The 72,089-nt window shown below is 44.2% G+C and overlaps 1 protein-coding gene across 1 annotated transcript; it reads right to left on the reverse strand.

The window, feature by feature from the left end:
• Window positions 1-1,781: 1,781 nt before the first annotated feature.
• Window positions 1,782-55,514, reverse strand: LOC147435464 (SNARE-associated protein-like protein). The gene is made up of 4 exons (XM_086488529.1): window positions 55,110-55,514; window positions 2,788-2,943; window positions 2,295-2,699; window positions 1,782-2,218 (listed from the first exon to the last, which is right to left on the reverse strand). Exons 1-3 carry the CDS (start codon window positions 55,447-55,449, stop codon window positions 2,389-2,391), a joined length of 807 nt encoding a protein of 268 aa, XP_086344655.1. The 5' UTR covers window positions 55,450-55,514; the 3' UTR covers window positions 1,782-2,218; window positions 2,295-2,388.
• Between the last annotated feature and the right edge of the window lie 16,575 nt (window positions 55,515-72,089).

Consider the following 72,089-nt stretch of genomic DNA (forward strand, 5'->3'; position numbering starts at 1 on the left):
GCGCCGTAGTATTAAACACCGTTACCTTGGTCTAACCAAGGTTCATAGAAAATCCATTGTCCTATGCAAATGCATGCAATGCATCCAAATGACGTTGCATCCCCTCTGGAGAGTTTGAGATCAACACAATATCGTCAGCATAAAATAGCACCAAAATTTATGTCCCTGCAAATTGAGCACCTCTATCACCCTGTGTCTGTACATAATCTAAAAACTCTACATATATCCTAAAGAGAGTCAGAGATAGGGGACAGCCCTGCTTCAACCCAATGGTGGAGTGAACCATGTCAGTGAGTAGTGCGTACCTACCCTACCATTGTCCTATATAAAGCTAAGATCCCCCAAATCAACTATGTGGGCACCCCCATGTCCTGCAATCTGCATACGAGTCTGGCTCGTGGAACTGTATCAAAGGCTTTGCAGAAATCCACAAAGCTACAATAAATCCTCTTGCCATGGTGTCTACCCTCCCCAATAATGGCTCTGAGTGTCAAAATTTGGTTAAGAGTGGAGAAACCTCTCCTGAACCCTGCCTACGTGCTACCCGTGCGTCCTCTCTCTCTACCCATCCACTCAACTCATGCTCAAGAATTGATGCATACAACCTAGCCAGAGAGTGGTGGCCAACCATGATGGTGTGGGAAGCATAGGATCTCCCGCTTGAAGATAGGCACAATCATGGACATACTCCAAGTCTCATGAAAACCCTCATACATGGCTCTATTAAACATCATAGCAAGAGGCTCTACAAGCATATCTCTGACATGGATGAAGTGCTATGCTACCAAACCATCATGATCCTGTGCTCTTCTTGTCTTCATGGCTTTCCTTACCCTCTCAGCAATCAAGAGAGAACGTTTATCTAGGCATGCCTCTGGAGGGTTAGGCAAAGGTGGTTGTCCCGATGCTATATAGAGAGATGTAGCATATTCCCCCCATGTCCGTAGAAGTGATGGCCGGCGGTGGGGTGCTCATGGAAAAGCCTCCATGCCTCACTAGAGTCCTGACTCATAAACAACTAATACAAATCACACTCTAACTGAGATAGGTAAGCCCTCTTCTCTCGTCGCACTAGGCGGCGAAAGGTAATCCGTGATTGTCTATGTGTAGTAGGACCCATGAGCACCTCTCTCTATAATATGATCCTCATCTCTCTACACTCTTCATCATACCAATTGTTCGAGGCATGCTCCCACAGAGAGAGAGAGAGAGAGAGAGAGAGAGAGAGAGAGAGAGAGAAGTGAATTTTTAACGTCGTGGGAAACTATCCCAAGAGACTTCAACCGACGAGAGTTGAACTCGAGACTTGTTATTCAAGAGGGAAATGACATAACCAATCTACCACAGTTGGCCGGTATAAATTTGCCAAGTGAACGCAATGAGTGCTAGTTTGCCAAAATCGAACATGTGCTTACCGTATAAAAGCCATGAGGGCTGTTGGGTTACAAAATAGAACAATACAAACAAAACCTGAATGGTGACAGGTGGATGAGAGTTGTAGAGAAGAGCAGTTGCAAAAACAGGCCACTCAAAATGATGAGGTCGGAAAGTCTACAAAAGGATGACCAATGTCAGACTACATGCTCGCCGATATAATGCGAAATCCAGCACCTGCATATATTTCGGGCTTTGTGATTTGAGTACATAATACAAGGGTCCAAGCCCTCCTTTCTTGAGAGAGAGGGAGAGACAAAATTGTCTCAGCTTTGATGATTTCGAGGCATACTTGAGGTTGTTTAAACAAGTTACGCCATGTATGAGCAAACATCCATAGCAATAAATACACCAAAACATCATTGCCTAGATGATTTTAAAAAATTGTGTCTATATTGTAAGCTTGAAAGCAAGGGTCGGTTCACCTCGAAGTTGATTTTGTATTTTCAACCCTTGATAGGTGATCATTCTAGAACCATAACTTTTGAATAAGAAACCTATACAAATGTCTTCACCATCGTCACGATCAGAATAAGTTAAATAGGGCACTTTGACATCCAAGCACCCAACTACTCACCACAAGTCTGATTGCAGACTTCCAAGTAAGGCCATGATTTCACATTTTAAATTAGAAACAATGAACCACAAGAGGTCCAACAACATACAATACACAGCCCATGAAAAAAATTTGCACGTTGTCATTGTCGGTGATGGCAACCCACTTTTTGTGCTAGAGGAGTCCCACAAAGGTGCATCTTGGCCAAGATGTTGAGGTACGAGGATCCTAAAATAGAAAATAACATCAGTCAATCCAATATAAACATTGCTGTTGCCTAAGAATGAATGTTATGCAAACTTACTGATCTTTATCATTGAAGTGTGACAGAACCTCTTGCAAGCTTATCCCCAGCACAAAGCTCACTGGTCGTTCAGGACAAGAGAGAAACAGACCGCTTAATTTCCTTTTACATCCGCTTCCCCTACTTCATCTCTTGCAATGCTTGCACCACCCAGTTCTTGCTCGGTAAAGACCTCCTTATCTGGAGATACAACAAGATCATCTTTCGAGTCCTCTGTTGAGCCCCCTTGCTCTTGAAGACTAACATCTTCCCGTCCTCCCAACGGTAGATTTCCAGAATCATCATTACTACGGCTGTTAGCACTAGGACAAGATACTTCGCTCGGTGAAACCTCCGTAAGCGCAACATCATTAGATGTTGACTGAAACTTCGAGGAATCCTGCGAGCTAGTGGAAGCTTTTGAAGCTGATATGGAAAGGCCAATGTCATGTACCTATGAAGCACTGTGCTCATGGTTAAAAAAAGATAATGAGAGAAGCACAATAGTAAATACCATAGCCAGCAAGCAATCTTTGTATCATTTCCATGCGCTTTTGTATAATGCGGAGACTTGTATTAAGAGTGATAACTCGCTTGCGAATTCCAGAAAGCCTTGTTGCGTGATGGGTAGCATAAGGATGTGGTACGTCCTCCAATAATTTGTCAAGCTCTGCAAAACTTTGCACTCTCTCTCTCTCTCTCTCTCTCTCTCTCTCTCTCTCTCAATTTCTCAAAAAGAAAGGGGCTGATTTCTACTACTTGAAAAATCCCTTAGAATGCCCAAATTGTGCCGATTCTGAGGGCAAATACATCACAGAATTACAAAGCAGGCACAAAGGCAACAATCTGGAAACTACTGGATACAACTAGTTAGCCACATGGCACACTCTAGAAAACTGAAAGCCGAGGTTAAAAAAACCTTTCCTAAAGAGAGTAAACAGTGCCCTGGCAAGCTAACTGGAGAGAGGATGACAGCAACCTCTAAAAGATAGGCACCTTCACCAAAAGCACACTCTGTTACTGTACATCAAAAACCTGAACCATCAAAGTTACGAGCGGTGAAAAGGACAAAGTTCAGGTGCTCGTAACCTGAACCATCAAAGTTACGAGCGGTGAAAAGGACAAAGTTCAGGTGCTCGTAACCTGAACCATCAAAGTTACGAGCACCTGCAAGAGGTCTAACGTCGGGCATTGCCCGACCGCTGATATAATCTAGCAACAAAAGGCAATGGATAAACAGGAAAAGGGCAGTTGCTGAGGAAGATGAGGGAGAAGAGGCAACTGACATCACCAAGAGACTGCAGGAGGATTCCACAAGATGAGCAACAAAGCACTGCACTGGAGTTGACAAGGAGCTATCAGCAAGGATAGAAACCAGTTCACTTGCTGAAGGTGGCTTGTCACAAACTGGTGACGTGGCATGGCCCTGGACACACATTACCAAGTGGGGCAACAGACCCAGACACACTCACTGTCTGGACAGGCCTGAAAAACATGGAAGACTGGCTGACGTGGCAGTCCGGAATTTCCGGCACAAAATGCGGAGACAGTGCTGACGTGGCCTGCTGTACGGATCTCCGCTTTTCACGCTGACAATGTACGGAAATCAGCTTTTTGCGCTGGCTGAAAAATTGGCAGCTTTTGGTAATAAGTTGCTTTATTTTTGAAGGCTTTTCACTTACAGCTTTTGGGGCTCTACTTTTGGGCATCCCTTGTAACTTATAAATAGGTGGGCAAGGCCCTCACTTCTCAAGCATCTGGACGCAGAGTTTGAGAGTGAGAACCCTCCCACTCTCTTGTACTTTGAACACAGATTAATACAAAAAGAAATACCGAAAGGGGCGCCAGTCTTTGGGGCCAATATCCCAAGGCACAGAACTCCGTCGGACCGTGTCGAATCAAGTGTGAATTGTGATCTGTTTTGAAGTAAATCTCTATTGTGTCGCGGTAGAATCTTGACTTGGGAGTGTCCAAGTTTGTTACAGTGGTATCAAAGCGCGGCAATTTCTCTTCTACCGGGAAATCAAATCCCTTTCTCGCGACACTTATGGATTCCAACAAAGAACAGTTGACTTCCTCTGCATTTGGGGATGCGGGAAGAGATCACGAAGAAGATTCTCACGAAGAGTACGGCCCACCTCGGCCTACTCAGGCAAAGATTGAAGAGATGGAGCGACGACAATTGGTTGACAACGCGACAAAGATGATGATCAACCTTGCGAAGTATCCGAAATTTGCAAAATGTTTGACTCAGACATCCTTTGACGAGGTGCACACCCAGTGGCAAAAGGCCACAGAGCCACCCCTCAAACCGGCACTCAAGAAACCTCCTACTCCAAGGATGTTTACAGAGCAAGAATTGGAAGAGGTGATTAATACTCGGATTACTCAGCTTTTCGACGCGAACAACAAAGCCAAAAAGCAGAAGAAAGGAAATGACTTCCCGGGTTATTTGGGTCGTCAATCTACTTTTGCCTCGGCAAGAAAGCAGAAGAAGCATGTGCGATTTGAAGGAGTATCCAATTCTTCTTCTTCTTCTTCTTCTTCTGACAGTTCTTCTAGCTCTTTTGACTCGAGCGAAGAAGACAGGAAAGGGAAAAAGCGAAGCAAAAAGCAAAGCTTCGGAAAGGGCAAGAAAAAGGCAAAGAAGCCTAAGTTTCGCCCAGTTTCTGACAGTTCCACAGAGGACTCGTCTTCAGATAGTTCGGACTCCGACGATCACAGATTTTACGCAAAGAAGAAGCATTTTTATAAAGCCAACCCAGTATGACTTCCTCGAAGATAAAAGCAAGAAAGTTCGAGAATTTAAAGGAGATGGACAGTCAATTAAGTTTGACACTTTGTCTGGGTTCCGAGATGCTTCGAGGGCTTTGGCCTTCATACAGCAGTTTGATATAGTTTTCTCTGGAGGGCATTACTCAGAGCACTCCAAGATTCGGAGGGCTACCTCTTTCTTCAAGGGAAATGCTCGAACATGATGGTCCACCCTTCTATTGAACAAGAAAGCGCCAGTTAAATAGCTGAAACTTAAAAGACTTTTTATTTCTTCTTGGCTGACTCGAGAGTACGAACGAGATGTACGAACTGCTTGGAATCATCTTTGGATGACCAAGAGAGATTCTTTGGACGCATATTGAGAGGCTCTTTTCTACCAGCCTCTTCAGTTAAGAAGATCTCGTTTAAAGAACAGATTGAGCGGTTTTGCTGCGGACTTCCTACAGAGATCCGAGATCATTGTTTAGAACAAAAATTCAATTCTATTTAAGAATTGATGGGTCATGCGAAACGGGGTTTTGCCATACATTCAGGCAGTCTGATTTACCCCACAAATGAGATCACAACTCAGAGAACCGAACAGACTTCTAATAATGAAAGTAGAAAGAAGAAGAGACCCCAGGAAAAGAAAGACAAGGATTCACGACCCTCGCTCACTCTTCGGGAGAGGGCCAACTAAATCAAAGAGACGAAGTGTTTTGGATGCGGGGAACATGGGCACATCTCCGTGAAGTGCCCTAAAAAGGCACAGCAAGTATAGAATGAAGAAAGACCAGAGAGTTTGAAAGCAGCTGAGGAACGTGGACGAAAGGCAAGATGAAAGCAGGACTAGTTCCAGATTGCATGGGTACTGACCCAAGCACGATTGATGAAAGTACAGAACTTTGCCAAGCTTGGGGCAAAGTGAAAGACCAAGAAGCCCTGATTTTCTTTGATGGGGGAGCCAAGGCCAACTTCATTTCACCTGAATTGGCAACGCGGCTCGAGATTACACCCGATCGGATGGGACCACAAGCAGAGGCAGTTCTAGCGGCACCTGGCAGGGACGTGGCCATTACACCTGTCATTGGCAAACTTCAGTTGCATTGTCAGGGGTATTTGGGGCACAAGGACTTCTACATAATGCCCTTGGAAGGTTGCGATGTCCTCCTGGGAGTCCCTTGGTACCATAAGAACAATACCATGGTCGATTATCGAGCGAAGAAAACGACATTGACTACTGAAAAGGGCCGAAACATTGTACTTGATGTGAAACTTAAGGGCGAGTTTGTCTTTATTGTATCGACTTTGGCTGTTTTCAAATTAATGAAATCCAGTCTGTTTGTTGACTCAATCTTTTTGAAAGAGTTAAATGATAAACATAGGACAAATATCTCTAAACTTGATAAAGAACGCCAAGATTTTCTCCACACTCATGCCGATTGCTTTTCTGAGGGCCTGCCAAGCAAGTTGCCACCAGCTCGTCTTGAGGATCATACCAGTGATCTGATACCTGGAAGCACACCACCGAACTGGCCACCTTACCGTGTGAGCCGAGCCGAGAATGAAGAGACTATGAACCAAGTGAAAGACCTTTTGGAAAAGGGTCTTATCCAACCGAGTACTTTACCTTACTGCTCTCCGGTGTTGTTGGTTTTGAAGAAAGACGGATCTAAGTTAGTGATAAATGCAAAAAAGAGTGAATTTTTCCTATCAGAGATACACTTTTTGGGACACATCGTCTCAACAGCAAGAGTGCAGATGGACCCGGCCAAGATTGAGACTATACGTGATTGGCCCGATTTGAATAATGTCCATGAAGTTAGAAGCTTCTTGGGCTTATGTTCTTACTATCGGCGGTTCATTAGAAAGTTTGCAGAGGTTGCTTCCCCTTTGCATACTTTGACACAGAAAGGAGTCCCTTTCTCGTGGGGATCCACAGAGGTGACTGCCTTTCAGACATTGAAAGAGGAATTGACTACAGGACTAATTTTGACTTTGCCGGATTTGCAGAAGTCAATCAAAGTATATTGTGATGCTTGTGGTGGTAGTCTGGGTGCGGTCTTAATGCAAGAAGGCCATGTCATTGCCTATGAGAGCCGATTGTTTTCAAGGCCGGGACTGACAGCACAGATTTATGAGAAAGAGCTTTTGCTCAGTGGCGACATTACCTACTCGGAGTTGATTTTACGGTCTTCACTGATCATCAAAGTTTACGCTACTTCTTGTCTCAGAAGCAGCTATCGGCAAAGCAGATGCGGTGGGCAAACATCTTGTCACAGTTTCACTTCCAGATTGTCCATGTGCAAGGACAGAAGAACCTGGTGGCAGATGCTTTGTCCCGGAAACCGTTGGTCTTGGCTATTTCCACGATACATTATAGAAGCTTCGAGGACATGGTCGATCATTACGCCACAAATCCAGATTTTGCTGATGTATTCGGTCGAATACAAAATGGGAAGGTAGCAACGGGATATTCCATTCGGGATGGCTACTTGATGAAGAAAACGATGTTGTGCGTTACACAGCCGTTGAGGGAAAAGGTTCTAACCGAATGCCATTGTCTACCATTTACGGGTCACCGCTGCATTGATACCACCTTGAAAGGTGTGGAGAGATACTTCTTTTGGCCGAGACTCAAGAAGGACGTGGATGATTTTATACGTAGTTGCTTGGCATGCCAGAAGGTCAAATTTGACAGGCATAAAGCACAAGATTGTTCCAGCCTTTACCAATTCCCACCCGCCCCTCGGAAAGTATTGCAATGGATTTCATTTTTGATCTCCCAAAGACACATGTAAGGTGCAGCGGAAGTGAACGTTGAACTTTGCTCAAGATGAATGCTCCGAACTGTGCTCAAGGGTTCCTTTTATTCCATTCGGGATGGCTACTTGATGAAGAAAACGATGTTGTGCGTTACACAGCCGTTGAGGGAAAAGGTTCTAATCAAATGCCATTGTCCACCATTTACCGGTCACCGCTACATTGATACCACCTTGAAAGGTGTGGAGAGATACTTCTTTTGGCCGAGACTCAAGAAGGACCTAGATGATTTTGTACGTAGTTGCTTGGTATGCCAGAAGATCAAATTTGACAAGCATAAAGCACAAGGATTATTACAGCCTTTACCAATTCCCACCCGCCCCTCGGAAAGTATTGCAATGGATTTCGTTTTTAACCTTCCGAAGACACATGTAAGGTGCAGCGGAAGTGAATGTTGAACTTTGCTCAAGATGAATGCTCCGAACTGTGCTCAAGGGTTACTTTTACTTACGAAAGGGAGAGCCTTCCGTTCCTTTAGTGAGAGAGTGCAATGTACACAAACAAAGTGGTGAACACTATGAATGAAGGTGCTGAGACTGAGAGATAGAGAGTGAAGAGTACGACACCAGAATGTTGTCAAACCCTCCTCTGAAGGCCCCACTCTCTATGGCGAGAGCGGTCTACTATTGATTGCACAAATCTCCACAATGCTTTGGACTTGCCAACGATGTCGACGACGACGAGACAGGCTGAAATCTGGAAATGCTAATGGCTGAAATCTACAAATCTTTATCTATTGAATTCTGACTCTATATCGATGACAATGTCGATGACGATGATGCAACGACGACGTGCTGAAAACGCAGATGCTGAAATCTGCGTTTTCCGGGCTGAAACTGCAAACTGCACTGGATCTGACCGTGCGGCGAGGATCTGCTGTGGGAAGGTGAGATCTGCGAGGTCTGTCTGACTGCTGAAAACTGAAAACGTTGGTGCTTATTGAGGTTCCGTCGCGATGAATCTGCAAAACGCCGAGGCTAATCTGCAAACCAAAAACGCTAGGGCTGAAAACTGTCCTGCTGGAGAAATCTGCTAACGCTAGGCCTGATTTGTTGTGTTGCTGTGGAATCTACCCTCGCGTTTTCGCATGGCAGATCAGCCTCGGCGACAACAAGAGACAGCAGATCAGCCCTTGGTTCTTGTGGAAAAAACGCTAGGTCTGCAGTTTTGCAAAACGCTAGGGTCCTGGTGGGGGTCCTGCTGAGAGGGTGCCTGTTGAACGCGAAGTTCCTGCTGCCTCTTCTGCTAGAAAGTGCTAGCGCTAGGGTTTCCTTATGTACTTGCTTGCTAAATTTGCCCTACCTAGTTCCAAACAAAAGTCACTTAAAAATAATAAGTGAAAATTGGCTAAAATAGGAAAAATAGGTCTATTCACTTAAAAAATGCTTGAAATCTGATGATCATGTTGTGTGCAACTAGAGGATATGCATCTAATTTAAGTGTCTGGACATGCACGGTCTACGAACAGACTCACAAAAGTGCCAGATCACTTCTTAATCTAACTGAACTAAACCCATGTCATGAAGTAGCTTGTCCACGTACACAAAGGGTTAGATGTGCACGTGACATCCCCTCCTTTTCAAAGTGAGGTACTGGTACCGAACTGTATGGCCTTGAGGGAGATCGCCAATAGTGTCTGGAATCCTAGAAAGGACTCTTTGCCAGCCCACTCTGATACGTGGATCGTGCGATACTTGAACTTCATAAAGGTCTGCAACGCTTGCTTCTTTGGGCCGCGCCAAAAGCGATACAAAGTCATCTGTGGTTCCTTCAATGCGTCAACTTCGTCTATAGTCATGCGTCCAACTTCTTCAAGAATCTCCGAGGCTGAAAATTCCTGAAACCACTTCCAACACAAAAACATGAACATATCCATTTCATGTAAAGTGACTGGAAAAAGACTATTCTTTCGGAAAAAACTGTGCATGCAATGCAGATGAACAAAGTGACAGAGTGCCAAACCGTTCATCAAACACATGCAAACAATGGGGTCGAATCTTGTCTTTCTGATCTAAATCAATCAACTGTGGCAAAACACAATGGAAATGCCGACGCTTGATGCTCAATCTTTCTTGTGCTCTTTTTGATACTATGTCATGCCAAGGAAGGGACATGGAATGTGAATTCCTTGAATGCAAACATTTCATCTTTTCATCAGAGATCTGCATATATCCGTGCTCATTCATGAGTGAATCATGTTCAACGTACAATATGTCATGCCTACGGAAAGGGATCACATAAGAACGGTGACTAAAATACAAGAAAGCATCACTAACGGAACACTCGAACAATGCGTACTGACTAATCATTCGAACACATAATATTTCCTATGGGGTTCTTTGGAACTTGACTCGAGAGCCAAGATCGATTCTTCGTGATTGATTGAATCTTCCTGTAGGGTTCTTTGGACCTCGACTCGAGAGCCAAGATCGGGTCTTCGTGATTAATCGAATCTGCAACAAGGTTAGCTTCACTAGAAAAAGCAGCAACTAAACCATCATCCTTGTGAACAATCACATCATCTTTCTGCAAATCATCATGCTCGTGAATAATCACATCTTGATCATGCAAATGCTTGTCATTATCATCCAAATCATCATGCAAATCCTATGTGTCATGCTTTGGAGAAGAAAAGACTGAAAGAGTCTCTTCTTTTGTTCCTTTTCAAACTGCGCTTGCGCATTAGAAAAAAGTCGCAACAACCCTTTCATGTGTTGGTCGCTCATCTCTTGTCTTGCTTTGTTCACGTGATCAAAGTCTACTTGTCTTTCTTTGTTCTCGCGATCAAATACTACTTGTCTTTTTTTGTTTCGTTCTTGAAAGAAAGTAATCATCCGTGATTACAGCATATCTGCAAAACAACTCAAATTAGCTCAAAAATTTCCAAGGGTCATTCCGAGGGTCATTCGAGGGACAATCAGTTTTCTAGTTCCATATTAGAGCTCTTGATATCCTAGGTCGTTGGCTTCTCAGAAAAGTCTCATCCAATAAGGAGTCTCGTTCCAAATTGGAGCTGTCGTTGGTTTCCTAGGAAAATCTCATCCAATAAGGAGTATTCAATGGTGGTTGGCACATCACAATGCAACACAAATTGTCACAAGACGGGCACCACGTGCCAATAGAAAGAACAGACTGAACAGACTTTTAGCACTTCAATAACAACTGAACTGAGAGAGAGACGACACACAGAGTGGCAGAATTCCACCCCAGAGAGTATTGGCCCCAAACCTTGGCGCCCCTTTCGGTATTTCTTTATACTGCATCAACATAGTACATGTAACATACTTGGACACTCCAAGTCAAGAATCAATCACGACAGCACCAAATAACCACTTCAAAACAATTCACAGATCACAATAGATTTGCACTGGCCCAACGGAGTTCCGTGCCTAGAGATATTGGCCCCAAAGACTAGCACCCCTTTCAGTATTTCTTTATGTATTGAATCAATGTCAAAGTACAAGAGAGCGGTTAGGGTTTCACTCTCAGACTCTGCGTCCAGATTGCTCTACAGAGTGAGCCCTAAACCGTTTATTTAAAGATTACAAGAAATGCCCAAAAGCAGAGCCCCAAAAGCTTCCAAAAATAAAAATAAAACTTCTCTCTCTCTCTCTCAAGAGAGTAAAATAAAGCAAGTATTCCCTTTCTCTCTCTATCTCCAAAGCGTAGAGCCCAAAAAGCAAAATTGCGTCGCTAGGCTGGATTTTTTTCAGCTCCGCAAAATCCGGAACATCCGTACTGCTGCCACATGGCATTTCAGCCGCCAAGTTAGGGTTTCAGCCACTTTAGGGTTTCAGCCAGAAGTTAGGGTTAGGGTTTCCAGAAATTAGGGTTTCTGCAAATTAGGGTTCCTGGCAGAAATTAGGGTTTGCAAGAATTAGGGTTTCTGGCAGTTTCTTCTCTCGGTAGCCATGTCATCACTTTGTGACATACCCCCTCTTGAAAGCATTGTAATCGCCCGCGATTACACCTGCAAAACCGACAGAAGCCATAAACCGTCTTAGCAGACACTGACTGTTAGTACCTACGTACTAGGAACACACATCTAGCACATGTACCAATGGACAGTCACATCACACGACATCACAAGACATCACTAGACATCACAGGACATCACATGACATTCAACATTCATTCGGATCTTAGAGCATGATTTATCGGCAATGTAGCTAGCAATCGCATCTAGGTCCAATCGAAACCTCATCGATGTCCGATTGACTAACCCCTATTGCAACCATGTCTATTCGAGATCAATTAGACCAAAATGTTGCAGTCATTTCGTCTATCAGTTCCTGCACTTAAAAGAAGTCGAGAACAAATCAGTATCATAATCAGGAATTCCATTTCATAAAGTCATACAGCAGAATACTGTCAGCTTTCAGTACCCCTGAAGCTCAAAGAGACATCAGTGACTTTAGTATCTAAATCAAGGCATCTGTTGACAAAGGAGCGGAGTAACTCTCCTCTTGTGCATCCCACTGCACCAGATCTCCGGCCAAGCTGAATTCTGGGTTCCGTTTGGAGTAGACTATGCTAAACCAAAAGCCTCGAGGTAAAGTTTCACAATCTGAGGAGTATCTGCTAGGTCCTCCTCCTCCATCCACTTCGCATCCAATGCAAGATAGTTCTTGCACTTAACCAAGAACCACCTTCGGACTTTACCTTTATTCTTCATATCATCTTCCCCATCATAAGGCACATCACCCTTAAAAGGTTTCAAGAGACTCACATGAAATGCATTGTGAATCCTCCAAGTATCTGGCACTTTCAATCGGAAGGAGACATCATTTACCTCGCATACTGAGCTTTGGAAAAAACCTCTCCTTTCCCTTTTTCTTTCTTAGGCGTGCCTTCTCAAAACGTAAGAGCACCCAATCATCCTCCTTCAATTTCAAGTCGCGACGATGACAATCTGCTGCCTTTTTCTGTCGTTCTTGAGACTTTTGCAAAGTCTCGCGAACCTTGGCAAAAGCCATATCCAAATCTCGCGTATATTCATCCGCTTCAAAAATCTTATCTTTCGTGCTCAGGAAGGGTCCCTTCGCAGCACCTTCAACAATCTCAAATGGTGCCTTCCCCGTCGAAGAGTGTATCGTGTTATTGTAGGCAAATTCCACCAAAGGTAAGTACTTTTCCCATTGAGTCTTCTGATCTCAGATATAAGACTTCAATAAATCTAGAACCACTGAATTTGCAATCTCAGATTGCCCATCAGTCTACGGATGGAATGATGATGAGAACTGCAACCACGTGCCAATGTTCTCCCAAATTCTCTTCCAAAACAAACTCGTAAATGTGGGGTCTCTGTCGGAGACAATCGTCTCAGGCATGCCATGTAATCTGAAGATCTGGGCCACAAATAGTCTCGCTAAGTGATCCGGCTTGACTGTTTTCTTCACTAGAATGAAATGAGCCTGTTTGCTAAATCTGTCAATAATAGTCCAGATACCATCATGACCACTCTGTGTTCTCGGGAGATCAAAAATGAAATCCATTGCAATCTTTCCCAGGGGCGGGTGGGTATGGGTAAAGGCTGTAACAATCCCTGTGCCTTGTGTCTGTCAAACTTGACCTTTTGGCATATTAAGTTGCTACGCACAAACTCTTCCACATCCTTTTTGAGTCTCGGCCAAAAGAAGTATCTCTCTACCCCTTTCATGGTGGTAGCAATGTCGCGGTGACCCGTAAAAGGTGGACAGTGGCATTCAGTCATAACCTTTTCCCTCGACGGCTGCGTAACGCACAACATGGTTTTTCTCATCAAGTAGCCTTCCCGTATGGAGTATCCTGCTACTGTCTCCCCATCCCGTATCCGTGTGAAAATATCTACAAAATCTGTATCTGTGGCATATTGGTCGACCATATCCTCGAAGCTCCTATGATGTATCGCGGAAATAGCCAGAACCAACGGTTCGCGAGACAAAGCATCTGCCACCACATTCTTCTGTCTCTGCACATGGACAATCTGGAAGTGAAACTGTGACAAGATGTTCGCCCACCGCATCTGCTTTTCCGAAAGTTGCTTCTGTGACAAGTAGCGCAAACTCTGATGGTCTGTAAAGACAGTAAAATCCGCTCCGAGCAGGTAATGCCGCCATTGAGTAAGAGCATGGATAACCGCCAAAAGCTCTTTCTCATAAATCTGTGCTGTCATCTCCGGCCTTGAGAACAATCGGCTCTCGTAAGCAATGACATGGCCTTCTTGCATTAAGACCGCACCCAGACTACGACCACAAGCATCACAATATACTTCAAATGACTTCTACAAGTCCAGCAAAGTCAAAATTGGTCCTGTAGTCAATTTCTCTTTCAATGTCTGAAAGGTAGTCACCTTTGTGGATCCCCACGAATGAGGGACTCCTTTCTGTGTCAAGATATGCAAAGGGGAAGCAACCTCTGCAAACTTTCGTGTGAACCGCCTGTAGTACGAACACAATCCCAAGAACCTTCTAACTTCATGGACATTCTTCAAATCGGGCCAATCACGTATAGTCTCTATCTTGGCCGGATCCATTTGCACTCCTGCTGCTGAGACAATGTGTCCCAAAAAGTGTATCTTTGGTAGGAAGAATTTACTTTTCTTTGCATTAATCACTAACTTGTGATCTCGTAATGCCTGAAAGACCTGCAGCAGATGATCTTTGTGTTGTGCCTCATTCTTGTAGAAAACAATGATGTTATCAAAGAAAGTGCCAACAAATAGCCTATACTCTCGAAAAATCATGTCCATCATCCGGTTAAATGTCGCAGGAGCATTGGTTAAGCCAAAAGGCATCACCAAAAACTCAAATAACCAAAAAGTCGTCCGAAAAGTTGTCTTGTAGACGTCTCCCGGCGCGATTCGGATTTGATGATATCCACTCTTCAAGTCAATCCTGCTAAAGCACGAGGATCCCTGTAACCTGTCGAGTATACCATCCATCCTAGGAATCGGAAGTCTGTTCTTGATGGTGATTTTGTTGAGAGCTCTATAATCGATGCACATTCTCCAAGGTTCGTCTTTCTTCAAAACCAACAACACTGGAGAGCAATACGGTCAAGTACTAGGCTGGACAAGACCCTTTTCCAAGAGGTCTTTCACTTGGTTCATAATCTCTTCATTTTGTGCTCGGCTCACGCGGTAAGGTGGCCGGTTTGGTGGTGTGCTTCCAGGTATCAGATCAATGGTATGATCTTCAGGACGAGCAGGTAGTAACTCGCCTGGTAGGCCTTTTGAGAAGCGATCGGCGTGAGAATGGAGAAAATCTTGGCGTTCTTTATCAAGTTTAGACATATTTGTCCTATCCTTATCGCTCAATTCTTTCATAAAGATCGAGTACAAACAGACTAGATTTCGTTAATTTTGAAATGGCCGAAGCTGATACAATAGGGACAGACTCACTGTTGAGTCTAATATCAAGTACAATGGTTCTGCCCTTCTTTGTAGTCAAAGTCGCTTTCCTCGCCCGATAATCGACCAAGGCGTTGTTCTTGTGGTACCAGGGAATCCCAAAGAGAATATCACAACCCTCCAAAGGCATTATGAAGAAGTCCTCATGCCCCAAATACCCCTGACAATGCAACCGAAGTTTGCCAATGACAGGTGTAATGGCTACGTCCCTGCCGGGTGCCGCTAGAATTGCCTCCGCAAGTGGTCCCATCCGATCAGGAGTGATCTCGAGCCGCGCCGCCAATTCCGGTGAAATGAAGTTTGCCTTGGCTCCTCCATCAAAGAAGACCAAGGCCTCTCGATCTTTCACTTTGCCCCAAGCTCGGAAAAGTTTTGTACTCTCGTCCATAGTGTTGGGATCGGTACCCACACAATCTGGAACCAGTCCTGTTTTCATCTTGCCTTTTCGTCCTCGTTCCTCAGCTGCTCTCGAACTCTCAGGCCTATCCTCGTCCTTATCATTATGTTCTTTCTGTGCCTTTTTAGGACACTTCGCAGAGATATGTCCATGTTCCCCACATCCAAAGCACTTCCCCTCCTTGATGAAGCGAGCTCGCCCTTGAGGAGTAAGCTTGGGTCGGGCATCCTTTTTCTCTGGGTTGCTCTTTTTCTTTCTACTTTCATTCCCAGAAGTCTGTTCGACTCGTTGTGTCATGGCCTCATCTGTAGGGTAGGTGAGACTGCCAGAGTGAATGGCAAAGCCCCGCTTCGCATGACTCATCAACTCCTGAATAGAAGCTGACTTCTGCTCCAAGCAGTGATCTCGGATCTCTGTAGGTAGACCCAAGGTGAACCACTTAATCTGTTCTCTAAACGAGATCTTCTTGAATGAAGAGGCGGGTAGAAAAGAGCTCCAGAATCTCTCACCGTAAGCATTTATTGTATCTTTCTTAGTCATCCGAAGATGGTTCCAAGCAACTCGTATATCGCGTTCATACTCTTGCGTCAACCAAGAAAAATAAAAAGCTTCTTAAATTTCAGCCATTTAACTGGCGCAGTCTTGTTTAAAAGAAGAGTGAACCACCAAGTGCGAACATTCCCCTTAAAGCAAGAGGCAGCTCTCCGAATCTTGGAGTGCTCTGAGTAGCATCCTCCAGCGAAAGCGATGTCAAACTGCTGTATAAAAGACAAAGCTTTCGAAGCATCTGAGTATCCTGAAAAAGTATCATATTTGATCCAGTGTCCACCTTCCTTAAACTCTCGGACTTTCTTGCTTTTATCTTCCAGAAAGTCATACTGGTTGGCTTTATAAAAATTCTTCTTGTTCGCATAAAAGTTTCCGTCATCAGAGTCTGAGCTATTTGTAGACGAGTCCTCAGTATAACTGTCAGACACTGGGCGAGATTTAGCCTTCTTTGCCTTTTTCTTGCCCTTTCCGAAGCGTTGTTTCTTGCTTCGCTTTTTACCTTTTCTGTCTTCTTCACTTGAATCTGAAGAGCTAGAAGAACTGTCAGCAGAAGAAGAAGAAGAAGAAGAACTGGGTACTCCTTCAAAGTGAACACACTTCTTCTGTTTCTTTGCTTTGTCAAATGTCGACTGACGACCCAAATAACCCGGGAAGTCAGTGCCCTTTTTCTGCTTTTTGCCGTGCTTTTTAGCTTTCTTTTGCGCGTCAAAAAGCTGAGCAATCCGTGCATCAACCACCTCTTCTAATTCCTTCTCTGAATATTTCTTGTGAGCAGAAGGTTTCTTGAGAGCGGGTTTCGGGGTGGTGTAGTGGTTTTCTACCATTGCTCGTGCACTTCCTGAAAAGAAGTCTCGCTTGTATATTTTGCAAATTTTGGGTCCTTCGCAAAATTGAGCATCATCTGTGTTGCATCGCCAATCAATTGACGACGCTCCATCTCTCGTTGCTCCGCCTGAGTAGGCCGAGGCGGGCCATACTCTCTACCGGAATCTTCGTTGTGATCCCTGCCCGCATCTCCAGATGCAGAGGGAGTCGACTGGTCCTTGCATGAAGCCATAGGTGCCGCGGAAAAAATATTTGGGGATCAGATTTCCTGTAGAAGAGAAATCGGCCGTGCTCTGATACCACTGTAACAGACTTGGACACTCCAAGTCAAGAATCAATAACGACAACACCAAATAACCACCTCAAAACAATTCACAAATCACAATAGATTTGCACTAGCCCGGCGGAGTCCCGTGCCTAGAGATATTGGCCCCAAAGACTGACGCCCCTTTCGGTATTTCTTTATGTATTAAATCAATGTCAAAGTACAAGAGAGCGGTTAGGGTTTCACTCTCAGACTCTACGTCCAGATGCTCTGCAGAGTGAGCCCTAAACCATTTATTTAAAGATTACAAGGGATGCCCAAAAGCAGAGCCCCAAAAGCTTTCAAAAATAAAAGCAAAACTTCTCTCTCTCTCTCTCTCTCTCTCTCTCTCTCTCTCTCTCTCTCTCTCAAGAGAGTAAAATAAAGCAAGTATTCCCTTTCTCTCTCTATCTCCAAAGCGTAGAGCCCAAAAAAGCAAAATTACGTTGCTAGGCTGGCTTTTTTTCAGCTCCGCAAAATCCGGAAACATCCGTACTGCTGCCACGTGGCATTTCAGCCGCCAAGTTAGGGTTAGGGTTTCCAGAAATTAGGGTTTCTGCAAATTAGGGTTTCTGGCAGAAATTAGGGTTTGCAGGAATTAGGGTTTCTGACAGTTTCTGCTCTCGGTAGCCACGTCATCACTTTGTGACAGTACAAGCCGATACTCCAGACTCTGCACCTTCTCCAAGAAGCATGCCAGAGAATGAGCCCTAACCTCATATTTAGAGGCCCTTGGCTTGAAAAGCGGTACAATGAAAAGTCTTCAAAACTCAAAACTTTCTGGTCCAAAAGCAATGCCCAAAAGCTGCCAGCGTAAAATCCGGGATTCCGTTACAGTTGCCACGTCAGCAGTCAGCGCAAAACACGAAAATCCGAACAGTTTGCCACGTCATCAGTTCAGCATGAAATCCGAAAATCTATACAATCTGCCTCGTCAGCAAGCTGACGGAAATCTGTTGCTTTCTTCTTCTATTGCTTCTGCTTCTTCTAGGGTTTAGGCCCCTCGGTCGGTAGCTCTGTTCTTCAGAGCTTTGACACGTCAACAGTTTGAGACATCTCCCCTTCTTGAAAGAGAGTAATCGCCCGCATCCGCGATTATAGCATATCTGCAAAACAACTCAAGTAAGCCCAAAAATTTCCGAGGTTTATTCCGAGGGACATTCAGTTTGCTCTTTTTGTTAAGGAGTTAGCTTCTCCTTTCAGCTCTTTTGATCAAGGAGTTGGCTTCTCCTTTCGTCCAGATCGGAACTATTGATATTCCGGCGTAGTAAAATTAGCCATCACACCCATACCGTACTGATCTTCCAGGGGTGTCTTGATGCACTAAAATTACATACCCAGGCAATCTCATCCAATTAGGAATATTCAGTGGTTGGCACATCACAATGCAACACAAATGCTCACATATGCATGTTACAAGACATAGAAAAATAAATCCGCCAATGAACACCCCCCGCAAATAACCATCCAGGTCCGCGCCATGAGCTGTTCAACGATTCCCTCATCACTCCTCCCACAAATAACCTAAAAAGGTCCGGGCCATGAGATATAGAGGCCTTTTACAACCAAACGCCCCCCAAACCGCAGCCTGCGTCGTTTGGAGGTACAAGGGTCCGGGCCATGAGTATGAACAAGCATTCTCAAACATCATTTCTCACCCTCCACCAATCGATGAAACCAGTATTAAAACCAGAGTCAAACATTTCAAATCGGCACCAAGACAGGTTCAAAACAGATACCATCCATTTCAAACAAAGTTTCAAACAATACTTTCTCAAACAAAGTTCAAAAGTATCTAACTATAAAACAACTAGAGAGTTCATTCAGGGTTTTGTTCGGACAACCGAACTTTGAGGACGACTGGCTTGCCCTTCTGCATCACAGTGATGGTTCGGTTCCAAACCTAAAGAGTCGCATCATTCTTGTCATGCCAATGCATGCCTAATAGAACGTCACAATTGCCCAAATGTGGAAATCAGCTTTTCCATGATAATCTTCGATAGTCACTGGAAGAGCACCAATGAGTGGTACCACTTTCTGAGTTTGCCCTGTGGCTAGCTTAGCTTCAATTTCTCCACCCTGTGCATCATAATCAAAGTCCATCTGCTTCAAGAATTGTGGATGGATGAAGTTCTCTATAGCGCCTGGGTCAAAGAAAATTAGGGCTTTCAAACCGTTGACTTTGCCATATGCTCGACACAATTCCTTTGTACTTTCAAGGCGTATGCCATAGATGTCAAGTACTAATCCAACGGCCGGTTTAGCTCGTTTGGTTGGAGATGGTCCTGGGTTTCTATCGACCGTCGACGCGCGAGTCGGCTCCACAGGTCTGTCAGTGCGTTGGGGACAACCAAAATAGTTATGTCCTGTTTGAAAGCATCCAAAACATCGGCCTTCTTGTAGTAAGGTGTCTCGTTGTTGAGGTGTCAATCGAGATCTTTGTGGTTGACTTTCGAGAGACTCTCGAGAATTTGTTCTTTGTTGGCGAGAGTTGTGGTTAGTAACCGGAGGTTCTTCTATGGTAAACTCTAGCTTTCCCTTCATCATTGTAGCAGACCGCGTCATGATCCATAAGCTCTTGCATGGTAGAGACTTGCTTAGAGAGACAATATTCCTGCAATGGTGATGGTAGTCCAATGGTGTAGTGCTCGCACTGGTCCTCTAAGGAAATGAACTTAAAGAAGAACACCGGAAGGTACACCTCGAGAAACCTTTGGTTATAGTCGTCCATGGTTTCAATGGCAAGCATTTTCAAGTTGCCCCACTCTGCCAAAATCGGGACTTCAAACATAGAAGTCATGTAACTGCATGCAAAAACTGTCTTGAAAGCTTGCCAGGTCCTTGGAGCATGCGGTTGTGTGTCGCAATTGAACTCCACCATTGCATAGCATTATCTTTAAGAAATCCCGCTGCTCGAGAAATCTTGGATTCTTCTATATAGTTGCCCATAGCATAGATGTTGTCGAATTGCTGTAGGAATTGTAATGCTTTCTTCCAATCTTTCACCCCAGAAAAAGTGAAAAATTTATTTGTCGTGCCGCCATCCTTGAAATCTTTGGGTTGGTTAGGCGGATATCCTGGGTATGGATAATAAGGGTATCCATATGGGCTCCAACTAGTGTAGCCTGGTGGCGATGGTGACGGTGGAGGTGGGGGCAACGACGGTGGCAAAGGCGGTTGCACTGGATCAGGCTCAGATGGCTGCACCATATTCTTGACGACTCCCCCGATCGGAACAGACGGCTGGGAAGGTTGCCGGTTGGAAGCTCTCGTACTTTCTGGTAAAGGAGGAGGAGGTACCACCTGAGGCATCAGAGGGGGTAACATGTAATTCAAAAATTGTTGAAAACTTTGCAACACCCGAAGATTCTGCTGAGGATGCCGCGAAAGATGTAAGGTGCAGCGGAAGTGAATGTTGAACTTTGCTCAAGATGAGTGCTCCGAACTGTTCTCAAGGGTTCCTTTTACTTACGGAAGGGAGAGCCTTCCGTTCCTTTAGTGAGAGAGTGCAAATGATCACAAAAAAAGTGAAAAGACACTGTGAATGAAGGTGCTGAGACTGAGAGATAGAGAGAGAAGAATACGACACCAAAATGTTGTCAATCAATAGCGGTCTACTATTGATTGCACAAATCTCTACAATGCAATGGACTTGCCGACGATGTCGACGACGATGAGGACGGGGACGGGCAGAAAACTGAAAACGCTAAGGGCTGAAATCTGCAAATCTTGTATCTGCTGAATTTTGACTCTGTGTCGATGACGACGACGCGACGACGATGCGCTGAAAACGCAGGTGCTGAAATCTGCGAATAGCGGGCTGAATCTGCAAACTTTGGCTGATCTAACCGTGCGGCGAGGATTAGCTGCGGGAAGGTGAGATCTGCGAGGTTCGAGACTTCTACTGCGGTGTATCTATGCTGAAAACTGAAAATGCTGATGCTTTTGTGGTCTTGTCGCGACGAATGTGCAAAAACGCTAGGGTGCTCTACAAACTCAAAACGCTAGGGCTGATGTGTGTCCTGCTGCAAAAACGCTACTGATCTGGAGAGTCCTACTGTCTCCAGGTTTGCCTACAAATGCAAAACGCTATGGCTGATCTGCAATGGAAGGAAAAACGCTGGCTCTTCTTGTTGATGGCTGAAATTGTTGAGTCTTCTTGCCAAGGGGTCTTGCTTGAAAAGGTGCACTGTTGGATGTCAGGTCCCTGCAACCTCTTCTGCCAGAAACTGCTAGCGCTAGGGTTTCTTATATACTTGACTTGCTAATTTGCCCTACCCAGTTTTCCAACAAGTCACTTAAAAATAATAAGTGAAAATTGGCTAAAATAGGAAAAATAGGTCTATACACTGTAAAAATGCTCCTGATGGGTTCTGATGGAAATCTGATGATCATGCTGTGTGCAACCAAAGGATATGCATCTACTCTAAGTGTCTGGACATGCACGGTCTATGAACAGACTCTTAAAAGTGTCAGATCACTTCCTAAGCTACATGAACTAAACCCATGTCATGAAGTAGATTGTCCACGTACACATAGGGTTAGATGTGCACGTGACATTCCCTCCTTTTCAAAGTGAGGTACCGGTACCGAACTGTATGGCGTCGAAGGAGATCGCCAAAAACGTATGGATGAATCCTAGGAAGGACTCTTCGCTGGCCCACTCTGATGTGTGGGTCGTGCGATACTTGAACTTCATAAAGGTCTGCAACGCTTGCTTCTCTGGGCCGCGCCGAGAGCGACACATAGTCATATGTGGCTCCTTCAATGCTCCAACTTCGTCTATAGTCATGAGTCTACCTTCTTTAAGAATCTCGAGGATGAAAATTTCTGAAACCACTTCCAACACAAAAACATGAACATACCCATTGGATGTAAAGTGACTGGAAAAATTCTAGTCTTTCGAAAAAACTGTGCATACAATGCAGATAAACAAAGTGACGGAGTGCCAAACTGTTCATCAAACATATGCAAACAATGGGGCCGAAACTTGTCTTTCCGATCTAAATCTATCAATTGTGGCAAATCACAATGGAAATGCCGATGCTTAATGCTCAATCCTTCTTGTGCTCTTTCTGATACTGTGTCATGCCAAGGAAGAGACATGGAATGTGAATTCCTTGGGTGCAAACATTTCATCTTTTCATGAGAGTTCCGCATACATCCGTGCTCACTCATGAGTGAATCGTGTCCATCGTACAATATGGCATGCCTATGAAAAGGGATTACATAAGGACGGTGACTAAAATACAGGAAAGCATCACGAATGAAACACTTGAACAATGCGTGCTTACTAATCATGTCACGTGACACATCCCAACCCTATGTGTCCGTGGACAAGCTACACCATAGCAGGGTTTCCGTCAAGTCCAGTCAAGTTAGATTAGAAGTGATCTGGCACTTTTGTGAGTCTATTCGTAGACCGTGCATGCCCAGTCACTCAGTATAGATGCATATCCTCCGGTTGCACACTACATAAGCATAAGCATTTCCAGCATAAGCCACAATACTCCCCTTCCATTGGCGTTTTCTAGCCCAGCCATCGCCACCCCATGTTTCTCATGCCTGGCGTTTTCACCATTCATTGGCAGCAGCAGTAGGATCTCACTAACGCTAGCATTCAGTTGCAGACTGCAGCGATTTCAGCATTTACTAACGCAAGGAAACCCTCAGTAGGATCAGCGTTTTCATCATCACTTGCAGCAGACTATCCGCAGCCGGTAAGGGTTAATTAACACTTGCAAAAACAGTCATTTTCAGCAAGAAGGTCTCTGTTGTCCCAGCATTTTTCAGCAAGAAACTTCTATCCAAAAACGCAGCCAAAGAGCAGATTTCAGCAGCGTTTTTGATCCTCATATCAGCCCGGCAAAGACAGTAAATTTCAGCCATGGAACCAGCCCGAAACAGTCATTTCCAGCCACCAAGAAGATCCCAGATTTCAGCCTAAGCCGCCGCCGTCATCATCGTCGTCGTCATCGGCATAGTCCCATTGCATCAGTCCATTGCATTCGCATTGTACACCTTTGTGCAATCAAAGTAGACCACTCTCGCCGACGAGAGTGGGGCCTTCGGAGGAGGGTTTTACAACCTCTCGGTGTCGTATCTCTTCTCTCTCCTTCTCTCAATCTCATTCACTTGCACACACAATATCCACTCACTTTGTTCGTGACCACAACACTCTACAAGACGGAAAGCTCTCTCTCTCCCTAAGAACTAAAAGGAACCTTGAGCAATAAAGATCACTAATCTTGAGAAAATACAACATTCATTTCCGCTGCATCTTATATTGGTATCAGAGCTTTGGAAGTGTTCTGCATTACTCAAGGAAAGAATCACAAGAATTTTTTTTGCTTGTTGCGATCGCACGAACCCAAGTTTACTTGGGCATGGCGATTCCTAATTGTGTTTTGTTGAAGAGTGAAAGGAATCCCAAGAAAGAAGGGCTTGTCCAGCCCCCCCTTGTGTCTCTTTTCACTCATTGAGAGCGGACCGTGCACTTAGCGGCCCGCCAATCGACGTGGGGGGGGAAAAAGCAACCTTGGTGTGAGCGCAAGGCCGCCAAGGGGTGCGCCCGCAGAAAAGGGTAGAACTCGGGTGAAGAGAAGATCCTTCTCCAACGCGATTTGCAAGCAAAAGGAAACCTCAAGAACCTCAAGAACCAAGTTCCTCGTAAACTTAAGAACCAAAGATCCTAGTGCATGGTCGTCACCCGAAGCGGCATGGATACTTCGCATTTAGGTGATGAGCATGAGAGAGGCGACGAAGGATTCTCCCCACCAGGAGATTTTTCCAACCCTCCCCCTTCGCCATCTACGCCACGAGTTGTCCTCACTCCTATGGAGATGATGGTCAAGTCGATGTTAGACATGATGGCACAACAAAAAGAAACGAATCGAGTTGCATTGGCACAACTTGCAAGCAAAGCAGAAGCACAAGAAGCCAAGGACCGCGAGCGCGATGAAACAAACGCCACACTTGCCACAAAACAAGAAGAAAATCGCCTTGCTCAGGAACGTGAGCGCATTGCTCTTGCCGCAAAACAAGAAGAAAATCGGCTTGCTTTCGAACGCGAGCGCGATGAACGAGAAGCTCAAAGGGAGATTCGCCATCAAGAATTTATTTCCCACATGCTAGCCTCGAAGACCGAACCACCCAAAGATCGTGGGAGTTCCTCTAGTGGTGCAAGCCACGATGTGGATTCCAACAACCCCGTCACCGAAAAGTTGACTTTCAGTAAGTATGATGGTAAGATGGATACTACGGTGATTCATTCTTGGTTGCATCAATTTAATGCTTATTTTGCCACAACTAAGAAAACAGGAAATAGCAAAGTTTTGACAGCAGCTATGTACCTTGCCGGTGATGCCATAAATTGGTACCATGCATGGCAAGAGGCACAGCTAGCCGCGCACCTAGAGGCAGCCGACGATTTCACGTCCCTCTCTTTTAGTTGGGCTGATTTCCAAGACAAGCTCAAGACGCGGTTTATGCCACCTCAATACCTCGCACGATTGAAAGAGGATTGGCATAATATCAAGCAACATGGTATGTCAGTCATGTCGTTTTCTAACCGTGTTTTGCAGCTAGGCACTCAATTACGCAGGTCGGATGATGAGCGCAAAGGCTTTTCTCTTTGGGTTAGACGAATACATCAAGTTTGATGTTGAAGTCTTTGACCCGGCGGATCTCAACAAGGCGGTAGCAATCGCTCTCGCCCAGGAGATGAAGCACAACAAGGGAAAGCCTAAGGAGAACAAGTCTTCTCAAGGAACATCTCAGAATTCTCAAAACACACAAAATGGTAAGAACGGTAAAAATGGTAAGAATGGAAATTCTTCTAGCCCTTCTTCCTCTAATTCCTCGGAAAAGAACTCTAACAATGAATCTAAGGGTAAAGCTAAAGCACCTGCAAAACCTAAGCTAACCCCTGATAAAAAAGCTTCTCAAGGAATTATAGGAGGATACATCACGGCGGAAGAACAAGTGATTTATGCTAAAGAAGGTAGATGTTTTCAATGTCACATTAAGGGTCACATTAAGAAAAACTGTCCTAAGACAGTCCTACCTAAAGAACCAAAGGCACCCGCAACTACCACAAACTCTCACAACACAACCTGCATCTTCTCATGACTCTGACACACACATTGATGAATCTCTCATGAAGTGTTATGGTCATGTAAAAGGACAGCGTTTTGTCGTATTGTTTGATCCAGGCAGTATGCATGATGTGATTAGTCCCCCTCTTGTTGACAGAGCCCGCCTAGAGGTTAGTCAGAAATCTCCTCTCGAGGTTTATGGCTTCGCTCCTGGTATGGACTCTCTTATCACGAAGGAGTGCCTTGATGTGATGTTTACCGTTCAGCAAGCTTCTTTTCGTGGGAAATTTCTTGTGTCTCCTCTCTCAGGATGTGATATGACTTTAGGCATGAAATGGTTTCGTGAACTGAATCCTCTCGTTGATTGGGAGGCTCTCACTCTCACTTTGCATGCCAAAACAGATTCCCCCCTCATCATTCGTACTGAGGAGGGCTTGCATTCCTTGCCTCTCATCTCGCATGTGCAGGTAAAGCGTGAATTACGACGAGGAGCACAAGCGGCATTCATTTATGCTGCTCCAGTTTCCCAGAGCATTCAGGCTCCAGGTAAGTATTCGGAGTTGTTTACGAAATTTAAACATCTCTTTTTGCAGGATGATCTTCCACCTCGTCTCCCATCAGAGCGGCCGGAGGACCACCGCATCGAGCTTATGGAGGGAGCGCAGCTGGTCAGTAAGGCTCCCTACCGTTTGAACAAGTCACAGGAGGAAGAGTTAGAGCGACAACTCACGGAGTTAGTGGCTAGAGGATTCATACGTCCTAGTGTAAGTCCTTTTGCTGTCCCTATTTTGTTCGTTCGCAAGAAGGATGGTTCGTCTCGTTTGTGTGTTGATTACAGGGCATTAAACAAGATGACCGTCAAGAACAAGTTTCCGATGCCTTGCATAGAGTATATCTTGGATAGGCTCAATGGGGCAAAAGGTTTCAGCAAGGTCGATCTCAAAAGTGGATACCATCAGGTACGGGTATTCAAAGGCTACATTTTCAAGACCGCCTTTTGCACCGAGCGAGGGCAATGGGAGTATATTGTTATGCCTTTTGGATTGACAAGAGCCATGGGTACGTTCAATCGTCTCATGGTAGGTCGTTTCGGCGATATGGTAGGTGTATGTGTGTTCATCTTCTTAGATGATATTCTCATTTTTTCTGCATCGTGGGAATGTTGAAAGGGTACTAACTCGTTTGGATGAGTGTCAATTGTACATTGCAACTAAGAAGTCTGAATTTTTTCTTACTGAAGTCACTTATCTGGGTCATAGTTTTTCCATACGTCAACCACACGTCACACGCACACGGGTACGGAAGTACGGAATAAGTACGGATGAGACTACTTGGAAATTCCACACGTCAGATAGCCTACTACATAGGATACTTAAAAGCCTACATACTACACCACCATGTTTTAAACTTTATACACAAACACAAAACCATAGAAAGTTCAGAAATTAGATTTTGGAGACTAGCTTGTGGGCACGGGAGAAGCTGAAGGTTAGCAAGAGAGGGCGAGAGAATGGGCTGGCCGCTGGTTTGCAGCTCGCAACTCACTGATGTGCTGCAATGCCTGCATAACAGAGTCAACAGCCCAACTCGCGCAACCAAAAAATTGTAGGCAAAAAAATTTTGTCCCAAATTTACTGCCGGGTACGAAATCACTTTCCATACGTTTCCGTACTCATCCGAGTACGGAAGTACGGCTAGGCAACCACACGGGTACGAAAAAAACTAGGATCTGGGTTATATCATTTCTGCAGAAGGCGTCGAGCTAGACCCCGCGAAGGTGGAACAGGTTGGTAATTGGGATCTGTCCAAAACTGCGTATGATGTGCGTTCTTTTCTTGGTTTATGTCAAGCATATAGTTCGCACATAGAGAATTTTGCACGCATTGTTGCACCTATGACTGATGTTTTGAAAGGGGTAAAGACTCGCCGTCAGCGCGTAGACTTGCCCGAGGCAGCCATTGAGGCTTTCGCAGCTCTCAAGGTTGCGGTGACAGAAGCACCGTGTCTTATCCTTGCCTCTTGGGATGATCCCTTTGAGGTATGGACGGATACGAGCAATGTCGCCATAGGCGCTGTGCTCCAACAGCATGGTCGCCGAGTAGCTTTTTTTAGCCGGAAGCTCAATAGTGTGGAAAAGAATTATTCAGTTTATGATAAAGAACTTTTGTCTGTCGTTCACTCTCTTAAGCATTGGAATCATTTTTTGTATGGTAGAGAGTTTACAGTGCGCACAGATCATCAAGCCCTCAAGTGGCTACAGTCTATGCCTAGTGCACATTGGAGTGATCGTCAAGAGCGGTGGTCACAATTTTTTGAGCAATTTGGAGGTTTGATTGAGTATGTGCCTGGAAAAGCTAACCCTGTTTGCAAATGCGAAAGGACAGATTTTGGCTCTTGAGTCAAGAACCACCTTTTCTATACAGGGTGAGTCTTTTGACAGCATGAAGAATCAGTATGCAGATTCGGAGTTTGGTAAGTATTGGTTGCAGGCTCTTGCTTCCCAAGGGCCCAGCAACTATCTCATTCGTGATGGATTGTTATTTTTTCGTCAGCGTCTATGTGTGTTGCCCTCTATCAAGCACATGACTCAGCCATATTGCATGATGCACGTGACTCTCTCACGGGTGGGCACAGGGGTATGAACACCACATTGGAAAAGATTGAACGTTTTTTCTATTGGCCTAAAATGCGAAAAGATGTGTTTAGTTATGTCACACATTGCACTATATGTCAAAAAGTAAAAGCTCCTCGGGGTAAGCAGCAAGGCCTCTTGCTTCCGCTGCCTATTCCCGAGGGACCTTTTCAAGATATCTCTATGGATTTTGTGACGAACTTACCACCAAGTCAGCATTCAAGGAACACTCAATGTTTAACTATTGTTGATCGCTTCAGCAAATTCTCCATGTTGATTCCTTGTAAGGCCACAGTTACTGCACAAGATGTTGCACGATTGTTCATAAAGCATTGGTACCCCCTCTGTGGTTTGCCAAAGTCCATTGTTTCAAATAGGGATGTTAAGTTTACGTACAACTTTTGGTGTGCACTCTTTGAGAATTTTGGCACAAAGTTGAATTTTTCATCCGCTTTTCATCCACAATCAGATGGTCAAACGGAAATTTATAATCAGTTGGCTTTTGATGTGTTGAAGTCTTATGTTCATCATCAGCAGTCTCAATGGGAGCTCTATCTCCCATTGGTACAGGCTATTCTCAATGATTCCTTCTCTTCTGCTATTGCTCGAACTCCGTATGAGGCAGCTTTTGGCCGCCGATTCCAGTCATTGTTGACTCGATCGGTCAGTCAAATGCCTGATGCCAATGCTGAGAGTCAGTCATTGGATGAGATTTCTGAGAGTGTGAAGCTTCGGCTAAGCAAGGCTCAGGAATCTTATTCTCCAGGCTAACAAGCATCGTCAGGAGATCTCGATCAAGGAAGGAGATTGGGTGTATCTACGAATTATGAAACAGCGTCTTAAGCAAGTTGAAAAGAAATGTCCTAAATTATCTTTTCGTGTGTATGGTCCATTTCTAGTCATCAAAAAGATTAACGAGGTTTCAATGAAATTGAAGTTACCTAACTCATTGTCAATGCACAACGTTTTCCATGTTTCTTGGTCAAAAGTGTTTCAAGGAACACCTCCAAAGGACGTTTCGGAAGAAGAAGAACCGGAGATCATAGATGAAGCAGAAGTCATGGAGCCGGAGCAAGTTTTGTTGCATCAGTTTCGCCATGGTTCGAAGAAACAAGTACGACAGTATTTTTTGAAGTTCAAAGATCGAGGAACCCATGAAGCGGTGTGGATAGACGAAGAGTTCTTCAAGGATTATCCAGAGTTGTTGGTAGACTACAAGGAAGCCATGCAGCTCGGTACCAGTACCTCACTTTAAAAAGGAGGTGATGTCATGTGCCACATCCCAACCCTATGCGTCCGTGGACAAGCTACACCATAGCAGGGTTTCCGTCAAGTCCAGTCAAGTTAGATTAGAAGTGATCTGGCACTTTTGTGAGTCTATTCGTAGACCGTGCATGCCCAGTCACTCAATATAGATGCATATCCTCTGGTTGCACACTGCATAAGTGTCACCAACGTGTGACTACTATCTATCCTTTTCGTTGATTTCTTTCTTATTATCTATTTACTTTCACTTTTTGGAAACACCCCTCGGGAAATCTAACTGCCTTGCATTGCATAGCTAGTGTGGAACTGTACAGAGGGAGTCCAGGCCTGAGGGCAAGAGAGCACTAAGGTTGGACAAAGACTATGGTTAGCCAAAGTGGGGTCGTTGACTAGCCAAAGTGGAATCCTTTGCTACAGAGGCTACATTTCAGTTTTGGGTGTGGCTACAGTGTACAAAGGGGGTCAGATGACCTAGAAAGATACAATGACAGCATGTCCTAAAATTTAGGGAACTGCTATTTTGGGACCTGAAAATGTGTTCGCGTCATTATCTCCGGTGTGACTAGGGGAACATTTTCTTACTCTGCCGTGAAGTCAACTGGGCAACCGGTTGGGAGATTTTTAGGCGGCAACCCCGAAACGGGAAAATGCTTGTAAATGTGCCAAGTGGCACCTTCTAGTGCACTTTCCTCATGCAAGAGAAGGGGGCGCTGATTTTAGAGAGGAGAAGGGCTCATTTGCAGATTTTTGTCACAGCTTAAGAGCTATGGAGTGCTTGCTTTCCCTCCTATGTACAGTGCGGTGCCAAGAGTGATGCCCTGCACACTACGCACTGCCCTCTCTCTCCCCTATGGCAGTATGTTATGCCCCACTAGTGGGCTTTTCAATTGACCAATGTACAGTTGTGTGGGTTCATGCACGATTGCCGAGGCAAGAGCCTCTTGCACAGGTATTGGATTAGCTAGAGGCTAATCCCCCGCAGGTACAGGTGAATTCGGAGAGGTTTCACGCTAGAAATCTCGTCCGATTCAAAGGGCAAGTAGCCCTACAGGTGCGGGAGCTCGAGGACTTGCTACGGATACGACCGGCACGCGAAACGGAGCCCGAAACAGTAAATTACAGCCTGCTGTGTATTTTTGCAGGTTTAGGGTTTTGGCCCTAAACGGTCCCTAATACCCCCAAGAGGTTCGGGGATGCGAGGGGACCGCTGTACAGGTGATCTGGCGCATTTTCGGGGCTGAAAACAGAGAAGTCAGCGTGCTGCAGATTCTCACCAGGTTTTGCAAAGTGCCCGTATGCGTCGGGAAAGTCATTCAATGCGTGGGAATACTGACTGTGAAGGATCCTAGTACAGTTATGCTGCCGAAATCAGGCCGGAACAGTGGAAATTCAGCCAAGTTTGTGCGGGGCAGCTTGTAGGGAACCACAGCGTTTATTCCCTCTTTTAAGCAATAAAGAAATACCGAAAGGGGCGCCTAAGTTAGGGGCCAATCTGGTGTCAGTTTTCTCATACAGGTGCATGCTAGCAGCATGTATCCCTTTCCCCCGTGTTGTGTCTTGAAAGTACAGGTAGAATAGACGACTAATAATGGATGAAAGCTAAATCAAGGTTTGAAGTAAAGTCTACCGCCCTTTTTTTGAAGTTAACAGGCCGGTTTCATGGTTCCATCGACGGGATTAAATCACTTTTTCCCATAGAAGTGAGCCTTGGTCAGTTTGGGCTTGAAGACACAGGGGATCATAGACCAGACACAGGGAATTGCAATTATGGTTGACAAACCAGATGATGTGACTGAACAGGTTTCCTCTTCACAGGGTCAACAGACACATGAAGTGGGTGAGTCTTCAAGACCACCACAGACGGATGATGATATATTCAGGACCCAGTTGGCTACTGCTGTGGCTATGTTCACACAAGTAATGCAGAACCCGAGGCTTTTTTTAGCCTTTCTGCAACCTCCTCTTCCGTTTCAACAAGTTGGGTCACTCGATCATATTCAAAAGCCTGTTATGGCTCAAGCACAGGTGATTCATACTGCACAGTCAATGGAAACACCTGTACACTTGACGGAGAACATGCAGTCTCCACAACCTGTGCCTAAGGTGCAAGAACAAGTGGCTGAGATGCCAATCTTTCAAGCTGTACCAGTTCAGCCAACCACTTTTCAGCAGCCTATAGCTAGTTCTAATGGGCAGGGAAGCAACCTACAGGGTATGCAACAGGTCTTCCCACCACCTTCAATACACCCTGGCTATTTTGGAGGTGGATCGGTATTCCAGAGCATGACTGGTCATGCACCTGGAAATCAGTTTTACACGCCAGGAACAGTGTTCGAGGGTGCTCAAACAATGATGCCTAACCCCATGTATGGTGTTACGGGCATGCTACCAGGGTTTCAAAGCACTCAGGGCCAATTTGGGATGCCACAGGAAAATTTTGGTATGGCTGGAATTACAAATCAGCAGCCAAATATGGCATTTCCAGGTCAACTTAATTGTGGTCAAGGAACACAAATGAACCCTAACAGTGTTCCCATGTTTCAGTCACTTCCATATGACAACTTAACGTCGTTGGAGAGGCCAACTCCGTACAAAGAAGGTGGCAAAGGTGTGACTTTCACGACCTTTACAGGGTTTGATGATAGGAAGAAGGCTCTCTCATTCCTCCAGCAGTTTGACAAGGCCTATGCAGGGGGAAACTTTACAGAGGCTTCAAAGGTCCGCAAGGCAGCCACTTTCTTGACAGGGAATGCGGGACAATGGTGGACAACTTTATTGCTTCAAGGGCAAGCTCTGTCCACATGGATTTACTTCAAGCAGATTTTTGCAGCAGCATGGTTATCTGATGACTTTGAAGCAGATGTCATGACAGAATGGCACCAGCTTAATGCTGCTACTTGCAAGAATCTGGATGACTACAATCGGAAGTTTTGGAAAGCTCTACTTCCAGTAACTTCCTATAGGTTTGTGCCATTGACAGAACAGATTGAAAAATACTGTTGTGGCCTACCCAAAGGATTGAGAAAGTATTGTACGAAGACTAAAGTCACTACTTTGACGCAGCTCATCGAGGTAGCAAACACTGACAATGGTTTGCTCAAGGGAGAAGATTGTGAATTCAATACTGGCGTCAAGGAAGGATCAGCCAAGAAAAATTCAGCGAAGAAGCACGTTCCCAATGAGGCTCCAAAAGGGACTCAGGAGCCAGCCAACGCAGGGAAAGGCAAAGCTTCGGCTGAATCAGAAAAGGGACCAGCAAAGAAATGGAAAAGACGTTTTCCTCGCAAGTCGGAAGAGCAAAAGGTCCTGAGGTCAGAGAACAAATGCTTCATCTGTGAGCAGCCTGGCCATATTGCTTACAATTGTCCTACAACGAAAAGGCCAGCTGATTCTGAAGACAAGGAGGACAGGAAAGGAAAGAAGCCCATGGCTGGTCTAGTGCCAAATATGGTGGGCGACAAGCCAAATTCAGATGCAAGTGAGCTTTCCAGAGCATGGGGAAAGGTCAAGGATCAAACAGTGCTTATCTTCTTTGATCCAGGTGCCAAAGCCAACTTCATTTCCCCAGAATTCGCTTCAAAGTTGGGAATCAGACCTAAAGAGATGGGGTATACAGCAGAGGCAGGTTTGGCATGTTCTGGCCATACAGAGGCTGTGACACCCATCATTGGAAAGTTGCGCCTACATATCCAGTCCTATGTAGATGCTGAAGAATTTTACATCATGCCACTGGACAGATGTGATGTGTTGTTAGGTATTCCTTGGTTGTTTCGTGTACAAGGAATCATGGATGCCTACAACAAAAAGATCATTGTACAGAGCAGGGGAAAGACTCACATCCTGGATGTAAAGCTTAAAGGGGAGTCTATTCCCACTGTATCACCTTCTACTATTACTTCTGTAATGAAAAAGCATCTTTTTGCGTACTTGGTTTTTGCACGTGAAGTGTCAGATTGTGATGAATCAAATTTATTTGTGCTAGATAAAGAAAGGTCAATGTTTTTACAACAGTATAGTGATTGTTTTTCAGATTCATTACCGTCTCAATTACCGCCAGAGAGACCCGAGGACCATGCGATAGATTTGGTGCCAGGCAGTAGCCCACCAAATAAGCCTTCGTACTGGGTTAGTGCGGCTCAGCAGAAAGAGATAATGGGCCAAGTACAGGAGCTGTTAGAAAAGGGGCTGATTCAGCCCAGTTCATCCCCATTCTGTTCTCCAGTGTTGTTGGTCCAGAAAAAGGATGGCTCATGGCGTATGTGCATCGACTACCGTGCACTGAACAAAAATACCATCAAGAATAGGTTCCCTATACCTAGAATTGATGATATTATGAACAAATTAGAAGGAGCAGCTATGTTTAGCAAGATAGATCTAAAGAGTGGGTACCATCAGATCCGCATTAGATCAGAGGATGTACACAAGACTGCTTTTAGAACGACCTTTGGCCTTTACGAATTTTTAGTGATGCCCTTTGGTCTCACAAATGCTCCTGCTACGTTCAATAGGATGATGGACAGAATTTTCCGTCCACACCAGCAGTTTGTTGGTACATTCTTTGATGACATGATAGTCTACTCAAAGAATGAAGAGGAGCATAGGCATCACTTGGCCATTGTGTTCAAAGAGCTACGTAGTCATAGGTTGCTCATCAATGCAAAGAAAAGTGAATTTTTTTCTGGAAGAGATCCACTTTCTGGGACACATTGTCTCAAAGGATGGTGTCAGAATGGACCCTGCAAAAGTTGAAGCGATCAAGTCATGGCCAGATTTGAAGACGGTGCATGATGTCCGAAGCTTCTTGGGACTATGCTCCTATTACAAAAGGTTTATCCGAAATTTCGTTGAGACTGCTTCACCTTTACATGCTCTTCAAAAGAAGGCAGTCACCTTTAGATGGACACAGAAAGAGATTTCAGCTTTTAATCTCTTAAAGGAAAAGATGACTTCAGATCCAGTCATTGTGTTGCCCGATCTTAGGAAGTCATTTGTGGTCCAGTGTGACGCCTGTGGTAGTAGCATTCGTGCAGTGCTAATGCAAGATGGCAGGGTAGTAGCCTATGAGAGCAGAATTTTGCAAGGGCCAGAGATGACCATGCAGGTCTATGAGAAAGAGTTACTGGCTGTGATTCATGCGCTCTTAAGTTGGAAACACTACCTGCTAGGTGCAGATTTCATTGTCCAAACGGACCATTAGACCTTGCGATACTTCTTGACACAGACAAAGTTATCTGAGAAGCATATGCGATGGGCAAATATCTTGTCCATGTTCCATTTTCAGATTGTGCATGTGGAAGGCAAGAAGAACGTTGTGGCTGATGCCTTGTCAAGGAAGCCACAAATTTCAGCTGTGTCAATTCCTTATCATCATGAACTTGATGATATGAGGGAACAGTATGCAAATGATGAAGATTTTGCAAGGGTCTTCGAGCAGCTAATGGATGGACAACGTCATGAACACTATCTTCTCAGAGATGGGTTCATGATGATGCATGGCAGATTGTGTGTCACAAAGCCATTGCGACGCAAAGTTATGGAAGAGAGTCATGTCCCACCGTATGCAGGGCATCGTGGTATCAATGCTACAGTTAAAGCGGTTGAGACATTCTTCTATTGGCCTACATTGAGAAGAGATGTGGATGCCTTTGTGCGAGAATGCCTAATTTGCCAGAAGGTCAAGTTTGACAGGCAAAAGGCACCAGGGTTATTGCAACCACTACCTATTCCAGATAAACCATGGGAAAGTATTGCTATGGATTTTATCTTCGATCTTCCGAGAACACAGACAGGAAACGATGGTATTTGGACCATCATTTGCAGATTCAGCAAGCAGGCTCATTTTATTCCTGTCAGGAAGAAGATAAAGCCAGATCAGATGGTACGCTTGTTTATGAGCAATATTTTCAAGTATCATGACATGCCACAGTCGATTGTTAGCGACCGTGATCCACGCATGACAAGTTTGTTATGGAGAGGCTTGTTTGAGAATATGGGCACAACGCTCAAATTCTCTTCGTCATTTCATCCTCAAACAGATAGGCAGTCAGAAGAGGCAAATTCTACTGTCCTAGATCTGCTGAAGTGCTATGTGTCAGAGCATAAAGGAAAGTGGGAGCAGTATTTGCCATTGGTGGAGTATACATACAATAATACAGTGCATTCATCAACTGGCAAGGCACCTTTTGAAATAGTTGAAGGTGGCAAGAAAGTTCCTCCCATACTGCATACAAAGGACAAGATATTTGAAGCAGATAAGTATGTTCAAGACATGGATGAAATGTACAAGAAGGTCAAAGTGGCCTTAGAAAAGACTCAGGCAAAGCAAAAGAAAGCAGCTAATCGTCATCGTCGTGAAGTGGTATTTTCACTTGGTGATTGGGTGCTTTTACGCTTTGAAAAGGCAAGGTTAAAGAAGATGAAGGGCAAGGAAAGACTGTTTCCAAAGCTCAGCATGCATTACTATAGGCCTTTTCAAGTGTGCGACATAATCAGTGATGTTGCATATAGGCTGAAATTGCCTGACAGTTGGAAGATTCACAATGCGTTTCATGTGAGTCTTCTCAGACCCTATGTGGGTGATGTGCGAGAAGATATGCCAGCTGAAGATCAGCCGGAAGTCGAGGAACTTGACGAGATCTTGGTCCCCAAACAGATTTTGGCACACAAAGAAAGGAAAGTGAAAGGCAAGGTTGCTAGGCGTTACTTGGTAAAGTTCAGAAACTATCCATCAATGGATGCTAAGTGGATGGAAGAAGGTGAACTTGCAGAGTCACCAACTGTGTTATCACTTTACCTTGAAGCCTTCGATTTGCAACCTACCTTGACCCCTTGAGTTTCAAAGCTACATGGATTTTCAGTGTCACAATGGCTTCTGAAACAAATGATGTACATCGTATTTAAAGTAAGCTCAAATCAAATACCTGTTACATGAATGTTAGAGCTGTACAAACTGTCAATTTGGCAATTGCTCTTATGGAATGTCCAAAAGTTTGGTTAGTGCTATAGAAGTGAGTATTTCTTGTCAGTTTGTCAAGGATACAATAATTGCTTCTATTGAAGGGTACATGTGTAACTGCATTCTTAAACTGTCTGTTTGGGTATGCTCAAAAGTGTTACTGGGCCCAACGTGTACTATAAGACAGTGGCAAAATGTGTAGCTACCGTTTTGTCATTGGAAAGTTAGTGACTCAAAGCAATGGCAGAGTGCGCAGCTACCACTATGTCATTGGGACAAGGTTCACACGCAGGCAATACATGTGTCGACAAGGTGTTGAATACACTAGGGTTGACAATGAGCATGTATGTGTCGTACATGTGTCGACAGGTGTGAATGCATCAGTGTTGACCGTAAGCATGTACGACATAGATACAAACAAGGACGTTTGAGATTTCAAGAGGGGGGTATGTCACCAGCGTGTGACTACTATCTATCCTTTTTGTTGATTTCTTTCTTATTATCTATTTACTTTCACTTTTTGGAAACACCCCTCGGGAAATCTAACTCCCCTGCATTGCATAGCTAGTGTGGAACTGTCAAGAGGGAGTCCAGGCCTGAGGGCAAGAGAGCACTAAGGTTGGACAAAGACTATGGTTAGCCAAAGTGGGGTCGTTGACTAGCCAAAGTGGAATCCTTTGCTACAGAGGCTACATTTCAGTTTTGGGTGTGGCTACAGTGTACAAAGGGGGTCAGATGACCTAGAAAGATACTGTCACAAAGTGATGACGTGGCGAACAGCAAAAACCCTAATTTCTGCCAAAAACCCTAAAATTCCTGCAAACCCTAATTTTTGCCAAAAACCCTAATTTCCGAAAATCGCTGAGACTATTAAAATTTTTTATTTTATTTTTTAAATTTGGAAAATGATGAGCGACGCAAATTTTGCTTTTTCTCTACAATATGAGAAAGAGAGAGAGAATGCTTTTGCTTTCAAGTTTTGACTCTTTGTGAGAGAGAGAGAGAGCAATTGCTTTTGATTTGAAGCTTTTGGGGCTCTGCTTTTGGGCATCCCTTGTAACCTTTAAATTAGTGGTGAGGGCCTCACTTCTCAGGGCATCTGGACGCACAGTTTGAGAGTGAAACCCTAACCGCTCTCTTCTACTTTGATGATTGATTAATATAAAAAGAAATACCGAAAGGGGCGCCAGTCTTTGGGGCGAATATCTCTAGGCACAAAACTCCGCCGGGCCAGTGCAAATCTATTGTGATCTGTGAATTGTTTTGAAGTGGTTATTTGGTGTTGTCGCGATTGATTCTTGACTTGGAGTCTCCAAGTCTATTACAATGGTATCAGAGCACGGCCGATTTCTCTTCTACGGGAAATCCGATTCCCGAAAAAAAAAATTCCGTGGCACCTATGGCTTCAGGCAATGATCAGTCGACTCCCTCTGCATCTAGAGATGCGGGCAGGGATCACAACGAAGATTCCGGCAGAGAATATGGCCCGCCTTGGCCTACTTAGGAGGAGCGGCGAGAGATGGAGCGTCGCCAGTTGATCGGCGATGCAACAAAGATGATGCTCAATTTTGCCAAGGACCCGAAGATGGCAAAATATATAAACCAGACCTCTTTGGAAGAGGTACAGACGGAGTGGCAGAGAACCACAACACCACTCCCGAAACCCGCTCTCAAGAAACCTTCTACCTCCAAGAAATATACGGAGAAGGAACTGGAGAACGTGGTTGATACACAGATTGCTCAGCTTTTTGACGTGCAAAAGAAAGATAAAAAGCATGGCAAAAAGCAAAAGAAAAGCACTGACTTCCCGGGATATTTGGGTCGTCGGTCGACTTTTGACAAAGCAAAGAAACGGAAGAAGCGTGTTCGATTTGAAGGAGTACCCAATTCTTCTTCTTCTTCTTCTTCTTCTGACAGTACTTCTAGCTCTTCTGTCACAAAGTGATGACGTGGCGGACAGCAGAAACCCTAATTTCTGCCAGAAACCCTAAAATTCCTGCAAACCCTAATTTTTGCCAAAAACCCTAAATTCCGGAAATCGCGGAGGCGGATTATTAAAAAAAAGAAAAAAAAAATTTTTTTTTTGGAAAATGATGAGCGACGCGAATTTTGCTTTTGCTTTTTTTTATTAAAAAAAAAGAGAAAAGACTCTCTAAGAGAGAGAGAGAGAACTGATGCTTTTGATTTTAAAAGCTTTTGGGGCTCTGCTTTTGGGCATCCCTTGTAACCTTTAAATTAGTGGTGAGGGCCTCACTTCTCAGAGCATCTGGACGCAGAGTCTGAGAGTGAAACCCTAACCGCTCTCTTGTACTTTGATGATTGATTAATACAAAAAGAAATACCGAAAGGGGCGCCAGTCTTTGGGGCCAATATCTCTAGGCACGGAACTCCGCCGGGCCAGTGCAAATCTATTGTGATCTGTGAATTGTTTTGAAGTGGTTATTTGGTGCTGTCGCGGTTGATTCTTGACTTGGAGTGTCCAAGTTTGTTACATCTTCAGACTCGAGCGAAGAAGACAGAAAAAGCAAAAAGCGAAGCAAGAAACAAAGCTTCGGAAAGGGCAAGAAAAAGGCAAAGAAGGCTACATCTCGCCCAGAGACTGACAGTTCTACTGAGGACTCGTGTACAGACAGCTTAGATTCCGATGACGGAAAGTTTTATGCGAACAAGAAGAATTTTTACAAAGCCAACCAGTATGACTTTCTCGAAGATAAAAGCAAGAAAGTCCGAGAGTTTAAGGAAGGTGGCCACTCGATCAAGTTTGATACTTTTTCAGGATACTCAAATGCTTCGAAGGCTTTGTCTTTTATACAGCAGTTTGATATCGCTTTCGCGGGAGGACGCTATTCAGAGCACTTTAAGATTCGGAGAGCTGCCTCTTACTTTAAGGGGAATGCTCGTACTTGGTGGTCCACGCTTCTTTTAAACAAGACTGCGCCAGTTACATGGCTGAAATTTAAGAGGCTTTTTATTTCTTCTTGGTTGACGCAAGAGTATGAACGAGATATACGAGCTGCTTGGAACCATCTTCGGATGACCAAGAAAGATACAATCAATGCTTATTGTGAAAGATTCTGGAGCTCTTTTCTACCCGCCTCTTCATTCAAGAAGATCTTGTTCAGAGAACAGATTGAACGGTTTACCTTGGGTCTACCTACAGAGATCCAAGATCACTGCTTGGAATAGAAGTCAGCTTCTATTTAGGAGTTGATGAGTCATGCGAAGCGGGGCTTTGCCATTCACTCTGGCAGTTTGACCTACCCCACAGTAAGGCCATGACAAAACGAACCGAACAGACTTCTGGGAATGAAAGTAGAAAGAAAAAGAGCAACCCAGAGAAAAAAAGATGCACGACCCAAGCTTACTCCTGAGGAGAGAGCTCGCTTCATCAGAGAGGGGAAGTGCTTTGGATGCGGGGAACATGGACATATCTCCGCGAAGTGCCCTAAAAAGGCACAGAAAGAACAGAATGATAAAGATGACCACAGGTCTGAGAGTTCGAGAGCAGCTGAGGAATGTGGCAGAAAAGGCAGATAGAAAAGCTGAACTAGTACCACATGGCGTGGGACTTGCACCGAATCAAATGAATGAAAGTACAAACTTTGCCGCTTTTTGGGGCAAAGTGAAGGATCAGGAAGCTCTTTTGAAGGAGCCAAGGCCAACTTCTTTTCACTTGGAATTGGCGGCTCGATTTGGAATTACGCCCGACAGACTGACGCCACATGCAGAGGTAGTTCGATTGGCACCCGGATGGGATGTTGCCATTACACCGAGCATTGGCAAACTTTGTTTGCAATGACAGGGGTGTTCAGGGCACGCGAGTGACGTTCTACTCAGGATCCCTTGGTACCACAAGAACTACGCCGAGGTTGACTACCGGGCCGAGAAAGCGACTTTGATAAATGAAGGGCTTAGAGATTGTACTTGATGAACTTCAGTTTCTTACTCATTCTTTTGGGAGAGAATTGAACGCTGGATAAAGGTTGAATATGTTTTGACCTGATCAAAAGAACGCCAAGATTTTTCTCCACACTCATGCCGATTGCTTTTCAGAGGGCCTGAAGATCAAACCATTGATCTGATACCTGGAAGCACGCCACCGAATCGGCCACCTTATCATGTGAGCCGAGTACAGAATGAAAAGATTATGAGCCCAGTGAAAGACCTCTTGGAAAAGGGTCTTGTCCAGCCTAGTACTTCACCGTATTGCTCTCCAGTGTTGTTGGTTTTGAAGAAAGACAGATCTTGGAGAATGTGCATCGATTATAGAGCTCTCAACAAATCACCATCAAGAAGGTTACAGGGATCCTCGTGCTTTAGCAGGATTGACTTGAAGAGTGGATATTATCAGATCAGGATAGCGCCAGGAGATGTCTACAAGACAGCTTTTTGGACGACTTTTGGGTTATTTGAGTTTTTGGTGATGCCTTTTGGCTTAACCAATGCTCCTGCGACATTTAACCGGATGATGGACAGGATTTTTCGAGAGTACAGGCTATTTGTTGGCACTTTCTTTGACGACATCATTGTTTTCTCCAAGAATGAGGCAGAACACAGAGATCATCTGCTGCAGGTCTTTCAGGCATTACGAGATCACAAGTTAGTGATGAACTTTTCCTACCAGAGATACACTTTTTGGGACACATTGTGTCAGCAGCAGCAGTGCAAATGGACCCAGCCAAGATAAAGACTATCCATGATTGGCTCGATTTGAGGAATGTCCATGAAGTTAGAAGCTTCTTGGGACTGTGTTCGTACTAAAGGCGGTTCATACGAAAATTTGCAGAGGTTGCTTCCCCTTTGCATACCTTGACACAGAAAGGAGTACCTTTTTCATGGGGACCCACAGAGGTGACTACCTTTCGGACATTGAAAGAGAACTTGACTACGGGACCTATTTTGACTTTGCCGGACTTGCAGAAGTCATTTGAAGTATATTGTGATGCTTGTGGTCGTAGTTTGGGTGCGGTCTTGATGCAAGAAGGCCATGTCATAGCTTACGAGAGCCGTTTGTTCTCTAGGCCGGAGATGACAGCACAGATCTATGAGAAAGAGCTTTTGGCGGTTATCCATGCTCTTACTCAGTGGCGGCATTACCTACTCGGAGCAGATTTTACTGTCTTTACAGACCATCAGAGTTTGCGCTACTTCTTGTCACAGAAGCAGCTTTCGGAACAGCAGATGCGGTGGGCGAACATCTTGTCACAGTTCCACTTCCAGATTGTCCATGTGCAGGGACAGAAGAATGTGGTGGCAGATGCTTTGTCTCGAAAACCGTTGGTCTGGCTCTTTCCGCGATACATCATAGGAGCTTCGAGGATATGGTCGATCAGTATGCCACAGATACAGATTTTGCAGATATTTTCACACGGATACGGGATGGGAAGACAGTAGCTGGATACTCCCTTCGGGAAGGCTACTTGATGAAAAAGACTATGTTGTGCGTTACACAACCGTTGAGGGATAAGGTTATGACTAAATGCCATTGTCCACCTTTTACAGGTCACCGCGGCATTGCTACCACCATGAAGGGGGTAGAGAGATACTACTTTGGGCCGAGACTCAAAAAGGATGTGGAAGAGTTTGTGCGCAGTTGCTTGGTATGCCAAAAGGTCAAGTTTGACAGGCATAAGGCACACGGATTGTTACAGCCTTTACCCATACCCACCCACCCCTGGGAAAGTATTGCAATGGATTTCATTTTTGATCTCCCAAGAAAACAGAATGATCACGATGATTTTCCGATTACATGGCACGTCTGAGACAATTGTCTCCGACAGAGACCCCAGATTTAAGAGTTTGTTTTGGAAGGCAATTTGGGAGAACATTGGCACGCAGTTGCAGTTCTCGTCATCCTTCCACTTGCAGACTGACGGGCAATTTGAGATTGCCAATTCAGTGATTTTAGATTTATTGAAGTCTTGTATCTCGGATCAGAAGACTCAATGGGAAAAGAACTTACCTCTGGTGGAATTTGCCTACAATAACACGATACACTCTTCGACGGGGAAGACGCCATGTGAGATTGTTGAAAGTGCTGCGAAGGTTCCATCCTTCCCGAGCACGAAAGATTAGATATTTGAAGCGGATGAGTATTCGCGAGATTTGGTACGGCTTTTGCCAAGGTTCGTGAGACTTTGCAGGAGTCTCAAGAACGACAGAAAAAGGCAGCGGATCGCCATCGTCGCGACTTGAAATCGAAGGAGGATGATTGGGTGCTCTTACTTTTGAGAAGGCACGCCTACGAAAGAAAAAGGGAAAGGAGAGGCTTTTTTTCCAAAGCTTAGTATGCGATACTACGGACCTTTCCAGATCACTGACAAGATAAATGATGTCTCCTTCCGATTGAAACTGCCATATACTTGGAGTATTCACAATGCATTGCATGTGAGTCTCTTGAAACCTGTTAAGGGTGATGTGCCTGACGATGGGGAGCCTGATGAGCAACCCGAAGTGGAAGAAAAGGAGGAGATCCTTGTTCCTGAACAGATTTTGGCACATAATGATACGAAGAAAGGTAAAGTCCAAAGGCGGTTCTTGGTTAAGTTCAAGAACTTTCTTGCATTTGATGCAAAGTGGATGGAGGAGGAGGACCTAGCAGATACTCCTCGAAGTGTGAAACTTTACCTCGATGTTTTGGTTTAGCATAGTCTACTCCAAACGGAACCCAGAATTCAGCTTGGCCGGAGATCTGGTGCAGTGGGATGCACAAGAGGGGAGTTACTCCGCTCCTTTGTCAATAGATGCCTCGATTTTGATACTAAAGTCCCTGATGTCTCTTTGAGCTTCAGAGATACTGAGAGCTGACAGTATTCTGCTGGATGACTGCATGAAATGGAATTCCTGATAACGATACTGATTTGTTCTTGACTTCTTTTGAGTGCAGGAACTGATAGACGACTGCAGCATTTTGGTCTGATTGATCTCGAATAGACATGGTTGCAATAGGGGTTAGTCAATCGGACATCGATGAGGTCCCGATTGGACCTAGATGTGATTGCTAGCTACATTGCCGATAAATCATGGTCTAAGATCCGAATGAATGTTGAATGTCATGTGATGTCCTGTGATGTCTGGTGATGTCCTGTGATGTCATGTGATGTGACTGTCGATTTTGTACATGTGCTAGATGTGTGTTCCTAGTACGTAGGTACTAAGAGTCAGTGTCTGCTAAGACGGTTTATGGCTTTTGTCGGTTTTGCAGGCGTAATCGCGGTCGATTACAATGCTTTCAAGAGGGGGGTATGTCACAAAGTGATGACGTGGCGGACAGCAGAAACCCTAAAATTCCTACAAACCCTAATTTCTGCCAGAAACCCTAATTTTCAGAAATCGCGTAGGCTATTTTTTTAAAAAAGAAAAAAAAATGGAAAATGATGAGCGACGCAAATTTTGCTTTTTCTCTACAATATGAGAAAGAGAGAAAGAATGCTTTTGCTTTCAAGTTTTGACTCTGTGAGAGAGAGAGAGCAATTGCTTTTGATTTGAAGCTTTTGGGGCTCTGCTTTTGGGCATCCCTTGTAACCTTTAAATTAGTGGTGAGGGCCTCAGGGCATCTGGACGCACAGTTTGAGAGTGAAACCCTAACCGCTCTCTTGTACTTTGATAATTGATTAATATAAAAAGAAATACCGAAAGGGGCACCAGTCTCTGGGGCCAATATCTCTAGGCACGGAACTCCGCCGGGCCAGTGCAAATCTATTGTGATTTGTGAATTGTTTTGAAGTGGTTATTTGGTGCTGTCGCGATTGATTCTTGACTTGGAGTGTCCAAGTATGTTACAGATACAATGGCAGCATCTCCTAAAATTTAGGGAATTGCTATTTTGGGACCTGAAAATGTGTTCGCGTCATTACCTCCGGTATGACTAGAGGAACATTTTCTTCCTCTGCCGTGAAGTCAACTGGGCAACCGGTTGGGAGATTTTTAGGCGGCAACCCCGAAACGGGAAAATGCTTGTAAATGTGCCAAGTGGCACCTTCTGGTGCACTTTCCTCATGCAAGAGAAGGGGGCGCTGATTTTAGAGAGGAGAAGGGCTCATTTGCAGATTTTTGTCACAGCTTAAGAGCTATGGAGTGCTTGCTTTCCCTCCTATGTACAGTGCGGTGCCAGGAGTCATGCCCTGCACGCTACGCGCTGCCCTCTCTCTCCCCTATGGCAGTATGTTATGCCCCACTAGTGGGCTTTTCAATTGACCAATGTACAGTTGTGTGGGTTCATGCACGATTGCCGAGGCAAGAGCCTCTTGCACAGGTACTAGATTAGCTAGCGGCTAATCCCCCGCAGGTACAGGTGAATTCGGAGAGGTTTCACGCTAGAAATCTCGTCCGATTCAAAGGGCAAGTAGCCCTACAGGTGCGGGAGCTCGAGGACTTGCTACGGATGCGACCGGCACGCGAAACGGAGCCCGAAACAGTAAATTACAGCCTGCTGTGTATTTTTGCAGGTTTAGGGTTTTGGCCCTAAACGGTCCCTAATACCCCTAGGAGGTTCGGGGACGCGAGGGGACCGCTATACAGGTGATCTGGCGCATTTTCGGGGCTGAAAACGGAGAATTCGGCGTGCTGCAGATTCTCGCCAGGTTTTGCAAAGTGCCCGTATGCGTCGGGAAAGTCATTCAATGCGTGGGAATACTGACTGTGAAGGATCCTAGTACAGTTATGCTACCGAAATCAGGCCGGAACAGTGGAAATTCAGCCAAGTTTGTGCGGGGCAGCTTGTAGGGAACCACAGCGTTTATTCCCTCTTTTAAGCAATAAAGAAATACCGAAAGGGGCGCCTAAGTTAGGGGCCAATCTGGTGTCGGTTTTCTCATACAGGTGCATTCTAGCAGCCTGTATCCCTTTCCCCCGTGTTGTGTCTTGAAAGTACAAGTAGAATAGACGACTAATAATGGGTGAAAGCTAAATCAAGGTTTGAAGTAAAGCCTACCGCCCTTTATGAAGTGAACAGGCCGGTTTCAATAAGCATAAGCATTTCCATCAGAGTCAGTTTGGGGATTTTTCAGATGACTTTATCCCATTTTTCCCTATTTTTAACATTTTTCACATATTAATTAAGTGACTTTTGTTGGGTACTCAGTAGGGCAAATTGGGTAAGTTAATATATAAGCAAACCCAAGTTAGCACAAATTGGCAGATGAGCAAAGACACAGCAGGCTTCCCCAAGCAACACGTGTCAACCCTCTCAGCAAGACCCTCTCCAACCCTTGGCGAGGCCACTTCCTCCCATGCCATCGCCACAATACTCCCCTTCCATTGGCATTTTCTAGCCTAGCCATCGCCACCCCATGTTTCTCATGCCTGGCGTTTTCACCATTCATTGGCAGCAGCAGTAGGATCTCACTAACCCTAGCATTCAGTTGCAGATCTGCAGCGATTTCAGCATTTACTAACGCAAGGAAACCCTCAGTAGGATCAGCGTTTTCATCATCACTTGCAGCAGACTATCCGCAGCCGGTAAGGGTTAATTAACACTTGCAAAAACAGTCATTTTCAGCAAGAAGATCTCTGCTGTCCCAGCGTTTTTCAGCAAGAAACTTCTATCCAAAAACGCAGCCAAAGAGCAGATTTCAGCAGCGTTTTTGATCCTCATCATCCCGGCAAAGACAGTAAATTTCAGCCATGGAACCAGCCCGAAACAGTCATTTCCAGCCACCAAGAAGATCCCAGATTTCAGCCTAAGCCGCCGCCGTCGTCATCGTCGTCGTCATCGGCATAGTCCCATTGCATCAGTCCATTGCATTCGCATTGTACACCTTTGTGCAATCAAAGTAGACCACTCTCGCCGACGAGAGTGGGGCCTTCGGAGGAGGGTTTTACAACCTCTCGGTGTCGTATCTCTTCTCTCTCCTTCTCTCAGTCTCATTCACTTGCACGCACAATATCCACTCACTTTGTTCGTGACCACAGCACTCTACAAGACGGAAAGCTCTCTCTTTCCCTAAGAACTAAAAGGAACCTTGAGCAATAAAGATCACTAATCTTGAGAAAATACAACATTCATTTCCACTGCACCTTACAAATCATTTGAACACATAATACTTCCTGTGGGGGTTCTTTGGACCTCGACTCGAGAGCCAAGATCGGTTCTTCGTGATTGATCGAATCTGCAATGAGGTTAGCTTCACTAGAAAAAGTATTAACTAAACCATCATCCTTGTGAACAATCACATCATTATCATGCAAATCATCATGCTCGTGAATATTCACATCTTGATCATGCAAATCATCATGCTTATCATCTCCCTTATCATTATCATGCAAATCATATATCGTGCTTTGGAAAAGAAGAGACTGAGAGAGTCTCCTTCTCCTGAATCTCTCTAAGTTGTGCCTGCACATTAGAAAAAAGTAAGACCAATGCAGCTTTTCTTTCGTTGTGCTCAGGCTCTATTTTAGCTCTTCTTTCTTTGTACTTGCGATCCATTTCTGCTTTTCTTTCTGCATTTCTTGCTTCGCGTGTCCATCATCATTTTGTCGAAAACCTCTATAAGAGTTGGTGCAATCCTTGGCGTGAATGGGGAAGAGGGAGGGTCGGAAAAACCTCCCGGTGGGGAAAATTCTTCTTCACCACCCTCATGCTCATCATGTAATGTGCAGCGGAATGAATGTTGAACTTTGCTCAAGATGAGTGCTCCGAACTGTGATCAAGGTTCCTTTTACTGACGGAAGGGCGAGCCTTTTGTTCCTTTAGTGAGGGAGTGCAATGGATACAAAGAAAGTGAATGGACACTATGCGTGAAAGTGTATGAGACTGAGAGATAGAGAGAGAAGATAATACGACACCAGAGACGTAAAACCCTCCTCCTCTCTATGGCGAGAGCAGTCTACTTATGATTGCACAAATCTCTACAATGCTTGGACTTGCCGACGATGTCGACGACGATGAGGACGACGATGAGACGCGCTGAAATCTGGAAACTCTAAGGGCTGAAATCTGCAAATCTTCTATCTGCTGAATTCTGACTCTATGTCGGTGACGACGATGCAACGACGACGCGCAGAAAACTGGAACTCTAAGGGCTGAAAACTGAAAACGCTGATGGTTCTTGAGGTTCCGTCGAGGAGAATCTGCAAAACGCCGGGGTATAATGCAGATGCAAAAACGCTAGGGCTGAAAATCTGCTGCTGTCGCCGGTTTCCTGCAATGCAAAACGCTAGGCTGATCTGCTGTGTCTTGACGACGCCAGGGCTGATCTGCTGTGCACAAATCGCCAAGGCTGATCTGATGCAAAAACGCTAGGTCTTCTGTGGAGAAAACGCCAGAGTAGTCGCGGGGGTTGGTCTTGCTGAGAAGTTGCCTGTTGAGCAAGGTGCTCCTGCTGCCTCTTTTGCCAAATAGTGCTAGCCTAGGTTCGCTTATATACAAACTTACTCAATTTGCCCTACCTACTTTCCAACAAAAGACACTTAAAAATAATAAGTGAAAAATGTCAAAAATAGGGAAAATAGGCTAAATGCACTCGAAAATTCCCCTGAAGGATTCTGATGGATTCTGAAGGGAATGCTTATGATCATGCTGTGTGCAACCAGAGGATATGCATCTACACTAAGTGCCTGGGCATGCACGGTCTGCGAACAGACTCACAAAAGTGCCAGAACACTTGCTAATCTAGATTGATTGGACTGACGGAACCCTTGTTGTGCTATAGCTTGTCCACGGACACATAGGGTTGGATGTGTCACGTGACATCCCCTCCTTTTCAAAGTGAGGTACTGGTACCGGACTGTATGGCGTCCAGGGAGATCACCAATAGCATCCAGAATCCTGGAAGAGACTCTTCGTCGGCCCACTCTGATGTGTGGGTCGTGCGGTACTTGAACTTCATAAAAGTCTACAACGCTATCTTCTTTGGGCCGCGCCGAAAGCGACACAAAGTCTTGTGTGGCTCCTTTAATGCTTCAACTTCGTCGAGTGTCATGCTTCTTTCTTCTTCAAGAATCTCCATGGCTGAAAATTCCTGAAACCACTTCCAACACAAAAACATGAACATAAATATTCCATGTAAAGTGAATGGAAAAAACCTAATCTTCCTAAAAGACTGTGCATGCAATGTAGATGAACAAATAGACGGAGTGCCAAACAAATTATCATGCTCATCATTATCATTCAAATCATCATGCTTATCATCATGCAAATCCTGTGTATCATGCTTTGGAGAAGACGAGACCAAGAGATTCTCCTTCTCCTGATTTTGTTCAAACTGCGCGTGCACAATTGAAAAGAGTCGCAAGAACTCTTTCATGTGTTGGTCGCTTTTCTCTTTTCTTGCTTTGTTCTCGCGATCAAATTCAGCTTGTCTTTCTTTGGCTTCCAATCGTGCTTCACGCCTTATGGTTGCCATTCCTTCTTCGTATTCACGATCTATGGCTGCCCTTCGTTCTTCGTAGGCCTTTCTTTCTGTTTCTCTTTCTGCTTTTCTTTCTTCGCGTTCTAACTGTCTTTCCATAAACAATTGCTCCAACTCCTCCATAGGAGTTAGTGCAATCCTTGGCGTAGATGGGGAAGGGGGAGGGTCGGAAAAACCTCCTGGTGGGGAAAATTCTTCTTCGCCTCTCTCATGCTCATCACCTTCATGCGAAGTATCCAATCCGCTTCGAGTGATGACCATCCACGGAAGTCGTGGGTTCTTGTGGTCTTGGGTTCTTAAGTTCACGAGGAACTTGGATTCTTGGGTTCTTGAGGGTCTTCAAGTTCTTGAGGTTTTCTTTCGCTTGCAATCTGTGTTTGAGAAGGATCTTCTCTTCACCCTAGTTCTGCTCTTTTCCATGGGTGCACCCCTTGGCGGCCTTGCGCTGACACCAAGGTTGCCTTTTCCCACCTCACGTCAATTGGCCGGCCGCTAAGTGCACGGTCCGCTCTCAATGAGTGAAAAGAGGCACAAGGGGAGGCTGGACAAGCCCTTCTTTCTTGGGATTCCTGTCCCTCTTCAGAAACACGATTAGGAATCGACACACCCAAGCGAACTTGGGTTCGTGCGACCGCAACAAGCAAAAAAAAATTTGTGATTCTTGTGGTTCTTTCCTTGAGTGATACAGAACACTGTCAAAGCTCTGATACCAATGTAAGGTGCAGCGGAATGAATGTTGAACTTTGCTCAAGATGCGTGCTCCGAACTGTGCTCAAGGTTCCTTTTACTTACGGAAGGGAGAGCCTTTCGTTCCTTTAGTGAGAGAGTGCAATGTATACAAACAAAGTGAATGGACACTGCGTGAAAGTGTATGAGACTGAGAGATAGAGAGAGAAGATAATACGACACCAGAGACGTAAAACCCTCCTCCGAAGGCCCCACTCTCTATGGCGAGAGCGGTCTACTTATGATTGCACAAATCTCTACAATGCTTGGACTTGCCGATGATGTTGACGACGATGAGGACGACGACGAGACGCGCTGAAATCTGGAAACTCTAAGCGCTCAAATCTGCAAATCTTCTATCTGCTGAATTTTGACTCTATGTCGGTGACGACGATGCAACGACGACGCGCTGGAAACTGGAAACTCTAAGGGCTGAAAACTGAAAACGTTGATGGTTCTTGAGGTTCCGTCGAGGAGAATCTGCAAAACGCCTGGGTATAATGCAGATGCAAAAACGCTAGGACTGAAAATCTGCTGTTGTCGCAGGTTGTCCTGCAAATGCAAAACGCTAGGCTGATATGCTGTCTTGACGACGCTGGGGCTGATCTGCTGTGCACAAATTGCCAAGTCTGATCTGATGCAAAAATGCTAGGTCTTCTGTGGAGAAAACACAGAGTAGTCGCGGGGGTTGGTCTTGCTGAGAAGTTGCCTGTTGAGCAAGGTGCTCCTGCTGCCTCTTCTGCCAAATAGTGCTAGCCTAGGTTTGCTTATATACAAACTTACTCAATTTGCCCTACCTACTTTCCAACAAAAGTAACTTAAAAATAATAAGTGAAAAATGTCAAAAATAGGGAAAATAGGCTAAATGCACTCGAAAATTCCCCTGAAGGATTATGAAGGATTATGATGTGAATGCTTATGATCATGCTGTGTGCAACCAGAGGATATGTATCTACACTAAGTGCCTGGGCATGCACGGTCTGCGAACAGACTCACAAAAGTGCCAGAACACTTGCTAATCTAGACAGACTGGACTGACGGAACCCTTGTCGTGCTGTAGCTTTTCCACGGACACATAGGGTTGTATGTGTCACGTGACACATCACCTCCATGCAAAGTATCCATTCCGCTTCGGGTGATGACCATACACTGAAGTCTTGGGTTCTTAAGTTCACAAACAACTTGGGTTCTTATGGGTCTTGGGTTGTTGGAGCTTGAGTCTTGAGGTTGAGGTTCTTCTTTACCCAAGCTCTTCTCTTTTCCGCGGGCGCACCCCTTGGCGGCCTTGCGCTCACACCAAGGTTGCTTTTTCCCACCTCACGTCGATTAACGTCGATTGGCCGGCCGCTAAGTGCACAATCGCTCTCAATGAGTGAAAAGAGAAACAAGGGGAGGCTGGACAAACCCTTCGTTCCTGTCACTCTTCAAAAACACGATTAGGAATCGAGACGCCCAAGTTGACTTGGGTTACGTGCGACCGCAACAAGCAAGAAAAATTATGTGGTTTTTTCCTTGAGTGATACAGAACACTGTCAAAGCTCTGATACCAAAAACGCCGATGCTTCTGTGGTCCTATCGCGACGAATCTGCAAAAACACTAGGGTGCTTTGCAAACTAAAAAACGCCAGATGTGTGTCCTGCTACAAAAATGCTACTGATCTGGTGAGTCTTGTTGTCGCCAGGTTTGCCTACAAATGCAAAACGCTAGGGCTGATCTGCAATGGAAGGAAAAATAATGGCGCTTCTTGTTGATGGCTGAAAACACTGAGTCTTCTTGCCAGGGGGATCTTCCTTGAGAAGGTGCACTGTTGGATGTCAAGTCCCTGCTGCCTCTTCTGCCAGAAAGTGCTAGCGTTAGGGTTTCCTTATGTACTTGCTTGCTAACTTTGCCCTACCTAGTTCCCAACAAAAGTCACTTAAAAATAATAAGTGAAAATTGGCTAAAATAGGGAAAATAGGTCTATGCACTGTAAAAATGCTCCTGATGGGTTCTGATGGAAATCTGATGATCATGTTGTGTGCAACCAGAGGATATGCATCTAATTTAAGTGTCTGGACATGCACGGTCTACGAACAGACTCACAGAAGTGCCAGATCACTTCTTAATCTAGCTGAACTAAACCCATGTCATGAAGTAGCTTGTCCACGTACACATAGGGTTAGATGTGCACGTGACAAAAGAATGTCTTGAAGCTCATTGAGCAGAAACTGCAAATATTCTGTTGAATCCGTGTCTTGGGTTCTTTATGGCTTATGCCTTGTAAGACAAAGCGATGAAGACGGGAGCGCGCCCGATGCGCAATGAAATAAGGGTGGGAGTGGCTAATAAGTCCGAGGTCAGAGCAGGAAGATACCTCAAATAAATTCCAAAGTATCTGGTTTGCTCTGGCTGCTCTTTTGTGAGATCGGTATGCTTTCAGAAAAGCGCACGCTTGGTGCTCTGATACCACTGTCACAAGACGGGCACCACGTGCTAATAGAAAAGAACACACTTTTAGCACTTCAATAACAACTGAACTGAGAGAGAGAGAGAGAGAGAGAGAGAGAGAGAGAGAGAGACGACACGAAGTGGCAGAAATCCACCCTAGAGAGTATTGGCCCCAAACCTTGGCACCCCTTTCGGTATTTCTTAATATTGCATCAACACAGTACAAGCCGGTACTCCAGACTCTGCACCTTCTCCAAGAAGCATGCCAGAGAATGAGCCCTAACCTCATATTTGAAGACCCTTGGCCTAAAAAGCAGTTACACTGAAAAGCCTTCAAAACTCAAAAGCTTCTGGTCCAAAGCAATGCTCAAAAGCTCTCAGCGTAAATTCCGGAATTCCGTACAGCTCCCACGTCAACAGTCAACGCAAAACGCGGAAATCCGTACAATTTGGCACGTCATCAGTTCAACGTGAAATCCGGAAATCCGTACAATCTGCCACGTCAGCAAGCCAGCGGAAATCTGTTGCTTTCTTCTTCTGTTGCTTCTGCTTCTTGTAGGACAGATGCATGTTACATGATAGAGAAACATAAAGCCGTCGATGAACACTCCCCCCGCAAATAACCATGCAAGTCCGGGCCATGAGCTGTTCAACGACTCCAAGGTTATCAGCTCGAGAAAAGACACTTGGTGAGAGATGTCCAAAAAATTCAAGTCGTAATCTGCTAGGGTTTCCATGGCAAGCATTTCAGGATACCCCACTCTGCCAGAAGCAACACTCCAAAGGATGGTGTCAGAAACCATATAACTTTGGACAAAAAAATTCTTGAAAGCTTGCCAAGTCCTTGGAGTGTGCGGCTTGGGCAGCTATAGATATCCACCACTATATGACACTACTTTTGAGAAAAACATTGGCTCGAAAAAAAATTGATCCTTCTCGTGCAAGTGATCTTGAATTCCTTATTGCTTATGCCCTGTAAGATAGAGCGATGAAGACGGGAGCGCGCCCGATACAATGAAGTTGTACGATACAAGTGATCTTGAATTCCTTATTGCTTATGCCCTGTAGGATAGAGCGATGAAGACGGGAGCGCGCCCGATACAATGAAGTTGTCAAAGGTGGCAGCAGAAGATGCAATGAAGACAAGAACTGGCTCGTGATCCGGTGGGTACCCCAACTCTGATCTAGAACACCTGCAATGCCAGACACATGAACAAGGCACACCTGTGGAGAAGAGAGATTAGAGACAAGACATTTGAGAATGAGAGAGAGAGAGAGAGAGAGAGAGAGAGAGAGATCTGGGAAAGGCTCTCCATGCTGATGACAATCTGCTCATACAAGTGACCAAGGGTGGTCTGGCATAGAACTAAAGTCTAACATGCCCAATGGATAGACCCGAGGTGCACACAACTGCGACTGCTACTAACACTGCCAATTGCTCCTACTCACGAGACCATAGGCTCGACCAACACACTGGCCAGCACTCCACGAATGGAAGGAGAAGGACGTGCCTCAAGGCAACCATCAAAGCATGGCTGCCCTCCAGGGATCGGGAATCTCTCCTCTCCATGCCCTCCTCAAGATGCCCTGAGGAAAGACGTTGGGGATGGGAACTCCAGCTGACCATCACAAGGTGAGGGAAGACCTGCCGGTGTGTGGAGATGTGCAACACCCCCACGGCAGCCCAAACACGCTACAGGAGCAGATGCCCCAAAAACGCTAGGCTGGGCTGCTATCTCTGCCGCCCACTGGCCTTATTAGGCTGTCCACTAGGGCACCCAAGGGAGGGCGCCCCCTGTTGGGGCTGATCTGTATGCCTCAAGATGTGAACCCCCCGCCTGCCTATTTAGGCCATCCAGAGATCTGCCCGACCCAAGCTTAGTCTTCACAACCCTAGGAAATAGGGAAATACGGCATCTGATGCCCATGGGCACTGGGGAAAAATACCTAGGGCACTACTAAGAGCCTGCAAGGCCATGGAACTAAGCCTAAAACCCAAGGCTAAACATGGCTAGACACAACCCGACATGGGAACCCTACCTCACACTAGCCTTGCAAAGCCACAAAACAACCCTTACTCCCTAGCACCTATCCCTGGGAGAAATTGGGACCGACTAGACAAATCCGGAGAGATACCTGAACTCTACCACCCCCTCTCAGCTGCTGGAAAGGAAGTCGGACTAGGGAGCTGAAGTGAGCAATCTGCAACTATAAAGAGAGGGTTTTGTGGACGAGGATATCTGCTACATACTTTGCAATGGAAAAGTATCCTGCACTATACAATCAAACTACTACCCCCGAAAGACGTCCGGAAAGTACTATGTTGTCCGCTGAAAGTAAATCCACCTTTATCAAGAATCTCCTCAAACAAACCAACTCACAAGTCGCACAACCAGCATCCACTGTTGCTGACCGCTCCAAGAGTATGGAGAGTAAAAAGCATAAAATATTGATATCCGGATCATTTTCCAACTCTGAAGTGTCCACCCTCAAGGAAAGAGTCGGAAATCTACACCTCCGGTCATACACCACATGCCAGAAACTCCAAGCTGCGATGGAAGTCCAAGGAAAGGGTAAAAAGCATAAAATATTGGCATCCAGATCACTTCCCACTCTGAAGTGTCCACCCTCAAAGAAAGAGTGAAAAATCTACACCTCCGGTCATATACCACATGCCAGAAACTCCAAGCTGCGAGGGAAGTCCAAGGAAAGGGACAACCAAGGCTATCAAGGAACTATATGTCCAAAACTAAGGGTAAAAAGTATGAAATACTCGTATCCAGATCATTTCCCAACTCTGACGTGTGCACCCTCAAGGAAAGAGTCAAAAATCTACACCTCCAATCATATACCACATGACAGAAACGCCAAGCTGCGACGGAAGTCCAAGTAAAGGAACAACCGAGGCTACTAAGGAACTATATGTCCAATGACGAGGAACCAAAGAACTGCACCAACCATCATATAGAATGATGAACTGCAAACAAGAAAATCCCTAAACTTAAGAATGATAGCAACCAAAAAAGTTGATTCTCTCATAAGAAAAGGCTCCCACATATGCAAAAACAATTCACTACTCTTTGTACTTTTGGCAGGGCCACAATGCGCATAACAATGATCCTTTACAAAATAGTAATAGTACTAATACATAAAAAGTAAAACGTCCAATCATGCAATGCCTAGATCAAGTTTCCCTATCCTATATCCAATGATCAGTTTCTGAGCTACCTGACCGATAAGTCTTAGTTATGACTGCTATTTACTTTGATTAGAATATGCACAATGGACATTTTATTCTTAACAATGACCAACTGCCCTATGTGAAGAGTGAAGAGTACCTCGGGTTAAACGATCTATACTACTTGCCAGAACGCTCTGGCTTTTAAGAACCCCTTCAACTCCACCATCAAAGTTGTTCATGACAGGACCCAACACGGAAGCGATGCCTTTTGCAAGAACATCCACATCTGGCTTGCGTTTGCCTGAATCAGAGTAGTTATCACTAGCCACAAGATCTTTCGCTTCATCTTTAGCTACTGACGATGCTTCTTCTTGGCCGCGATCATTAACATCTGGGTTGCGCTGGCCTGCATCAGAGTCTCCATCACGAGTCCCCTCATCTTGAGCGGCTGCCGATGCCTCAGCAGCCACCCTGTCGTCGGCACGGGAGTCTGTCATCCGGCTAATTTCGCGTTTTACTGAGTCCCTCTCAACATAGTCCCTCTATCCTTTTTACGAAGGCTATTTTCACGAGAATGGAGGAATTTGAGTAGCCCAGGGTGGCCACATAGGCCCGATAAAGTGGAGGGGTGGTGTGGAGGGGTGGTGACCGTCAGTGTTAGAAAAAAACCGGGGTATAGTGTATTTTAACCGGCTAAAATCATAAAATCCCGGTTAGATTTTGAGCTTGCCTTGAAGAAAACTGGCAAATTTACACAAGTTATAGCCGGCAAAAGCTTCAAATTTTGACCTAGAAACCGATAGAACTTCAAGTTTGCCCTTATTTTCTTCGGCTAGGAAAAATGTATTTTTCCAGTTTTGGTGACCGTATAAAGATACGAGTACTACCGGCCACCTTCGGCGGCCTCTCTCTCTCTCTCCTTCGCTCCCCCTCTGAACTCTCTCTCTCTCTTTCGCTCCCCCACTTTTGGCTCATAGCTTTCATCTCGCAGAACGTGACACGTGTAAAAGGTCACGGCTTCTGCCATATTATGTTAGTAGATAGGCCTAAATAAATTTGCCAAAGTGTCTCATTAAGGAAGGGAATCAACAAAGATCCCTTGGCTTGGGGCTCAAAAGAAAAAGGGAAGGCCAAAAGGGAGGTCCACGTGCAGCTGTCAGTACACATTTTTTCTCTCTTACGAAAAGTTAACTTTTAGGGAGAATTACCAAACTACCCCTCTAATTGATGGAAATTATGAAAATACCCCTCAAATTTAAAAAATTACCTTCTGATCTTTATTGCTTTTTGGCAATTGAGATCCGTTTTTGAGTGCCTACTACCTAGCATGTAATTTGTCACAAATTATGTGTTGTTAAGAAAAGCTACAATATTTATTTTTTTTGGAGAGATTTAGTCTCGCAACCAGGGGTATTTGAAGGGCATTTTGCAAATTTGCACATGGACAGAGGAGAGAGGTGTACATGTTGTAGCAGGCAGAGATATATATATATATATATATATATATATATATTCTGCGTGTTGTGGCAACAGATAGGGGAAAGAGGGGGAGAGACAGGAGAGGGGGATGCCATTTGTGGGAGGCTAGTCGTCCAAAGGCAGCATATCCAAGACTAGTAGAGTCTCTCTCTCTCTCTCTCTCTCTCTCTCTCTCTCTCTCTCTCTCTCTCTCTCTCTCTCTCTCTCTCTCTCTCTCTCTGTGTGTGTGTGTGTGTGTGCGCAGGCCGAAGGAGAGATTCCCTCTCTCGGAGCTGGACAGGCTGCTTCTTGCTTAGAATCTGCCATCTTTCTCTCCTTCGCACGCGAGCTCCCCTTTGCACGCAGGTCCAGCGAGACCAGCTCATTGCAGTCCATGGGGTTGTCAGTTTAGGCAAATAGCTAGTTGGTGACGACGACGAGGCAGCAAAGCAGTACAAAGACGATGGACGTGGCAGCTCATACCGACATGTGAGGAGAGCGAGCTACCGAGCTCTTGCAACTTTGATGCCGGTCCTTGACGGCAATTTCGAGACGTTTCTCATTAAGGGAGCTAAAGCACCTTGGAAGATTCTATCTAAAGAATTGAAAGTACAATAAAAAAATAGTGCCCAATAGATCTCCCCAATCTCGAAAAATAAAAATTCTTTCAAAACATATTAAGTACATAAGTGAAGGGTGGGTTTAGGAAATGAAAAGACAAATGAAGGTGGAAAGTCAAAACACATATGAATGTGGAAAGTCAAAAGACATTTTGTGTCTATATAATATAAAGAGGTGTTTCTCTTTTCTTTTATTTTTGGCCTGCTGAAGAAAGGCCTTAGTATTGGGTTGGGTTGGGCGTACTTTGACGTATGGCGTCCATGTGGACAAATAGGGTTTAGAGCACGTTTTAGAGCTTTTAATACAATGCAACATGAGCTGTGGACAGTATGGAGAACCTGCGACTCGCGAGAGAGCACGAAATGTGGGTAGGCCGGTGGTGAGGTCTTCAATACACAATGAGGGGTTAGTGGTGATGTGCCGCGAGCATTAAGAGTCCCAATCGGTGATGGCGATGCGGCTTGCTGAGGTGTGTGGTGAGAAGGCTTGTTGAGCTGTGCAACACTGTGGAGAAGGCGGGCTGCAGTAAATTGTCTTTCGCTCATGGTTGAGAAGTTTTCATCTTAAATTGTCTTTCACTCTTGTCTGATTCCAGCCCTGTGATTACTTGATTCTAGTGTGTATGGCAACAGAAGCCTTGATACGCTCTCCTCTTTTAACTCTTTTGGGCTCAAGGACCCTTTTCTTCCTGAAGTTAGTTTTATGTATATACACAAGACATTTGCTTGCTAGGCTCATTATGCAAACGCATGGACCTTGGGTGTGTGGCCAACTTTGGCAGGTTTATGGTGATAAACACCTGCAGGCTATTGAGTTAGCTATGGCAACAAGGAAGAGGTCTTGAGTATCCTTGAGTATCATCTTATGTTGTTTGAATCATTAGAAGGAAAGGAAGACTGAAGTAGGTATATGGCTTATTTGCTTAGATACTTTTCAATAGTGTTGTACGTAGTGGCGATGGTATTGTAGAGTTGCTACTACGTTGGGCTACACTACCTCTTGCAGTTAATATCTGTGTTTTATCTACCAATCCTCTCTTGAGATTTTATTTTACACAGCTGGTTGATTGCTTGGTTGTTGATTATTTACATGAGCATGGTACTTCTACATTGCCTAGTGACCAATACGCTTGAACGTCTATCACACACCAATAGATGCTCACACATTTAACCTGTCTTTCTGTAATTTCATTGTCTAATTTTGGAGGAAGCTAAAAGGCTAGATCATATTGCTATCATTTGTCTCTGTGTATCATTTTCTCTTCGTACACATACCTTCTTATATATCAGCGGTGATGATTGTTATCATGTAGCAGTGATCTCAAAATAGTGTATTAAGAAAGTCATCATCTTACCAGGATAAAGCGTCAATATATGGAGCCCAAAAATCCTCATGGCGATTTTAGAAAGTGAAATTAGAAGCATCTATAATAATAGGGGAAGGGATTGCGGCCCCTCCCCCTACCCACGTGTCAGCACACGGCAGGTTTCTAAATTCAGTCCAACGTGCCTTGCGTAATGTGACACAGTGCTGAGTGTACACGCGAGAGCAATCATCGTACATTGTGCGGGCAAGAGAGAGAGAGAGAGAGAGAGAGAGAGAGAGAGAGAGAGAGAGAGAGAGAGAGAGAGAGAGAGAGAGATAAACTTGGGACCAGGAGTGAGAGACTCCAACAACATGGGTTTCCAGAGGTCGCCATGGATTCTTGGCACTTCGGCCTCGCCATCTACTAACTTCACCAACAGTTCCTTCTCGAGCCTCACCTTGAGCGCCTGATTATTCACACACAGTGGGACACCCGACTGTATTTGAGGACAATGATGAGGGAGATGATGATGAAAATGACATGCTGATGATGATGATGCAGATGAAGATCGGTCCAAAATTTTGCTACGCATATATTCATGTTGGATCTCTATGCACGCATGACAGAGCAACTATTGTGTTTGATGTCCTAACCTCACTGTTGCTGCTGGGGATTGGTATGAGCAACCTCCGAAGAGCGGCACGGTGGGCTCTGTGTGATACACATAGAGAGTCGGTCGCGCTCCCAATCTGCATATCCATCATCTCCATAGCAGTTCCTTTCTCGCCTCTTGAATGACGCTTGAACGGGCTGGGGGGGGGGAGGCATTCAAAATCCGTTTCAAGCGCAGACAAAACGAATGCCTGACTGCATGTGCGAGCCAGGGCTAGCAAAATACATTTTTCTCATTCTCAACCAGTCAAATTTTAAATTCTCCCGGGTTTTAAATCAAATTTCACTCTCGATCAGTCAAACTTTAAATTCTCCCGGGTTTTAAATCAAATTTTGAAGCTTTTGACGATAATGGCACCAAAACCTGTGGAATATTTATGGTTTTCTTGAAGGCAAGCTAAAAACCTAGCCAAGATTTTACAATTTCAGCCAGTGGCTCACAATCCGCCATGTGGGGCTCACCAAGAGGTTCATGAAGGCAAAGCAAAGGAGAGAGAGAGAGAGAGAGAGAGAGAGAGAGAGAGAGAGAGAGAGAGAGAGAGAGAGAGAGAGAGAGAGAGAAGAAGAAGAAGAAGAAGAAGAAGAAGGAGAGAATTTCAACGTTGTAGGAAACTATCCCAAGAGACCTTAAAGATCTATACGAAGAGGAGAGTTGAACTCAAGGCCTGTTATTCAAAAGGCATGCAAGGGGGAGAGAGAGAGAGAGAGAGAGAGAGAGAGAGAGAGAGAGAGAGAGAGACTCAACACGCACACATAGCTCTTTATTTCGATTGGCTTTATTTTCCCCTATAATAAAAGGGGGAGGGATTCCAGCTCCCCCCTGACAAGTGGCAATCACTCCTTACTCCGACCATTGTAATCTGGAGTCTGGCCACTCATGGAGAGTGTGCACGATAGAGAGAGAGAGAGAGAGAGAGACCTTTTTCAGTAATTGGGAACAAGTTTAAAATTATATTTGTTCTGTGTGTGTTAATGAATGGCGTGCGAGAGGGATAGCTAGCCACCCATCCCATCACCGCAGCTACGTAAGATAGAGAGAGCGTGGTCACCACATACATACTCCTCACATCAACAGGGCTCTTTATAGTGCTCGCAAACCAACGCACGCACACCTCCCTCCCTCCCTCTCTCCCTCTCTCTCTCTCTCATCTTAGCTCAATTAACAAGCTTCCTCCCTGATCCAGCTGCTACATGGATTTCCCGGACATGGCAACGAGCTAATAGGAGCTTGCTGAATCCTCGAGGCAAGAAGAAGAACTCATGTTTAAAGAAGTCTTTTGATAAGGATCCCCACCTTGCCCCTCAAGACCTGCCACCATAGCAAACAACCAGCCCCCCTCCTTGCGCTGCCCCTTCACGGTTGATCTAGGATGCTACCTCGACTGAGAGAGAGAGAGAGAGAGAGAGAGAGAGAGAGAGAGAGAGAGCCAATGTATCCACCTCTGTTCTCCAATAATAGCCATTTCAAGGGCTCAAGGCCTCTTTCTCTTTCTCCGACCCTTCATGGAGATGACCTTTGTTAGTATTTAAATGTGTGATCATCCTCAATAAACGCTTAGTTAGAGGATTATAATAGCTCTTTGTAATCGTATGGTTATGACTTATAATAGTAGTAAAATGTGTGATCATGCACAAGAAACACTTAGTTCGCAGATTATATCTAACTCGTTGTATTCTACAAGGTAGTTATAATTGCAATAAATTCACTACCAAAGAAACTCTAAAGAGTCGAAAACCTTAGGAGAAAAAAAAAAGGGAGAAAAAGTACAAGTGAATGAATATGTGGGATGGAGAGAGAGAGAGAGAGAGAGAGAGAGAGAGAGAGAGAGAGACCAATCTTGCATGCCTCGCATCCACCTCTCCTTTGCATCTTCACAACATTCATTGTTGCCAGATTCGCCATTTCAGCGATATTTTTGATATTGTGGCGACATACAACTAAGCCTATCTTTGCATTAGCACGCCTACTTCTGCGTTGTGTGCCTTGACTCTTCTTGTTCGCGTGCATTCTTGCCTCACATAAGACATCTTGTCCGCCACATTTACGAAGGCAGAGTTATATGCTTGCCAAGGAGCTCTGCAAGTGCAACGGTAAAGATTGCCAACAACATTGAAGTGGCACGATGCAAAGGGAACACATACAAAAAGAGCACTCAAGGCAATGGTAGTTGGCAAGGTGTGAGGGGGTGGGGCATCCTAAGATTAGTTTTCTAGGACAGCAGAGATTCAATGGCAACCCTTATTTGAATCTGAGTCCTAAGATTAGTTTTTTGGGATCGATGGCAGTGGCAGCCCCGATTTGAATCTGAGTCGTCGATCCCATGGTTGCACCTCATGGCACTTGAATTCTAATGTATGCATTGTTATACTTTTTTTTTCCGTGTCCATCTCATTGAACATACATCAAGGGGTGTGTGGAGAGAGAGAGAGAGAGAGAGAGAGAGAGAGAGAGAGAGAGAGAGAGAGAGAGAGAGAGAGAGAGATTACATAGTCTTTCATAGCAGGTTGTAAGATTGCTCTTGCTATTTCGTATTTCTAGAGTTTTTTTCAACCTCTTTTTAAGAACTACATAAAAACGTCTTCAAGACCAAAGTTGAAATGTCTAGAGCTTTATTGATTTATGCATTGTCACAAATATACAATGCCAACGGCAAAAAATGAGGCATTGGCATTCATGAATGTGAGTGAATGTTGAGGTTTTGTCTTGCAAGGTGTGTGTTGCGGTCAGTAACATCTTGAAAGAATAAGATCCTGCTTGCTTCCCTCAGATAAGGGAAACTTAATATAAAAAATTGTTATTGATTTGAGTACTGCATAGGGGAAGAGACCTATACAATGATACACACAATGACACTGCAGGAATGCGATGAAGAGAAAATCTCTCTCTCTCTCTCTCTCTCTCTCTCTCTCTCTCTCTCTCTCCTACGCATGCCAATTTGTGCGTGCAGTGGTCTGCGTTATTGGCTGATCATGTGCACCTCGCACGTTCCGTCTTGTACAAGCTCATTAACACGCTTGGTTGCAGTTTTTTGCTGGTCATGAATACTTTGTGTAGATTGCTTGAGCGCCCACCGTGAATACATTGCCAAAATGCCCACCATCCTTGGCCTTTTGACCTTTCAATTTGAAGGAGTGAATTAGCGAGGAGCATAGCAAATTTGAATCAGCATAAAATGCTATCTGCGATATGTTGTGCTTGTATAGATCATTGTTATCAATCTCTTCTTTTGTGACTATTGTTGATGTAGCACCTTCTCTAACTTGAATGAACTCAAACACTTATCTTTTTCTCCAAGTTTTGTTTGTTTTGTTTTTGTGCACAACATTTGCACTATGTTAGGGCAATGATAGGTAATTGATGTTTTCCTTTGCTTAAATTAACCTAAAGCCTGGTTTTCCATTATGCAGGCCACTGTGAATTCTCACCTTGTTTCTTTAGAGTTTTCTTTTCTTTAAGGTGTCCTCTCTCCCTCTCTCTCTCTCTCTCTCACACACACACACGCACGCGTGCACAAAGTTGTACCATCCTTTTCACGTCCAGTTGATATTGTTACAAATCTATGTGCTTTGTCATTGCCCGTTTCTACATACTTTAGACTAGCGCATCGTTTTTGTTGTTATTGAGAGAATCTTTGAATTATGAATACCTTCTAATTTTTTTGAAGCCATTTATGAATACCTTTTAATTTTTTTGAATACATTATGAATACCATTATGATCGTATAAAGATATAGGCCTAGGATGGGTTCAGACGATGGCGGCATTAATCTTCCTCTTTTCATCTGCCACCTCCCCCCTTATTCACAAGATGCAGAGGCGATATGCACCTCTGATTTCCACATAGGTAATTGACAAATGAGCTATAGCCAAGCAACAGAGCCCTTTTGTAGGAAGCCATTGATGTTGGTTCATTCTGCAATATCTGTACATGCTATTGAAAAGAGAATGGCAAAGACAATCTTTTGAGGGGGAGCCTCGCCCATTTATGTGTGGGTCTGAAAATTGTTTTCTCTCTATCGGGGCAATGACCATGGACCATGATGGAGGCACTCCTCTTCCACTAGCTCGTCTGAACCCAGCCTTATTGGGCCTTTCAAAATTTGGGACTGTCACATAAGCCAAACAAATAGCCAATCCAGCACTAACAACCAGTTGCATGCAAAAGAAAACCTTCCTCTCTCTCTTTCTCCACAATATCGTACTACAGGCAACTTGGCACTAACCGCTCTCTCTCTCTCTCTCTCTCTCTCTCTCTCTCTCTCTCTCTCTCTCTCTCTCTCTCTCTCTCTCTCTCTCTCTCTCTCTCTCTCTCTCCCCAAAAATACAAGCACACACTCGTACGCAGTCTCATGCTAGACACCTATGTGCTTGTTAAGGCTCTCATGGTCATGATCACGAAATGTCGCAATTCAACAATTTTTGGTTCTCTGCGAGTTAGCCATGCTCACCATTTCTTGTTTGAAAGTAAGTGAGTTGGATAGCATGAAGGATTCACTTGCATATGTTGAAGTGCATGTGATGCTTGTCATATGCAAGCGGCATTTTCAGCGTATAATGGAGGCAACAGCTACGTGAAGCCCCAAAGCCATCACTTTTGGCAAACATTTCTTCAATATACGATAGGTGACGACTTCGCATTCCACAATGTTGCATTCAACAATAGTCCATTCCATGGCTAATATTGGAGGCTATTCCAAGCCAAGAGCTTCTTTTCAAGAAGAAAGTGACGATGTCGGTATACCTACTTGGGGTTGGAAGGCCATCGCATTCAATTGCTAGCATATTTGTGGTTGGCCGCCCCATTGTGCATGCTATGTCGATTTGTGCATGTTATGTCAAAAGAATAGGAGAACCTTCTCCAAATGGCCACAAAGCGAAGTAGAGTGGCACCTCTAGAAGGATGGGTTTGCTCACAAGCAGGGCTTTCCTAACTCCTACAGTGCCATTGATATGCCTTATGTCAACATGGAACTCCCAGGCAACAAGGATGCGACGTATCCTATAGCTTAGGGCACGTGCATGCTACACATGAACTAGAGGTCATTTACCCATGTAGAGGGACGGACAAGCTATGAAAAAGGGACAAGGTGGAGCTTGGTGTGTGTGTGTGTGTGTGTGTGTGTGTGTTTTGGTAGCCTTGCTCTCTACGTAGCTTCCAGTGTAATGTAGAGTGAGTAACCAAGCAAGCTACGCAAAGGTTGAAGCTTGTGGAAGAGAGTGTTCAATAATTATTGTTGCAAGGAAGCTACGTAGAGATCAAGGCTACCAAAACACACACATACACACGCACACACGCACACACACACACACCGAGCTCCACCTCACCCTTTCTTATAGCTCATGGGCAATCGCCGTCCCATTGCATGTGTAAAGTCCAAAGTATAATGACACCTTGCTTAATTACTTATCGCCTTAACCCTTTAAGACTCCAAGAGGAGGTTCCCACTCGAGCTATGACCTCTAGCTCATGTGTAGCACACGCATGTCCTAAGCTATAGGATACTTCATATTCCTTCCCCCTTAAAAAGTATTTTTGTCCTCAAAATTTTAATTGGAAGGAATAGTCCTAAAGTTGGAAAAACTTTTTTGGAGAGTGCTTAATCGCTCCCATATAGAACTCTCTACACAAGAATCTTTCAATGTGACCAAACACTCTTTATATATTGCATGTTTAGTTCTCTTTTCTCGAGTGTCTAGTATTTTCTTAGGCTCAAAAGGAATATTAGGGTCTAGGCAAACATGTCAGACACCCATCACACTAATTGTACTAACCTTATCTATTCTTTTGATCATATAAACAATAAGGAGTAGTGAGGTAATTCTGAATCCTCACTGAGATCTCCACCCACATCGTGTTCATGTTCTCTCTCTCTCTCTCTCTCTCTCTCTCTCTCTCTCTCTCTCTCTCTCTCTCTCTCTCTCTCTCTCTCATGCACTGTATTTACACACTTTTCAAGTGGTATCAGAGCGCATAGCGATCGCGGAGAGCACGACAGCGCTGAGAGCTTTGAGGCGATAGTTTGGTCGCTCTTGGTGGCGGAGAGATCAAGAAAGCTTGGAAGCTTTGTGAGAACGCAATGGGAGCTTGTAGGTCAGCTGAGAGTAATGTATGCTCTTGTAGAAGCTCATAAGAGAATGTGAAAGATAGTGTGTAGATGAAGGTGCTGCCCTAAAAATTATGCGCGCAGCAGCATTGTATTCAAATTCGTTTCTCTCCTTGTAGATTGCAGATTTGAAAATTCCACCCATTGCACCCCTTTGATTTGACATGGTCTACAACTTTGCCGAAGAAACTTCCTCACCATTTTTCTGATATTCAGCTCAGACTGATTGTATGCAGAAAATCTTATATTTTTTGTTTTCGTGTAGTGTGCAAGTTTGATGCACTTTTGAAAGCACGATAGGTGCTCAAAGTTGAATGCATAAATCATGAGCTGAAGATGCGATTTCAACTTGTGTTGAGCCTGAGATCTGAGGATTTTTGGTAGATTTGGGTAAAGAAGAAGCGGGTAGATTTGGTAGACAGATACTCATTTTTTGACCAATTCAAAGTTGTCGACTGTCAGCATTGGCACTACATGTGGAGCTTCTTTTACAAGTTTTCACGTGACATTTTGCCAGTGAAAACCATGACAGTTCTAGTGGGAGCTTTGGATTCATATGGTTTATGTGTGACTAGCAGTCAAAGCGCTTGTGCTTTGTTGAGGGCGTTTTACTCCTCGCAAAGGAGCTCGTTATGTGCTTATGCTTGCATACCCATTGGTGCATGTTTGAGTGTGTGTCCTGTGGTTTGCAGTGATGGTTCTACGTTTTGGATGTACATTGTGTTGCAAACATTGTACGTTGTTGTGGAGCCTATTTTGGCTTGTTTTGGCACTCCCGACCATTTGATTAGGTTGCTAGAGATCCCCATTCATGGCCTTGCGAGAGGATATGTATAGACAGGTATACGTGCTTTAATGCCAAGTTGGCAGTCATTCTCGATAGTTTTTTTGAGCAGTATATGCCAGTTTATGCCCAGAGAGCACTCTTGATGCTTTTTTCGTTGATTTTTTCTTGATTGGCTTGAGATTTTGATATTTGTATTGAGAAGACTTTGTCGGATTTTTTCCACGAGTCCTCTAGTTTGCTTAACTCTTTTGCATTGAGCTCAGACGTCAATCTATCACCAAATTTCATTTTTGGTCTACTTAAATGAATTTTCTCTCTCTAGGATTGGTCATTTTAGTGAGAGAAAATAAAAATAGTAGAAGGGCCAATTATGTACAATAGAGGAATGTGTTTGTGAACTAGAGAGTTCCAAAATTTGACTGCATTCTTCACAAGTATCAACCGAATTGGATAAGGATTCAATTGGGATCTTATGGGGGAAAGACGGGATATTAGCGAGTCCAAAAAAGTCCAAAACGGATCCCGAAAGCCTCCAAAAGTGAGAAGGATAACCAAAAGATAGAAATGGGAGCCAAGGTGTTATTATCCACACTTTCCAACCTAAAGCTATGTGGAGATAAGGGATGTGGTCCACAAGCCTCCCATGCAAAAGATAAGGTGAAAGGAGTAGCTCTACAAATAGAAAATTGTTTTAATAGAACCTAGGGCAAGGATTTTTGGAATAACTCAAAAAAGAAGGTGTTTCTATGAAAAGGGCCACCTTACTTATTGGAAATGGCGGAATGAACAACTTTGTAGTTCATAGTTATTTCATTTGAGCACAACAAGAGAGAGTTTTCTTCATTTTTCTACAACGCTGTTTTAGAGAGAGCAGAGAAACTTCTGTCTTCCTGGATCTTGAAGCTTCAGGAAATCCTCAGTCAAAAGAAAGCTCTCCATGATCTTCTCAAGGCTCATCATCTTCTCTCTCTCTTGCACACAAGTCTCTATAGCTATGGCTGCTCAAGTTTATACATAATTAACTATATAAGTTACTACTTCTTAATGCTTACACATCTTCTTTCCAACTTAATTCTTGCTTAATCCCTGCAAATCCTATCACCCGCAAGGTGTTTATGGTCTTGTGATTGAGTTCAACAAGGTGTTCTAAGTGAAAATTCTAATCGCAAACTCTTCCAAATTTTATAGTTTTCATCTCTTTCAATATGTGCGGTTAAAAGTGTGATTAGCCACAGTTGTATTGATCAGAAGCTCTTCTTAAAAATAAGAATTTATTAATACAAAGTCCTTTTGGAGGGGGTTGGCTCCACAAAGTCTGGCCCTCAACTGGTGTCGAATTCTTCTCTCTCTCTCTCTCTCTCTCTCTCTCTCTCTCTCTCTCTCTCTCGCAGTTTTGGTACATGTATGTGATGTGTGATTGAATCTAAGTTAATGCATGCTTTGCAATTTTCATGCTCGAATATGCTCAATGTTACACAAATTTTCATGCTTTGAATATGACCACTGTTACACAATTGATTGGTTAATCTATAAATTACGTTGCACTTTAATCCTAATTCGCTGACATGGTATCAAAGCACATCTAGGCTATCTCTTTCTTTCTAAAATAAGCGTGGTTCTAGGATTGATCATGAAGGGTTGAAACATTGTAAGTGAATATAACTCGAGTATTTTGCAACTTAAACACCCTAGGAACTATTGTATCAATAGTGGAACTTTACGGGGGTTACCTTTGGTTTTATCACTATTGAGCATGTAGAAAGCTCAGAAGGATATTGTTAGCTTCAAGACGAACAATGTTATAACCCTGCTCTCAACCTTGATTACTTAAAAGATTTTAAACCAAGGGTGTGTAAGATCCAAAGAGCTTTTTCTTGATTCAAAAAGGGGAATAACTGTGATTTTTCACACAAAATAGTTATATTTTACAAGGAACTTCTGATTTAGAAGGCACTGTCACCATGTCTGAACACAATCAAGAAGAGGAGAGAGTGATTGACTTCACCAGTTTGGATTTGCCAATGATGCTGCAACTGCTGATGGAATTTGGGCAGTTGAATTTCTTGCTCGCAGGGTACAAGAAGCTATGAGAAATCCTGCTTTGCAGGTTGTAGTCCAAACACAGTTTTAAACAAGGAATCTTATTGTCCCTGCTCCCAAAGAGGATTCTCCTATGAAGTCTCATAAAGAGACTTCTAAAAGAGTAAATTCTATTGAGCAGAAGAAGCACTCATCTGCTACAATAAGAGGAAGAAGGCCTAAACATGAGGCAAAGGGAAAGAAGAAACACAAAGACACAAGGGAGAAATGTCTTGTGAATGAATAAGATGGTCCTATGTCATCTGATGAATATGTACATCCTAGGAGACATCAAAGAATTCCCTCACCATTGCCTCCCTTTGGGGGACGAAGATCTTCAAGCTCTCAATCTTCTCATCTTCTGGGGAGAGTGAGAAGAAGCCCGAAAAGAAATGGAGAAAGAAGAAACCATCCAGCTCTCCGTCATTGTCAAGCTCATCTAAATCTAAGAGTTTCTCCTACTCAAATAACAATTCTTCCAAAGCACACAAGAGGAGAGGACATCGATGCTCTCAAACTGCCTAGAAGAGAGCACCTTGCCTAAGAAAGTTCAAGGAAGGATGTAAAAGCATAACCTTCCTCTCCTTCAATGGAACTTTTGGCAATGTGAACAAAGTTTTAAGCTTATCCAGCGATGAATTTTTTTCGGAGTCATCGAAACTTTGACATGTTGCTATGCATTTCCAAAAATCAGCTCGTCAATGGTGGGCAAGCCTACGCTCAAAGGATGAAGTTCCAAAGACTTGGAAAACAGGTCAAGTTGCTATCATCAAGCAATTCTTATCCAGTGGGATTTCAACCAAGTGTTTGCAGCATGGCAAAGACTAAAGCTTGATGATGGAGAGAACATGCAAAAATATGTGGAGGAGTTTTGGGATCTACATCTCAAAGCTATGGTATACAAGCGCATTAACTTCTCAGAGCAAAAGAAACAATTTTGTGTTGGGCTCCATGAAGATTGTTAGAAACTATATCAATACACAAAGACCTCGGGCCATTTCAGAGGTTATCCACCACACAATGGTAGCCTCCAACATCAAATTTTAAGATTCGGATGACAAGGGTTCAAATCCAAAGAATGGGAGAGACAAGCCATAGGAGAAAGGACAAAATTCAAATCAAAATGTACCTACCAAAAGTGGGAAGCCTAAAGACAAATCTGGCTAGCAAGGTGAGAATCGATTATCTCTTGAAGATATAGAGCGTTATCGTAAGGGTAATAGATGTTTTAAATGCAGTGAACAAGGTCAATCTTACCACACATGCCCTTAAAAGCATCCAAGGAAGGAACCCCCTATAATTTCAATGGTGTCTATTGAAGAAGAGGACGGCCGTCCACCTAGAAGTCCCTTATGTTATGCATGGGGAAAGTGAGAGAACATGATGCACTCATCCTCTTTTATTTTAGTTCCACCAACAGTTATATATCTATGGGATTAGCATTAAAGCTAGGGATACATGCTCATGAGATGGGACAAACACATGTTGTTGAAGGACCCTTTGAAGGCCAAGAGACTCCAATCACACCTTTGATTGGAAAGTTAAGGCTTCATGTTCAAGGGTATGTGGAAAAAGAGGATTTTCTCATCTATCCACTTGAGAATGAGAGTGTGTTGCTTGGAGCACCATGGTTGATTGTATGGTTGCTTCCAACAAGTTTCCAGAGAGGTTGGTAGCATTTCATCACAAGGGTAGAGGCATCACTTTGCAAGTCAATGAGAAGGGACACACCATTCCCATTGTATCTCATGACTCCTTTGACAAATCAATAAAGAGTTCTATTTCTACTTACATGATATTTGTGAAGGATGTTCTTAAAAATAATGCTGCCTCTTCTAATGGTTCATTAAAAGTAGAAAGTGATTTCCATTCATTTCTAAATGAACATGCTGATATTTTTATCGATGACATCGAGGAGAGTTACCTCCTAGGGGGGGGGGGGGGGGGGGGGGGGGGGGGGGGGGATGACGACAATAGGATTGAGCTCATACTAGGAAGCGCTCCTCCTAACAAGCCTCCTTATTGAGTCTCACTAGCTCAACAAGAGGATATTATGTCACAACTTAATGAACTTATGCAAAAAGGAAAGGTAAGACCTAGCTCTCCACCATTTTGTTCTCATGTCTTATTAGTGCACAAAAAGGATGGTACATATAGAATGTGTATAGACTATCGTGCATTAAACAAGATGATAATAAAGAACAGATTTCCAATCCCAAGGATTGAAGAGTTGTTTGATAAGCTATGAGGATCTACCTACTTTATTAGAATAGACCTTAAAAGTGGCTATCATCAAATACAGATTGTACCAAAAGATCACAAGACTGCCTTCAGACCACCTTTGGCTTGTATGAATATCTTGTCATGCCTTTTGGGTTGACAAATGCTCCAGCCACATTCAATCGAATGATGGAAATATTTTTTTGTGTACATAGGGCTTACACTAGAGTCTTCTTTGATGATATTATAATCTACTTTAAGTCCTTAAGAAGAACACAAAGAGCATCTCAAAGCAAAGTTTCAAGCATTGCAAGAGAATAAATTATTCATTAATCGTAAAAAGAGTAAATTCTTCTTAGAAGAGATTTAATATTTAGGTCATATTATCTCAAAGGATGGTATCTGTATGGATCCACGAAAGCTTGAGGTGATAAATAAATGGCCTGAAATAAGGAATCTACATGAGCTACAAAGTTTTATTGGAATGTGCTCATACTATATAAGATTCATTACAAAATTCTCGGCCATAGCAGGACCATTACACAATTTGACCAAGAACAATGTCAAGTATGTATGGATTGACAAAAAGGAGAGAAAATCCTTCACTAAGCTTAAAGAGAGACTCACGTCTCAACTTGTCTTAGTGCTAGAAGACCTCTCAAAGCCATTTAAGGTCCATTCTGATGCAAGTGGTGATTGCCTTGGAGCCATACTACTTCAAGAAGGGCATGCCATAGCATATGAGAGTCGTTGATTGCACTCTGATGAGATGATTCTTGGCATCTATGAAAAAGAGTGTCTAAATTTCTTACATGCCTTGGGTACATGGAAGCATTACTTACTTGCGACGCCCTTCACCATTCAAACGGATCACCAGGGTCTCAAGTACTTCATGACACAAACCAAGCTTTCTGACAAATAAATGAGGTGGGCAAATTTCCTTTCGCAATTTCATTTTCACATTGCTCATATTATTGTCAAGCACAATTACCAATGTACTCTCACATAGACCTCAATGCAATGTTGTGTCAATAGCCTCTCACAGTGATCTAACCTCTATGGTAGATGCGTATGCTACTGAACCAAATTTTGAGATGTTATGTCTGTCATAGTACTAGGGAAGACACAAGAACCATATGTGGCTCAAGATGGCTATCTCCTCTATGGCTACTGGCTAGGTGTTACTAAAAGTTTAAGAGATAAGGTCATGTATGAATCACATGCTCCACCATATGCTGGGCATAGAGGGATTCAAGCAACAATGAATGCAATTGAGACATATGGCCTACAATGAAAAAGGACATACAAGAATATGTGACCAATGCATTACTTGACAAAAGATCAAGTATGACTGTGGGAAGCAACCTTGTTTGCTCCAGCCACTCCCAATTCCCGATTCTCCTTGGAAGAGTATCGCTATGGATTTTATCTTTGGCTTACCAAAGTCTATTTATGGGAATACAAGGATATGGACAATTGCAGATAGGTTTAGCAAGCAAGCTCATTTTCTACCAGTCAAAAAGATTATTAAGGCTCCACATATGGCACAACTATTCATCTTTCAAATATTTAAGTATTATGGTTTACTAACAAGTATTGTTTCTGATAGAGATTCTAGAATGATCAGTAATGTTTGGAAGGGACTCTTTGAGAATCTTCGAACAAAGCTCAATTTCTCGTTAGCCTATCATCCTCAAGCGGATGGGCAAAGTGAAATTGTGAACTCCATTGCACTTGATCTACTCAAAGCCTATGTAATGGACCACAATGCTTTTGGGAACGGTGCGATGAACAATTTGGTAGTTCGAAGTTTTTCATTTGAGGACCGCAAGAGGGATTTTTCTTCATTTTTTTATAGGGTTGTTTTAGAGAGAGCAGAGAAACTTCTGT

This window comes from Adiantum capillus-veneris, chromosome 18 (assembly GCF_014529385.1).
Source record: "Adiantum capillus-veneris isolate H3 chromosome 18, ASM1452938v2, whole genome shotgun sequence".
Lineage (NCBI taxonomy): Eukaryota > Viridiplantae > Streptophyta > Polypodiopsida > Polypodiales > Pteridaceae > Adiantum > Adiantum capillus-veneris.

Bases quoted from the DNA above. Each gene is read 5' to 3' on its own strand.
- LOC147435464 (XM_086488529.1), bottom strand. From the start codon at position 55,449: ATGACAGACTCCCGTGCCGACGACAGGGTGGCTGCTGAGGCATCGGCA. The intron at 2,944-55,109 runs GTACTCTTCACT...AAAGTTTTGCAG, and splicing joins TATAGATCGTTTAACCCGAG to AGCTTGACAAATTATTGGAG. The intron at 2,700-2,787 runs GTATTTACTATT...TTTCCATATCAG, and splicing joins AAGATTGCTTGCTGGCTATG to CTTCAAAAGCTTCCACTAGC.